This window comes from Homo sapiens, chromosome 8 (genome assembly GCF_000001405.40).
Source record: "Homo sapiens chromosome 8, GRCh38.p14 Primary Assembly".
Classification (NCBI taxonomy): Eukaryota; Metazoa; Chordata; class Mammalia; order Primates; family Hominidae; genus Homo; species Homo sapiens.
This window is the reverse complement of record NC_000008.11, coordinates 56,278,642-56,348,828: the sequence shown is the minus strand read 5'-3', so window position 1 is coordinate 56,348,828 and position 70,187 is coordinate 56,278,642. Positions and strand designations below refer to the sequence as shown.

The following is a 70,187-nucleotide window of genomic DNA, read 5'->3' as shown; positions in this document are numbered from 1 at the left end:
CATTTTACAGAACATTCTACCCAACAACTACAGAATATACATTCTATCCACCATCACATGGAAAATTCTCCAAGATAGACCACCTGTTAGGCCACAAAGTAAGTCTTAACAAATTTTTAAATATCAAAGTCATAGGAAGTATAGTCTCAGACCACAGTGAAATAAAGCTAGAAATCAATGCAAAGAGGAACTTTGGAAACTATACACATACATCGAAATTAAACAGAATGCTCCTAAATGATTACTGGGTCAAGAATTAAAATGAAAACTTAACAGTTTTTTGAAATTAATGAAAATGAAAACACGACATACCAAAACCTGTGGATACAGCAAAAGCAATGCTAAAAGCAAAGTTTAGTGCATTAAATGGCTACATCAAGCCAGCATAAATATCACTAATTAAAAACCTAACATCACATCTCAAGGAACTAGAAAAACAAGAACAAACAATGCCCAAAGTCAGCAGAAGGAAAGAAATAATAAAGATCAGAGCACAACTGAATAGTATAGAGACAAAAAAAGTACAAAACATCAATAAAATGAAAAGTTGGGGTTCAAAAAGTTAAAGATAATTGATAAACCACTAGCTAGACTAGCTAAGAAAGGAAGAGAGAAAATCCAAATAAACATAATCAGAAAGGATAATGGTGACATGACAACTAATACCACAGAAATACAAAAGATCATCAGAGACTATTATGAACAAGCGTATGCTCACAAACTGGAGAACCCAGAGGAAATTAATTCCTGAAAACATACAACCTCCTAAGATTGAACTAAGAAGAAACAGAACTTCTTAAAAGACCAATAATTAGTAGCAAGATTGAATCAGTAATAAAATATCTCCCAACAATAAAAAGCCTAGGACAAGATAGATTCACAACTGAATTCTACCAAACATACAAAGAACTAATACCAATGCTCCTGAAACTATTCCAAAAAATCAAAACAGGGGGAATTCTCCCTAATTCATTCTATGAGGCCAGGATCACCTTGATACCAAAACCAGAGAAAGACACAACAAAAAAAGAAAATTACAGACCAATATCCATAATGAAATAGACACAAAATTCCTTAACAAAATACTAGCAAATCAAATCCGACAGAACATCAAAAAGATAATACACTATAGTCAGGTAGATTTAACCCAGGGATGCAAGGATGGTTCAATATAGGCACATAAATAAATGTGATACATCACATAAACAGAATTAATGACAAAAACCATATAATCTTCTTAATAGAAACAGAAAAGCATTTGATAAAATTCAGCATCCCTTCATGACAAAAATCCTCAACAAACTAGACATAGAAGGAATATACCTCAAAATAATAAGAGTCATCTATGACAAATCCACAGCCAACATCATACTTAACAGGTAAAAATTGAAAGCATTCCCTCTAAGAATTGGAAGAAGACAAGGGTGCTCACTTTTACCACTATTCAACATAGTACTGGAAGTCCTTGCCAAAGTAATCAGGCAAAAGAAAAAAATAAATGTCATACGAACTGGAAAAGAGGAAGTCAAATCATTTCTGTTCACTGATGATATAATCTTACACCTAGAAAACCCTAAAGACTACCAAAAACCTTTGGAACCGATAAACTCATTAAAGTAGCAGAATACAAAATTAACATACAGAATTCAGCAGGGTTTCTATATACCAATAATGATCTAGTCAAGGACCAAATCAATAAGGCAATCCTATTTACAATAGCTACCAAAAAAAAAAAAAAATCCTAGGAATATATTCAACCAAGGAGGTGAAAGATCGCTATAAGGAAAACTACAAAGCAATGGTGAAAAAAATGTAGATGACACAAACAAATAGGAAAACATACCATGCTCATAGAGTGGAAAAATCAACATTGTTAAAATGATCAATGCAACTAAAGCATTCTACAGATTCATCAAAATCTCTATCAAATTATCAACATTATTTTTCATAGAATTAGAGAAAACAATCCTAAAATTCATATGGAACCCCCCCCAACAAAAAAAACCCAAATAGCCAAAGCAATACTAAGAAAAAGAACAAAGCTGAAATCACTGCAGTACCTGACGTCAAATTAAAATACAAGGCTATAACAACCAAAACAGCATGGTACTCGTATAGAAATACACACATAGATCAATGGAGCAGAATAAAGAACCCCAAAATAAAGCCACACAACTTTCACCAACTGGTCTTTGACAAAATCAACAAAAATATAAACTGAGAAAAGGACACTCTATTTCCTAAATGGTGCTGAGAAAATTTGATAACTATATGCAGAAGAATGAAACTTAACCCACACTTCTCACCATATACAAAAATGAACTCAAGATGGATTAAAAACCTAAATGTAAGACCTGAAACTATAAAAACCCTAGAAGAAAACAGGAAAAACTCTTTTGTACATTGGCCTAGGAAAAGAATTTATGACCAATTCCTCAAAAGAAACATAACAAAAACAAAAATAGACAAATGGGACTTAAACTAAAAACCTTCTGCACAACAAAGGAAACAATCAACAAAGTAAACAGACAACCTACAGAATGGGAAAAAAGTATCTGCAAACTATGCATCCAAAGAAAAGCTAATATCCAGAATATATAAGGAACTCAAATAGCTCAACAGGAAAAAAATAAACAACCTCATTAAAAACTGAGCAAGGGACATGAATAGACATTTTTCAAAAGAAGACATACAAATGGCCAACAAATATGCAAAAAAATGCTCAAGATGATTAGTCATCAGAGAAATACAAATTAAAACCACAATGAGACACTAACTTATACCAGTTAGAATGGCTATTATTAAAAAGTCAAAAAAAATGGCTAGCCAGTTTTCCCAGAACCATTTATTAAATAGGGAATCGTTTCCCCATTTCTTGTTTTTGTCAGGTTTGTCAAAGATCAGATAGTTGTAGATATGTGGCATTATTTCTGAGGGCTCTGTTCCGTTCCATTGGTCTATATCTCTGTTTTGGTACCAGTACCATGTTGTTTGGGTTACTGTAGCATTGTAGTATAGTTTGAAGTCAGGTAGCGTGTTGCCTCCAGCTTTGTTCTTTTGGCTTAGGATTGTCTTGGCAATGTGGGCTCTTTTTTGGGTCTATATGAACTTTAAAGTAGTTTTTTCCAATTCCGTGAAGTCATTGATAGCTTGATGGGGATGGCATTGAATCTACAAATTACCTTGGGCAGTATGGCCATTTTCACGATATTGATTCTTCCTATCCATGAGCATGGAATGTTCTACCATTTGTTTGCATCCTCTTTTATTTCATTGAGAAGAAGTTTGTAGTTCTCCTTGAAGAGGTCCTTCACATCCCTTGTAAGTTGTATTCCTAGGTATTTTATTCTCTTTGAAGCAATTGAGAATGGCAGTTCACTCATGATTTGGCTCTCTCTTTGTCTGTTATTGGTGTATAAGAATGCTTGTGATTTCTGCAAACTGATTTGGTATCCTGAGACTTTGCTGAAGTTGCTTATCAGCTTAAGAAGATTTTGGGCTGAGACAATGGGGTTTTCCAGATATACAATCATGTCATCTGCAAACAGAGACAATTTGACTTCCTCTTTTCCTAATTGAACACCCTTTATTTCCTTCTCCTGCCTGATTGCCCTGGCCAGAACTTCCAACACTATGTTGAATAGGAGTGGTGAGAGAGGGCATCCCTGTCTTGTGCCAGTTTTCAAAGGGAACACTTCCAGTTTTTGCCCATTCAGTATGACATTGGTTGTGGGTTTGTCATAGATAGCTCTTATTATTTTGAGATACATCCCATCAATGCCTAATTTATTGAGACTTTTTAGCATGAAGGCTTGTTGAATTTTGTCAAAAGATCCCTTCCTTACACCTTATACAAAAATTAATTCAAGATGGAATAAAGACTTACCTGTTAGACCTAAAACCATAAAAACCCTAGAAGAAAATCTAGGCAATACCTTTCAGGACATAGGCATAGGCAAGAACTTCATGTCTAAAACACCAAAAGCAATGGCAACAAAAGCCAAAATTGACAAATGGGATCTAATTAAACTAAAGAGCTTCTGCACAACAAAAGAAACTACCATCAGAGTGAACAGGCAACCTACAAAATGGGAGAAAATTTTTGCTGTCTACTCATCTGACAAAGGGCTAATATCCAGAATCTACAATGAACTCAAACAAATTTACAAGAAAAAAACAAACAATCAACAAGTGGGCAAAGGATATGAACAGACACTTCTCAAAAGAAGACATTTATGCAGCCAAAAGACATATGAAAAAATGCTCATCATCACTGGCCATCAGAGAAATGCAAATCAAAACCACAATGAGATACCATCTCACACCAATTAGAATGGCGATCATTAAAAAGTCAGGAAACAACAGGTGCTGGAGAGGATGTGGAGAAATAGGAACACTTTTACACTGTTGGTGGGACTGTAAACTAGTTCAACCATTGTGGAAGTCGGTGTGGTGATTCCTCAGGGATCTAGAACTAGAAATACCATTTGACCCAGCCATCCCATTACTGGGTATATACCCAAAGGACTATAAATCATGCTGCTATAAAGACACATGCACACGTATGTTTATTGCGGCATTATTCACAATAGCAAAGACTTGGAACCAACCCAAATGTCCAACAATGATAGACTGGATTAAGAAAATGTGGCACATATACATCATGGAATACTATGCAGCCATAAAAAAGGATGAGTTCATGTCCTTTGTAGGGACATGGATGAAACTGGAAACCATCATTCTCAGCAAACTATCGCAAGGACAAAAAACCAAACCCCACATGTTCTCGCTCATAAGTGGGAATTGAACAATGAGAACACATGGACACAGGAAGGGGAACATCACACACAGGGGCCTGTTGTGGGGTCGGGGGAGTGGGGAGGGATAGCATTCAGAGATATGCCTAATGTTAAATGATGAGTTAATGGGTGCAGCACACCAATATGGCACATGTATACATATGTAACAAACCTGCATATTGTGCACATGTACCCTAAAACTTAAAGTATAATTTTAAAAAAGGAAAAAATAAAAAAATAAAAATAAAATAACTAAAAAAGTCAAAAAAAAATACAAGATGTTGGTGAAGATGTGGAGAAAAGGAAACACACACTGTTGGTGGGAAAGTAAATTGGTACAATATTTGTTGAAAATAATATGGGGATTTCTCATAGAACTGAAAAATAAAACTATTGTTTGATCCACCAATCTCATTACTGGGCATATATCCAAAGGAAAGAAATCATTATACCAAAAAGATATTTGCATTGCTATGTTTTTCACAGCACTATTCACAATAGCAAAGATATGGAATCAACCTAAGTATCCATCAATAAAGGACTGGATAAAGAAAATGTTTATATATATATATATATATATATATATATATATTTTTCTTTTCAGCATGGAATACTACTATACCACTATATATAGAATACTACTACTATAAAGAAAATATTTATAAATAACATTTTATATATTTATAAAATATATATACTATATATACCTCTATACTTATATCTATAATGTCATATATACATATATATACAGATAGATAGATAGATTATAGATAGATTAAAAAAAACACTGAACCAGACACTGGTTCTGGTGTCAAGGTAATGCTGCCTTATAGAATGAATTAGGAAGAATTCCCTTCCCTTCAATTTTCTAGCATAGTTTGAGAATTGGTATTAGTCCTTCTTTATAAGTTTGGTAGCATTCAGTAGTAAAACCTTGAGGTCCTGAGCTTTTCTTTGTTAGGAGAAATGTTACCACTGATTCATTATCATTACTCATTATTGGTCTCCAAGTTTTCTATTTATTTTTGGTTGACTCTTGGTAGGTTGTGAACCTCAAGGAATTTATGTCTTTCCTCTCAATTTATCAATTTGTTGGTGAATAGTTGTTAACAATATTCTCTCATGATCCTTTGTATATCTGTGGCATCAGCTTCATGCCTCCTTTTTTGTTTCTGATTTATTTGTGCCTTCTTTTTTTTCTTAGTCAGCCTTGCTATTAGACTATTAATGGATTGTTAATTTTATCTTTTCAAAAAACCAATTTTGTTTTGTTGATCTCTTTTATTGTCTTTTTGGTCTCTATTTTGTTTACGTTCTGATCTTTATTGTTTCTTTCCTTCCACTAATTTGGAGTTTGGTTTATTTTCTCTTTTCTAGTCCCTTGAGGTGATTCATTGGGTCATTTATTTAAAATTTTTCTACCTTTTTGATGTGGGCATTTATTGCTATAAATTAACCTCTTAGTACTGCTTTTGCTGTATCCCATATATTTGGTGTTTTTCTTGTTGTTGTTGTTGTTGCTGCTGGTTTTTTGTTGTTGTTGTTGTTGTTGTTTTTTAGACATAGTTTCTCTCTTGTTGCCTAGGCTGGAGTGCAATGGTGCAATCTTGGCTTACTTCAACCTCCACCTCCCAGGTTCAAGCGATTCTCCTGCTTCAGCCTCCTGAGTAGCTGGGACTGCAGGTGCATGCCAACATGCCCGGCTAATTTTTGTATTTTTATTAGAGATGGGTTTTCACCATGTTCACCAGGCTGGTCTCAAACCCCTGACCTCAGGTGATCTGCACACCTCAGCCTCCCAAAGTGCTAGGATTAGAGGTGTGAGCCACTGCGCCCAGACTCCCATATGTTTTAGTATGTTGTGTTTCAATTTTCATCTTTCATGAAATGTTTTCATTGTAAAGAATATCTTCTCTTACAAGAATTGTACCTAGGGCGAAACATTCTTTTTCTAGGAGGAATTTGAGAAACTTCTCAGAAAAGAGAATGAGCCCTCTCTGATCCAAGAAGCAGGAATGAGAACAGCAGGCAATACTTGGCTCGCTTTTGCCCTTTGATTTACTCAAGTGTACAACCTTAAGGATAAATATGAATTGTTTAGGACATTAGAAGGGTTCTTGAGAGACTGTGTGGATTAAAAAGATAGTGATACACTAGCTAGATAAAAGATAAACTTTCAGGGGAAGGACAAACCCTAACACGGGAATTTCATTGTGTTTCTGTTGTGTGTTATGGGATATGGATTATCTTTCTCATATATTCTCAAAATTTTTCAGTTAGTGCCCTGTGGAGATAAATCTGTTTTGAGTGATGCTATTGATATAAAGTGCTAAGTATGGCCTTCAAGTGCAGCCAGGATAAAAGTAGTTTGGCCCATAAAAGCCCCCCATACTTGGATCACATAGAAGCAAAAAAAATATATGTGTGTGTGTGTGTGTGTGTGTGTACATATATATACACACACACACATATATACACATATATATAGATATACATATATACTATATATACACACACACACATATATATATACACACACACTGGAGGCAAATCAAAGAAAATGATGAGGAAAGTAAATCATAGACTATACACAATTCTTCTCAAAATGAAGAAAAGATGCCTCTAGCAAGCACCCCAGGGTCTGAAGCAGGAGACGGGGTTTCTCAGGGGGCTCTGGTCACAGTCAGCTTCAAGTCATTCAGTGACAAAGGACCTAAGAGTTGAGAGAATAGCTGTGCAAAGCTGGAACAGGAAGAGCAGGGCCATTGCAAAATTAAAATGTGGAGCCTTTTGTTCAAAAAGCATGAAAAAAGTGCCATAAAATGTCCTAAAATATAAAGCTTTCTCTTTTAAAAAATATTATATTATTAATATAACATGCTAGTGATAATTTTCATATATGGGTACCAACAGAAACTTAAAAATTACCCAAAAAAATTTTTTGCTTTAATAATTTTATATAATGCAATAAGTAATAATTTATCAATATGATAACTTGATTAGTCATGAGATTATTCTCACTCTTTTTTTGCAACTTCATTTGTTAGATCATCAAAATCTGTATCTTTTGTCACTTCATTTTCAATCGATATAATTGAAAGAAACATTTGTCACTCTAGGCAAATAAAAGATTGATGAAAATTTTTAATAATTTTTAATTTTGAGAAGAAACTTTCTGCCAACGTGACTGTCAAGAGTATCTTATAGACTCTAATAATATTGAGATGTATTTCTGACAAATTATTTCAAAACATAAATTTTAGTACATCTACAGCTGATCAATCTCATGGAATAATTTTTCTAAGATATAACTCCTCATACACATCAATTATATGTAACTATGATATTAAACACAAATTCAGACCAGGCGCTGTGGCTCATGCCTGTAATCCCAGCACTTTGGGAGGCTGAGGTGGGTGGATCGTTTGAGGTCAGGAGTTCCAGACCAGCCTGGCTGACATGGTGAAACCGAATCTCTACTACAAATACAAAAATTAGTTGGGGGTGGTGGCAGGTGCCTGTAATCCCAGCTATTCAGGAGGCTGAGGCAGGAGAATCACTTGAACCAAGGAGGCAGAGGTTGCAGTGAGCCGAGGTCACGCCACTGCACTCCAGCCTGGGCATGAGTGAGACTCCTCTCTAAATAAATAAATAAACACACAAATTCATACAATGGCATTTTAATGTTTCCTCTGATTCGTGAATGCCATGCAAGGAACCCAAAGTGGCTTGATGATTTTTACATAATTCAAAATACCTGTTTATGAATTCTGTCACTTACCTTCAGTGACAAGGAAAAGACTAATTTTAAAATTGTCTTCCTTACTAATTACTGGTTCATGTGAAGCTTCAAATGAAAATAGTGTTTTTTCCATCCAACACAATGATCTTAAGATATAATTTCTATTTCTAAGCCTGTGAATATTTGCTTTGTAATGTGGCAGTTCTCAAAAACAGAAATTCTAAATATTCTAATAAATCTTTGATATGCTTTATTGAAATGTCCACGCTTACAATCTTATTTTGTAATGACTTACCACAAAGCTTACTGCCTAAACACTGGCCGTTCCTATTCTGGTGCTCAGATGGGAGAGTTAATGCTTGTGCAGATACCTCAGGGAGAGACTCTGGAGATGACAGGCAAGCCAGCCTTTCACTGCGGGTCTTGGTGCTGTCCCCATGTGGAACTGTTCTCTCTCCTGTGGGTACAGCCACTGTCATGGCCGATTCTGCTGCTGCTACCACCATAGCAGCACCAATCTGGGCCCACTTACAGGTTTAACCCTCTCCTTGGGGCTCTGCAGCACTCTAGACTCCCCCAAGGCATGCATCTGCATATAGAACCAACTACTATGTGTGCACTGCTTGCTCTGCCTGGAGCCTGAGCCCACTCATGTGTGGTCTGTTCCTGGACCAACCCTGTGTGCACACTGCCACCAGGCACATCCTCTGTGCTCATGCCCAGCCTCCATTATCCCATCGCATTTCTCTTACAAAACACAAGTTCATAGATAAATTATGTGTAATGTTAATACAGTAAAGGCAAAACATTAAACCAAGCATAAGGTCCTGCTGAGCACAAGACCGGGTGTGGCCCTGGAGGTCCCTGAAGCTGGCCCTATCCCTATGTGTCACATACTGTGCTGGAACTTCCATAAGAAAGGCCATATGGTGGAGTCAAACTCCCTTATTCAAATTCAGAATCCCAATTTACCAACTAGATAACTATTACTGAGGTTGCTAAGCCCTAGCTTTCTTATCTGTAAAATGCAAATAATAACATGCCACAACTCAATTGCTGTAGAAATGACTTTACAACAATCCATGTAAATCTCTTAGCACAGTGACTCAAGCATAGTAAGTGCTCAATAAATTGTAGGGCTCAATATGTTATTACCCATGAAAACAGGCAGGAGATCCTCATGATTGAAATTGTGGCCTTGTTTAGAATACAATCCTGGTGCTAATTGCTAATGGTAAGTCTGGGCAGGTTAACTTCTCTGGGCTTCAGGTGCCTCATCTGCAATAAAACTAATTGATTAATACGTGTAAAGAACTTAGAAATTTTCTGATGCCTTACAAGTACTCAGTAAGTGTTAGCTAAGAATATTTTTTTGTCATAATTTATTCCTCACAATGCCAGGTTCCAAGATGGCCAAATAGGAACAGCTCCAGTCTACAGATCCCAGCGTGACTGATGCAGAAGATGGGTGATTTCTGCATTTCCAACTGAGGTACTGGGTTCATCTCACTGCGGCTTGTCGCACAGTGTGTGCAGCCCATGGAGCATGAGCCAAAACAAGGTGGGGCATCGCCTCACCAGGGAAGCACAAGGGGTCGGGAAATTCCCTTTCCTAGCCAAGGGAAGCAGTGACAGATGGTACCTGGAAAATTGGGACACTCCCACCCTAATACTGCACTTTTCCAACAGTCTTAGCAAATGACACTCCAGGAGACTATATCCCACTCCTGGCTTGGAGGGTCCCACGCCCATGGAGCCTTGCTCACTGCTAGCACAACAGCCTGAGATTGAACTGCAAGGCAGCAGTGAGCCTGGGGAGGGGTGTCTGCCATTGCTGACGCTTGAGTAGGTAAACAAAGCGGCCAGGAAGTTTGAACTGGGTGGAGCCCACCACAGCTCAAGGAGGCCTGCCTGCCTCTGTAGACTCTACCTCTGGGGGTGGGGCATAGCTGAACAAAAGGCAGTAGAAACATCTGCAGACTTAAACATCCCTGACACCTTTGAGGAGAGTAGTGGTTCTCCCAGCACACAGCTTGAGATCTGAGAACAGACAGACTGCCTCCTCAAGTGGGTCCCTGACACCCGAATAGCCTAACTGGGAGGCACCTCCCAGTAGGGGCTGACTGACATATGGCCAGGTGCCCCTATGAGACAAAGCTTCCAGAGGAAGGAACAGGCAGCAACATTTGCTGTTCTGCAATATTTGCTGTTCTGCAGCCTCTGCTGGTGATACCCAGGCAAACAGGGTCTGGAATGGACCTCTAGCAAACTCCAAAAGACCTGCAGCTGAGGGTCCTGACTGTTAGAAGGAAAACTAACAAACAGAAAAGACATCCACACCAAAATTCCATCTGTACATCACCATCATCAAAGACCAAAGGTAGATAACACCACAAAGATGGGGAGAAACCAGAGCAGAAAAGCTGAAAATTCTCAAAATCAGAGCACCTCTTCTCCTTCAAAGGAACACAGCTCCTCACCAGCAATGGAACAAAGCTGGATGGAGAATGACTTTGACGAGTTGAGAGAAGAAAGCTTCAGATGATTGGTAACAACAAACTTCTCCAAGCTAAAGTAGGATATTCGAACCCATAGCAAAGAGGCTAAAAACCTTGAAAAAAGATTAGATGAATGGCTAAACAGAATAAACAGCCTAGAGAAGACGTTAAATGACCTGATGGAGCTGAAAACCATGGCACAAAAACTATGTGATGCATGTACAAGCTTCAGTAGCTGATTCGATCAAGTGGAAGAAAGTGTATCAGTGACTGAAGATCAAATGAATGAAATAAAGAGAGAAGAGAAGTTTAGAGAAAAAACAGTAAAAAGAAATGAACAAAGCCTCCAAGAAATATGGGACTATGTGAAAAGACCAAATCTACATCTGATTGATGTACCTAAAAGTGACAGGGAGAATGGAACCAAGTTGGAAAACACTCTGCAGGATATTATTCAGGAGAACATCCTCAACCTAGCGAGGCAGGCCAACATTCAAATTCAGGAAATACAGAGAACACCACAAAGATACTCCTTGACAAGAGCAACTCCAAGACACATAATTGTCAGATTCACCAAAGTTGAAATGAAGGAAAAAGTGTTAAGGGCAGCCAGAGAGAAAGGTTGGGTTACCCACAAAGGGAAGCCCATCAGACTAACAGCAGGTCTCTCAGCAGAAACTCTACAAGCCAGAAGAGAGTGGGGGCCAATATTCAACATTCTTAAAGCAAAGAATTTTCAACCCAGAATTTCATATCCAGCCAAACTAAGCTTCATAAGTGAAGGAGAAATAAAATCCTTTACAGACAAGCATATGCTGAGAGATTTTGTCACCACCAGGCCTGCCTTACAAGAGCTCCTGAAGGAAGCACTAAACATGGAAAGGAAAAACAGGTACCAGCCACTGCAAAAACATGCCAAATTGTAAAGACCATCAGTGATAGGAAGAAACTGCATCAACTAATGAGCAAAATAACCAGCTAACATCATAATGACAAGAACAAATTCACACACAACAATATTAACCTTAAATGCAAATGGGTTAAATGCTCCAATTAAAAGATGCAGACGGGCAAATTGGATAAAGGGTCAAGACCCATCAGTGTGCTGTATTCAGGAGACCCATCTCACATGCAGAGACACACATAGGCTCAAAATAAAGGGATGGAGGAAGATCTACCAAGCAAATGGAAAACAAAAAAAGCAGGGGTTGCAATCCTCATCTCTGATAAAACAGACTAAACCAACGAAGATCAAAAGAGACAAAGAAGGCCATTACATAATGGTAAAGGGATCAATTCAACAAGAAGAGCTAACTATCCTAAATATATATGCACCCAATACAGGAGCACCAAGATTCATAAAGCAAGTCCTTAGAGACATACAAAGAGACTTAGTCTTCCACACAATAATAATGGGAGACGTTAACACCCCACTGTCAACATTAGGCAGATCAACGAGACAGAAAGTTAACAAGGATATCCAGGAATTGAACTCAGCTCTGCACCACGTGGACCTAATAGACATCTACAGAACTCTCCACCCTAAATCAACAGAATATACATTCTTCTCAGCACCACATCACACTTATTCCAAAATTGACCACATAGGTGGAAGTAAAGCACTCCTCAGCAAATGAAAAAGAACAGAAATTATAACAAACTGTCTCTCAGACCACAGTGCAATCAAACTAGAAATCAGGATTAAGAAACTCACTCAAAACTGCTCAACTATATGGAAACTGAACAACCTTCTCCTGAATGACTACTGGGTACATAACGAAATGAAGGCAGAAATAAAGATGTTCTTTGAAACCAATGAGAACAAAGACACAACATACCAGAATCTCTGGGACACATTCAAAGCAGTGTGTAGAGGGAAATTTATAGCACTAAATGCCCACAAGAGAAAGCAGGAAAGATCTAAAATTGACACCCTAACATCACAATTAAAAGAACTAGAGAAGCAAGAGCAAACACATTCAAAAGCCAGCAGAAGGCAAGAAATAACAAAGATCAGAGCAGAAATGAAGGAAATAGAGACAGAAAAAACTCTTCAAAAAATCAGTGAATCCAGGAGCTGGTTTTTTGAAAAGATCAACAAAATTGATAGACCACTAGCAAGACTAATAAAGAAGAAAAGAGAGAAGAATCAAATAGACGCAATAAAAAATGATAAAGGGGATACCACCACTGATCCCACAGAAATACAAACTACCATCAGAAAATACTATAAACACCTCTACACAAATAAACTAGAAAATCTGGAAGAAATGGATAAATTTCTGGACACATACGCCCTTCCAAGACTAAACTAGGAAGAGGTCGAATCTCTGAATAAACCAATAACAGGCTTTGAAATTGAGGCAATAATTAATAGCCTACCAACCAAAAAAAAGCCCAGGACCAGAAGGATTCACAACAAAATTCCACCAGAGGTACAAACAGGAGCTGGTACCATTCCTTCAGAAACTATTCCAATCAATAGAAAAAGAGGGAATCCTCCCTAACTCATTTTATGAGGCCACAATCATCTTGATACCAAAGCCTGGCAGAGACACAACAAAAAAAGAGAATTTTAGACCAATATCCTTGATGAACATTGATGCAAAAATCCTCAATAAAATACTGGCAAACCGAATCCAGCAGCACATCAAAAAGCTTAGCCACCATGATCAAGTGAGCTTCATCCTTGGGATACAAGGCTGGTTCAACATAAGCAAATCAATAAATGTAACCCAGCATATAAACAGAACCAAAGACAAAAACCACATGATTATCTCAATAGATGCAGAAAAGGCCTTCAGCAAAATTCAACAACCTTCATGCTAAAAACTCTCAATAAACTAGGTATTGATGGGACTTATCTCAAAATAATAAGAGCTATTTATGACAAACCAACAGCCAATATCATACTGAATGGGCAAACACTGGAAGCATTCCCTTTGAAAACTGGCACAAGACAGGGATGCCCTCTCTCATCACTTCTATTCAACACAGTGTTGGAAGATCTGGCCAGAGCAATCAGGCAGGAGAAAGAAATAAAGGGTATTCAATTAGGAAAAGAGGAAGTCAAATTGTCCCTGTTTGCAGATGACATAATTATATATTTAGAAAACCCCCTCATCTCAGCCCAAAATCTCCTCAAGCTGATTAGCAACTTCAGCAAAGTCTCAGGATACAAAATCAATGTGCAAAAATCACAAGCATTCTTATACACCAATAACAGACAAACAGAGAGCCAAATCATGAGTGAACTCCCATTCACAATTCCTTCAAAGAGAATAAAATACCTCAGAATCCAACTTACAAGGGATGTGAAGGATCTCTTCAAGGAGAACTACAGACCACTGCTCAATGAAATAACAGAGGACACAAACAAATGGAAGAATATTCCATGCTCATGGATAGGAAGAATCAGTATCGTGAAAATGGCCATACTGCCCAAGGTAATTTATAGATTCAATGCCATCCCCATCAAGCTACCAAGGACTTTCTTCACAGAATTGGAAAAAACTACTTTAAAGTTCATATGGAACCAAAAAAGAGACTGCATTGCCAAGACAATCCTAAGCCAAAAGAACAAAGCTGGAGGCATCACGCTACCTGACTTCAAACTATACTACAAGGCTACAGTAACCAAAACAGCATGGTACTGGTACCAAAACAGAGATATAGACCAATGGAACAGATCAGAGCCATCAGAAATAATACCACACATCTACAACCATCAGATCTTTGACAAACCTGACAAAAACAAGCAATGGGGAAAGGATTCCCTATTTAATAAATGGTGCTGGGAAAACTGGCTAGCCATATGTAGAAAGTTGAAATTGAATCCCTTCCTTCCACCTTATACAGAAATTAATTCAGGATGGATTAAAGAGTTAAATATTAGACCTAAAACCATAAAAACCCTAGAAGAAAACCTAGGCAATACCTTTCAGGACATAGGCATAGGCAAGGACTTCATGACTAAAACACCAAAAGTAATGGCAACAAAAATGGGGTGGGAAGCCTCCTAGCCAGAACTCCAGGGTGCAGACTTCACAGGAGGGGGGAAGAACTAAAGCTCTTCTTTCACAGCTGGGAGGCAGATACCTCCAGCAAGTTTTCAAAGTGGTCTCCCCCTCTGCCTGGAAACAGACTTGGGGACGTTGGTGGGGGCACTGTGGGAGTGAGTCGGGTCCTTTGGTTTGCATGGGAACTGGGTGAGGCCTGTGACTGCCAGCTTTCCCCCACTTCCCTGACAACCTGCATGACTCCAGGGGCAGCCATAATCCTCCTAGGTACACAACTCCCCCCATCCCCCACAGCAGCCACAGCAAGACCCACCCAAGGAGAGCCTGAGTTCAGACATGCCTAGCCCCGCCCCCACCTGATGGTCCTTCTCTATCCACCCTGGTATCAGAAGACAAAGGGCATATAATCTCAGTCCCTTTCCATACTACTGCAGAGGATGCTTTCTGGAAAATGCTACCTTCTGGCAGTAGGCCAACCAGCACAAAAATAGAGCATTAGGGCTGGGCACGGTGGCTCACGCTTGTAATCCCAGCACTTGGGAGGCCAAGGCGGGTGGATCACCAGGTCAAGAGATCGAGACCATCTTGGCTAACACGGTGAAACCCCACCTGTACTAAAAATACAAAAAATTAGCTGTGTGTGGTGGCAGGCGCCTGTAGTCCCAGCTACTCAGGAGGCTGAGGCAGGAGAATGGTGTGAACCCTGGAGGCGGAGGTTGCAGTGAGCCAAGATCACGCCACTGCACTCAAACCTGGGTGACAGAGCGAGGCTCAGTCTCAAAAACAAATAAATAAATAAATAGAGCATTAAACACCAAAGCTAAGGACCCTCACAGAGTCCATTGCACCTTCCCCCACCACCACCAGAACAGGTGCTGGTATCCACAGCTGAAAGATCCATAGATGGTTCACACCACAGGACTCTGGCAGACAACCTCCAGTACCAGCCTGGAGAAGGGTAGATTCGCTGAGTGGCTAGACCCAGAAGAGAGACAACAAGCACTGCAGTTCAGCTCACAGGAAGCCACTTCCATAGGAAAAGGGGGAGAGTACTACATCAAGGGAACACCCCGTGGGACAAAAGAATCTGAGCAACAGCCTTCAGCCCTAGATCTTCCCTCTGACAAACCCTACCCATATGAGAAGGAACCAGAAAACCAACCCTGGTAATATGACAAAACAAGACTCTTAAACACCCCCCCCAAAAAATCACACTAGTTCACCAGCAATGGATCCAAACCAAGATGAAATCCTTGATTTACCTGAAAAAGAATTCAGGAGGTTAGTTATTAAGCTAACCAGGGAGGGACCAGAGAAAGGCGAAGCCAAGTGCAAGGAAATTCAAAAAATGATACAGGAAGTGAAGGGAAAAATATACAAGGAAATAGATAGCTTAAAGAAAAAACAGCTGGCCAGATGCAGTGGCTCACTCCTGTAATCCCAGCACTTTGGGAGACTGAGGCGGGTGGATCGCCTGAGGTCAGGAGTTCAAGACCAGCCTGGCCAACGTGGTGAAACCCCGTCTCTACTAAATATACAAAAAAATTAGCCAGGCGTGGTGGCGGGCACCTGTAGTCCCAGCTATTCAGGAGACTGAGGCAGGAGAATCCCTTGAATTCAGGAGGCAGAGGTTGCAGTGAGCCAAGATTGTGCCACTGCACTCCAGCCTGGGTGACAGAGCAAGACTGTGTCTAAAAAACAAAAAAAGAAAAAACAGTCAAAAATTCAGGAAACTTTGGACACACTTTTAGAAATGCGAAATGCTCTGGAAAGTCTCAGCAACAGAATTGAACAAGTAGAAGAAAGAAATTCAGAGCTCAAAGACAAAGTCTTTGAATTAACCCAATCCAACAAAGACAAAGAAAACAGAATAAGAAAATGTGAACAAAGCTTCCAAGAAGTCTGGGATTATGTTAAATGACCAAACCTAAGAATAATTGGTGTTCCTGAGGAAGAAGAGAATTCTGAAAGCTTGGAAAACATATTTGGGGGAATAATCGAGGAAAACTTCCCCAGCCTTGCCAGAGAGACCTAGACATGCAAATACAAGAAGCACAAAGAACACATGGGAAATTCATTGCAAAAAGATCTTCACCTAGGCACATTATAATCAGGTTATCCAAAGTTAAGACAAAGGAAAGAATCTTAAAAGCTATGAGACAGAAGCACCAGGTAACCTATAAAGGAAAATCTATCAGATGAACAGCAGACTTCTCAGCAGAAACCCTACAAGCTAGAAGGGATTGGGGACCTATCTTCAGTTTCCTCAAACAAAACAATTATCACCCAAGGATTTTGTATCCAGTGAAACTAAGCATCAAATATGAAGGAAAGACATTGTTGTTTTCAGACAAGCCACCACTACAAGAACTGCTAAAAGGAGCTCTAAATCTTGAAACAAATCCTGGAAACACATCAAAACAGAACCTCTTTAAAGCATAAATCACACAGGACCTATAAAACAAAATACAAGTTAAAAAGCAAAAAAAGAAAAACAAAAAAAATAGTCTAAGTACACAGGCAACAAGTAGCACGATGAATGCAATAGTACCTCACATTTCAACACTAACATTGAATGTAAATGACCTAAATGCTCCACTTAAAAGATACAGAACCATAGAATGAATAAGAAGTCATCAACCAACTATCTGCTGCCTTCAGGAAACTCACCTAACACATAAGGACTCATATAAACTTAAAGTAAAGAGGTAGAAAAAGGCATTTCATGTAAATGGACACCAAAATCGAGCAGGGGTAGCTATTCTTATAACAGACAAAACAAACTTTAATGCAACAGCAGTTAAAAGAGACAAAGAGGCACATTATATAATGGTAAAGGGTAAAATATCACAATCCTAAACATATATGCACTTAACACTGGAGCTCCCAAATGTGTAAAATAATTACTAATAGACCTAAGAAATGAGATACACAGCAACACGGGAACAGTGGTGGACTTCAATACTCCATTGACAGCACTAGACAGGACATCAAGACAGAAAGTCAGCAAAGAAACAATGAATTTAAACCAACCTTGGAACAAATTGACTTAATAGATACATACAGAACATTTTCCCCAACAACCACAGAATACACATTCTATTCAACAGTGCGTGGAACTTTCTCTCCAAAATAGACCATATGATAGGCCATTAAATTAGCCTCAATAAATTTAAGAAAATTGAAATTATATCAAGCACTCTCTCAGACCACAGTGGAATAAAACTGGAAATCAACTCTAAAAGTAACCTTCAAAACCATGTAAAAACATGGAAATTAAATAACCTGCTTGTGAATGAGCATTGGGTCATTGTCAAAAACAAAATCAAGATGGAAACTGAAAAATTCTTTGAACTGAATGACAATAATGACACAATCTATCAAAACCTCTGGAATACAGCAAAGGCAGTTCTAAGAGGAAAGCTCATAGCCCTAAACACCTACATCAAACAGTCTGAAAGAGCATGAACAGACAATCTAAGGTCACACCTCAAGGAACTAGAGAAACAAGAACAAGCCAAACCCAAGCCCAGCAGAAGAAAGGAAATAACCAAGATCAGAGCAGAACTAACGTAAATTGAAACAGAAAAAAAATACAAAAGATATATGAATCAAAAAGCTGGTTCTTTGAAAAGATAAATAAAATTGATAGACCATTACCAAGATTAACCAAGAAAAAAGAGAGAAAATCCAAATAACCTCACTAACAAATGAAACAGGAGATATTACAACTGACACCACTGAAATACAAAAGATCAGTCAAGGTTATTATGAACATCTTTATGCACATAAACTAGAAAACCTAGAAGAGATGGATAAATTCTTGGAAAATTACAACCATCCTAGCTTAAATCAGGAAGAATTAGATACCCAGAACAGACCAATAACAAGCAGCAAAATTGAAATGGTAATTAAGAAATTACCAACAAAAAATAGTTCTGGACCAGACGGATTCACAGCACAACTCTACTAGGCATTCAAAGAAGAATTGGGACGAACCCTTTTGACACTATTCCACAAGACAGAGAAGGAAGGAACCTCCCTAATTCATTCTATGAAGCCAGCATCACCCTAATACCAAAACCAGGAAAGGACACAACCAAAAAATAAAACTACAGACCGATATCCTTGATAAACATAGATACTAAAGTCCTTAACAAAATACTAGCTAACTTAATCCAATGACATATCAAAAAGATAATCCACCATGATCAACTGGTCTCATACCAGGGATGCAGCAATGGTTTAACATAAGCAAGTCAATGAATGTGATACACCACATAAAAAGAATCGCTGACGACATGATCGTTTACCTTGAAAAACCCTAAGGATTCCTCCAGAAAGCTCCTAGAACTGATAAAAGAATTCAGCAAAGTTTCTGGATACAAGATTAATACACACAAATCAGTAGCTCTTCTATACACCAACAGCAACCAAGTGGAGAATCAGATCAAGAACTCAACACATTTTACAATAGCTGCAAAATAAATAAATAAATAAATAAATAAATAAATAAATAAATACTTAGGAATATACCTAACCAAGGAGACAAAAGACCTCTACAAGGAAAACTACAAAACACTGCTGAAAGAAATCATAGATGACACAAAGAAATGGAAAAACATCCCATGCTCATGGATGAGTAGAATCAATATTGTGAAAATGACCATACTGCCAAAAGCCATCTACAAATTCAATGCAATCCCCATCAAAATACTACCATCATTTTTCACAGAATTAGAAAAAACAAGTCTAAAATTCATATGGAACCAAAAAAGAGCCTGAATAAACAAAGCAACACTAAGTGAAAAGAACAAATCTGGAGGCATCACTCTACCTGATTTCAAACTATACTATAAGGCTATAGTCACCAAAACAGCATGGTACTGATATAAAAATAGGCACATAGACCAATGGAACAGAATAGAGATCCCAGAAATAAACCCAAATACTTAACAGCCAACTGGTCTTTGACAAAGCAAACAAAAACATAAAGTGGGGAAAGGACACCCTTTTCAACAAATGATGCTGGGATAATTGGCTAGCCACATGTAGAAGAGTGAAACTGGATCCTTATCTCTCAGCTTACATAAAAATCAACTCAAGATGGATTAAGAACTTAAACCTAAGACCTGAAACTATAAAAATTCTAGAAGATAACATTGGAAAACCCTTTCTAGACATTGGCTTAGGCAAGGATTTCATGACCAAGAACCCAAAAGCAAATGCAGTAAAAACAAAGGTAAATAACTGGGACCTAATAAAACTAAAGAGCTTTTGCACTGCAAAAGGAACAGTCAGCAGAGTAAACAGACAACCCACAGAATGGGAGAAAATCTTCACAACCTATACACTTGACAAAGGACTAATATCCAGAATCTACAATGAACTCAAACAAATGAGTAAGAAAAAAAACAAACAATTCCATCAAAAAGTAGGCTAAGGGCATGAATAGACAATTTTCAAAAGAAGACGTACAAATGGCCAACAAACATATGAAAAAAATGGCCAACATCACTAATGATCAGAGAAATGCAAATCAAAACCACAATGTGATACCACCACATTCCTGCAAGAATGGCCGTAATCAAAAAATCAAAAAACAGTAGATGTTGGCGTGGATGCAGTGAACATGGAACACTTCTGCACTGCTGATGGGAATGTAAACTAGTACAATGTAAACTAGTACAATCACTATGGAAAAGAGTGTCAAGATTCCTTAAAGAACTAAAAGTAGAACTACCATTTGATCCAGAAATCCCACTACTGGGTATCTGCCCAGAGAAAAAGAACTCATTATTCGAAAAAGATACTTTTACGTGCATGTTTATAGCAGCACAATTCACAATTGCAAAATTGTGGAACCAACCCAAATGGCCATCAATCAATGAGTGGATAAAGAAACTGTGATATATATATATTTATATATATATTTATATATATATTTATATATATATTTATATATATATTTATATATATATTTATATATATATTTATATATATATTTATATATATTTATATATATATTTATATATATATTATATATTTATATATATTTATATATTTTTATATATTTATATATATTTATATATTTATATATATTTATATATATTTATATATTTATATATGTATATATTTATATATTTATATTTTATATATTTTTATATATTTATATTTACATATATAATGGAATTCTACACAGCCATAAAAAGGAATGAATTAACAGCATTTCCAGTGACCTCAATGAGATTCGAGACTATTATTCTAAGTGAAGTAACTCAGGAATGGAAAACCAAATATTGTATGTTCTCACTGATATGTGGGACCCAAGCTATGAGGACGCAAAGGCATTAGAATGATACAATAGACTTTGGGGACTTGGGAGGAAGAGTGGGACAGGGGTGAGGGATAAAAGACTACAAATATGGTCGAGTGTATAATGCTCAGGTAATGGGTGCACCAAAATCTCACAAATCACCACTAAAAAACACTCAAGCAACCAAATACCACCTGTACCCCGATAACTTAAGGGAAAAAAAAGAAAGAAAATGAATATATTAGCTCAAGGAAAAAAAAAAAAGATAAGTTCAATGGTCCTAGCCTTTGACTCTTTCTGTACATAATATCTGACAGGATTGATGGTTACACCTCTGAAATCTATAACCAGATCTACTCTTGAACCCAAACTTTGATGAAATTTTGCTGTAATGTAAGTTAATAGCACACGCAGAATCTCCACCACCTGATATACAAGCTGTGGACTGAAACACTGGTTTGGAGCCACGTAGAAACCCTCTGTAAAACACTCCCAGGTTGCAATCCTCAGTAAGACTGAACAAAATGAACTTTAACTGTTTGAAAGCCTAATTTTTTCTTTAGTTCACAGTCAGGAGGGTGGAAGGACTTGGAATACAGGAACTTTTATTGAAATAGAACATACATTAAAAAAAATGCATAGAAGTGTATACAGCTAGATACGTTTTTAGATAGTGAACATAACTGTGTAACCACTGCCCAGGTCAAGATGTAGAACATGGATGCCACCTCAGAAACTTCCCATTTACCCTCTCTTGGTCACGACTCCTCAAAGGTAACCATTGTTCTGACTTTATCACATGGATTAGTATTGCTGTTTTTGAACTTTATGTAAGTACAATCACATAGTATGTACTTAGGTGTGTCATTTTTTTTTTTTTGCTCAGTATTATGTTTGTGAGAGTCATCTACAAATTGTATGTAGTAGTAGTCCATCCCTTTTCATTGCTGTATAGTATTCCATTGTGGAAATATACAACAAGTTATTTGGGTATTCAGTCCAGTTTTGGGCCATTACAAATAATGCCAAAATTAGCACTTTGTACAAGTCATTCAAATGAAGTGTACCCTAAACTACTAAAGCCTCTTTCAACTCAGAACTAATTTCTAACCATAGCTTTATTGTATTTGGTAACTGGATAGGCCCTCTGCTAATTTTTTTTCATAGTTTCCAGCTAGGTGAAAAAGTTTTGCAGAATAAGAACTGTCTCTATAAAAAATAAAACAAAAACTCAAAGAAAATGTTTACAAAGATGACTATGATGACAGCCATTTCTGGCTGTAGGAATTACTAGATGTTCAGAGAAAGTGTTTCAGTATAGATCTAAAAATTATGCATAAAAATTTTTGTTTAATCCTCTAAAGTAATCAATGAACTGTTGGGGAAAGAAGTAAGATATGTACCCTAGATAATAAGAAACTAATAATCCCGAAAGTTAAGGCATTATCAGCTAATGCCAGATTGCCATCCATATAGGACACACCTCCTCATTGTCAGGAGGTAGTGACAGGGGGTATATTCATTATCCCAGATGCTCATGTGATGGGGAGAACAGACAAAAACATGAAACCAAGAGGATGGACTGGAAAACCACATGACTCCAGAATCCCAGAAAGGTTGTACTGTCAGAGGCTTGACCTGAAAAATGGTGGTGAGTGAGGGCAGGAAGGAGGGTTCTAGAGAAAACAATGGAGAAACTTACTTATCGTCTTTAGATCTAAATAAAAAAATAAAAATGAGAGGTGGGAATCCTTGGAGAACACCTAACCACAAGTTTGTTACCACATGGGTTGGGGCCATGGGGCCCATGAGTGGGGCTACTTTCACTCTCCAATAAATCTAAGTCAAATATTTTGTTTAAAATATTCCCAGGTGTGATGGAAGCATTCTGAAACTGGAATGAAGTAATGCACAACTGCACAACCCTGTAAATTTACTACAACACAGACTATACACTTAAAATGGGTACATTATAGCATATAAATTATACTTCAGTAAAACAGAGTAAGGGAGAGAGCATGCCTGTCATACTCCTCATCCTAATCATATATCCATCAAAAGTTTTTTTTCTATAACTGTATAAGCAAAAAATGCCCTTCACAAATAGTATTTCCACTGATCACAGAGAGAGTCAGAAAGGAAGAGAAATTCCTGATGAGAAAAGCAGAATGAAAATGAAAATAGGAGAAAATGTATCTGGGCCCATAAGTCTCTGGCTGTAAGTAACCTTGGCACAACAAGCCAGGTCAAATCTACATAAATGAGCGGTAGCTCATTCTATGATTATTCAGGGGAAAAAAAATTTGTTAGAGGTGATAATGACCATGGGATAAATAGAAGAGCTAGAACAAACATAAAACAACACATCCTTTTGTCTTTTCGGCAAGAGATGAAATGAGGAGTGTCGGGCTTCATGCCCAGTTTTTCTGAAAAATGTAGTAAACAGGGAAATCCAGTCATGTGCCCAGTCCTATCACTGTCTTCCTTGAGTCTTGGCTTTCTGAAACTTTTGCATTTCTTTGGTATATAGTTACTTTCCCCAACAAAGTGACAGGGCACGTGTCCCCTTTCTCCTTCAACTCTTGGATTTATTATCAGTATGTATTATTCATCCTACTCTTTCACATGTTCGTTTACTACTTCTGTTCCAGCCTAACACTGCTCTCTTCCTGTCATTGAACAAATAAGTCTACCTTTACACTAATCATGTACTTCTCTGAGGATTTCACAATCTCCTTCTGCCAAATAATGCATTTTGGTTAAACATATATATTTGTGAAAGTATCATCTGCTGACTGTACTTACTCTACTGTTTTACCAAGTAATCCCCAAAGACAACATGTTCTTTAAACGAGTCTTTTAAAAGTAGGCATTTTTTTCATCTTTTTCTGTTTTTAATATAACAAAATATTGCACGCCATTTATAAAAAGTCAAACAATACAGAAATATATATCATAATGGAGGCGACTCTCCTTGCCCCTTACTCAATTCTGTGCCCCTCCCGAGGTAACTACTGCCAACGGTTTGGTGTGTAGCCTTCCAGATCCATTCTTCTGTGCATTTCCATCTGTTTTACACACATGTGAACACACATGTGCATGCACAATGCACAGTAATCATCAATTTAATTTCAGTGGAATAATTCTGTACTTTTTTTTCACTGACCACAGCCTGGAGATTTCTCCCTGCCACTAAATATATTTCTAACTTCATCCTTTTTTTCAGCTTCAGAGAATTCTATTACATGACTATATCGTGATTAATGGAATAGCTGTGCATTCAAGTAGCTTCTCATTTTTTACTATCACAATCTTCAATAAACATGGGTCAATTTTTTTTTTTTTTTTTTTTTTTGAGACAGAGTCTCACTCTGTCACCCAGGCTGGAGTGCGTGATCTCGGCTCAATGCAACCTCTGCCTACCAGGTTCAAGCGATTCTCCTGCCTCAGCCTCTTGAGTAGCTGAGACTACAGGTGCGTGCCACCACACCCAGCTAATTTTTTGTATTTTTAGTAGAGATGGAGTTTCACCATGTTAGCCAGGATGGTCTCGATCTCCTGACCTCATTATCCACCCACTTCGGCCTCCCAGAGTGCTGGAAGTGTCAATATTCTTATGTGATAGATTCCTAAATGTGAAATAGCAGTCAAAAGTTATGATAGCTACTGCCCAATTACTGTCCATAAAAGACTCAAAGACAAATATCCCCACATTGTTTGAGAATGTCTGTGTTCCCACACCCTTGCCAATCCTGAATTCTTTTTTTTTTTCTTTTTTCCCAAGATGGAGTCTTGCTCTGTTACCCAGGCTAGAGTACAATGGCGCGATCTCTGCTCACTGCAACCTCCACCTCCCGGGTTCAAGCAATTCTCCCTGCCTCAGACTAGTGAGTAGCTGGGATTACAAGCGCCCACCACCACCCCTGGCTAATTTTGGTATTTTTTAGTAGAGACGGGTTTTCACCATGTTAGCCAGGCTGGTCTTGAACTCCTGACTTCAGGTGATCCACCTGCCTTGGCCTCCCAAAGTGTTGGGATTACAGGCATGAGCCACCATGCACAGCCCCAATCCTAAATTCTTATCTGACTTTTTAATATGTGGATATTAATGAATGAAAAAAAGGTTATTCCTTTTCCAATTTCCTTTTCCTGAATATGAGTGAAATTTCGCATCTTTTTAGGCATTTTCAGTAATTTATATTTATTTGCCTATAAATTTCTTTATCAATTTTTCCCACTGTCTTATTTCAATCAGTTTATAGAAATGCTATATATTATGACAAATTATCAATGGTCAACTCTTTATGCAAAACTATTTTCTCCTAGTCTGTTGTTTATCATCTTACTTTGCTTATGATATTTCCTTGCCTAGTCCCAAATTTCAAAACAATTTTTCAATATTGTATTTCAATACCTTCAGAGTGTTGTTTTTTATATTAACACTCTTATTCCATCTGAGTGTCCCGTGTCCTATTTACACTCTGCGTTTGTTTACTGAATTGTGGTTACTCAGGCTTTCTGTTGGGAAGAATGACTCATTTTTGCAGTACCTTCCGTGTGTCATAGCTTAAAGTATCTTTTGCTCTGGTTTCTGGAAATAGGATCCATCTGCTTAATGAAGTCAACCCTCACTGGTAGCTCCTTTCTTTTTTCTAGCACTAATGTGTTTATTTGCATTTTTATATTTTCTCTTTTATTTCAATGGAATTTTGGAAGAAAATAGGATATGAATGCGTATGCTCACTGTGCTATCTGGAATGGAAGCATCTGTGTATGTGTGGCCACAGAAACATTTTTATTATGAGATAAAGATATACACATAATGGAAAATTTGGAAAATACAAAAAGATACAAAGAAATAAATTCAACCAACATTCCACTACTATATTACAAAAAGTGTTAAGATGTTGATGAACTCTCTTCCAGTGTTTCTAATGCATGTACATAAAATTTTCATAGAAATTAGAATCATAGCAAATATATTTAGTCTTGTACTGTGTTTTTTAAACTCATATTCTGTGAAGTGTACTTCATACCCTTGAAAAACATGATTTTATAAAGATGGCTGTAGAGTACTCCATCGGCACATACTTCTTAGGAATTAAAGATCAATTTATTTTGATTAATATACTTGTTTCCTAAAAAGGTACTACTTCACATGATTCAGTGGAGTGGAAAGTCTCTTTCCCATCCCTGACTCTCAGTGACCCAGTTTCCCTTCCTGAAAGGCCACAGACAATACCTGGGTATTTGGTAAAGATAAAGGTGGAATTGGGTCAGAGGATATATCCCTTTCTAATTCCTGAAACATATTTGTTTTCCAGAAATGTATAATTTATACCCCCATATGAAGGCATTCTTTTAAAAAAAAAAAAAAACTTTCAATTTGTAAGGTAAGAAATGTTTTCATATGCATCTCTTTGGCCCTAAGATCAAAGAAATTGAGAATAAGATTAAACCACTTTTTCATGTTTATTAGCCCATGACACATGTTCTATCATAAACTGTCCATTCCTAGCCTTTGCCAAAAGAGACCCTTTAGAAATCCTTTCCCAGCTTTCAGGATTATGGTCAGTCCTCTGAGTTTCCCCCACATCAAGTCAAAGCAGGACCCTTTCCAACCAGCAGGGCCTCTGGCTTCTTTCACTGCGTCACCGGTGCATCCCCCACTACTCACTCTCATCTTTTGTACTGATGAGATTTCTAATAATGCTCCAAATTTCTTTCTTGAGGTCCACCCAGGGCTTCTGACCAGAAAGAAGAGTGACAGCCTAGGATTCTGCTCAGAGAAGCCATGAAGATAATAGGAGGCTGGTGTTTCCCAGTGTCCACTCATCTGAACTCTTGCAGGCAGGCTGCACCATCAAGGGCCCATTACCCGACGTCTCTCTGCCTCAGTCCACTCTCACTCCCAGGTGCTGCTCACCTCCACACCTTAGCCCATTCTGGAAGGCCCTTTGAGTCCAACTGCCTCTCCTCCTGCAGGCTGGTTGTGGACTCTGGAAGCACCTGGGGTGCATGTCTATCACCCGCACTGTTTATGAATGTGTCTCCCTTCTCCCTCAGAAGCCCTGCAACTCCCCAGAGCCCCACACAGCAGTGTCGCTGTGTGGTGACGGCTGACTTGAAACCAATGCACGCACATTTACCCACTCACCTTCCCACACGCCTCGCATAGCTTGCCACAGCTCGCTGCTGCTGCCTAAAGCACACAAGTAACCTCTTAAGTACTGAAAAGACAGTCGAGGGTTTCCCCTGCACCTACTTTTCCAAGCTTATACGACCTGCCTGTTTCTTCTGTCACCCAAATAAAGAACAAATGTGCAGTTCCTCTACTCCAGACCTGTCCCAGATATGGGCTGGCTAAGGCTGCTCTTCGACCCCTCACCACTTTTCCTGTCCTACTCAGCCCCGGGATAAATTTCAAACCCAATCTCATCATGACTCCCCTGTTTTTCTTTCAACATCCCATAATTTATTGTCATTTCTGCCCCTCATTGCCCCCAGAAAAGTTCACCCTCTATTATTAGCATCTCAGTGGTGTCTTGTGCTTATATTAACTCTTTTATTGATTTATTAATGAATGTTTTTCCTTTTTTTTTTTCTTGACAGATATATCATCGCTGTTATCTTCTGGATCGCTGTACACCCAGATGCTTAATATATCTTGATTGGGTCAGAGTGCCTGGTGACTCTTACGCTAGCCTCATTTCTCGGCTTCATCTTGTTAGAACAAATTTCCTCGCCCTCTTCTCCTAGGCCGCCTGCCAGCGCCGCACCCACTCCTGCCCCTGCCTGCACCCCACCCACTTCCCGGGGACTTCCGAGCCCACGCCCACATCCTTTACCTCCAAGGGGCAAGGAAGCTGTTGACTTAAGATCCCATGTGGAGCAGTCAGATGCTGCTGGAGAACTCCCCGCACTGCAGGCTCCAGACACACGACCTGGCCCCTCCCCCGTGGACGCCTATACTGCTCTGTTCTCTAATTCCAGGGTTCCCAACCTCGGGGTTGTGCCTTGCAAATACCTGGGAAACTTTTCTAGCTAATGCCTAGGCCCCTACCAACCCAGAAATTCCCATCTAATAATCTAGGGTACAGCCTAGGCATTGAAACGTTAAGCCTAAGAGAAATCCGGCGCACGCATCCAGTTTCCACCACCGAATTTCCAGCTTCTTAAATCTGCAGGTCCAGAAAAAGAAGATGGGAGTGCTGCCCACGTCGCGCACTGGGGCTACGGCCGGCCCCACCCCTGGCGCTGCCGCGGCAGTCCCGCCCTTGGACTTGGGCGGCGCCTGGATAAACACCTGAACCTGACTGAGCTCCGAGCCAGGGACTCGGGTGCCTGGGGCAGACGAGGCCGGCTTCTCCGCGGACAGCTAGGGAGAGTGTCCTGGGTAAGTTGCCGAGGTCGTCGGTCCTGGGTGCTGGCTCCCGGAGGAGGTCGCGCTGGCGGGGGTCGGGCGAGGCCGCCCTTTGGGCTGGTTTCACGCTGGGTCGCTCGCAAGGGGGCGCGGGTCGCCGAGCCGCGGCAGGACCCACCCGCGAGCTGGTGAGAAAGCAGCTGCACCGGGTAGCGCACGGCTGAGCGTCCCAGAAGCCCGGGCTCCCGTGGCTACGGCTAACGCAGACCCCTCGCCCCCGGGGGTGAGCTGCCAGCCTCCCTCCCCACCCGGAGCAGAGGGCAGGATGCCTCCCCGGACCCTCTTCTTCGGTCCGTTCTGCCCAGGTTCCCTGCTCTCTGCTGCTCAGTGCATCCACCTTCCGGGTGGATATCAACCCCCATATCACCCCTTTCAACCCAAGCTGTGATTGTCAGTCTGTCTGCCCTCCCGTTTCGTCCGGGTGCCCTCACCAGAGCCGACTTGCTGCCGCGCACTGGTATGGGAAGCCGAGGGCGCCTGTTTGGATTGGGTAGGCCGCGAGATAGGGACACCTAGAAGACTTCTGCCAGATTAAATTGTATACGCTCCGTAACATTCTAGGAAAGTCTTTGCAGTAAAATGGAACCGTACATTCACTCTTGTTTGTAAGTATACTATAACCATATTTAATTGATATAGCCAGGGATTATTAATTCATATGCTTAACAGGACCAGTGGAAGTTCTAGCCATTAATTATTTTGCTGTCATTCTGTGCCTGGCACTGTTCTAGAAAGGCCTCCATGTTTTATGGCTGTGCCACATTATTATGGGGATTGAGGAGCAGAGGGGGAGACATGTAAGCTGGCAGGTGTTGAAATCCAAACAGCTCCTCTTGCACCCCCTCCCCAACCCCTTGCACCCCGCAGAGGACTTTGTGCAGGGCAATGCCTTTTTTTTTTTTTTTTTCTAATTTGTTCGAAGGTTTCACACAAGCTAGTAGTGACCACATAATGCTCCTTAAAACTTTACCTATATAAACTGGTTTAATTCTCACAGCTCCTCTGTGTGGTAAGTATTCCTATGCACTATTAGAAACTCCCTTTTTAGAGGAGGAAACTGAGGCACAAGAGATTAAATCATTTCTACCAAAGTTGCAGGGAAAATCAGTGATATATCTGGAATTCCAACCCAAACTTTAATCTCTAGACCTCATTGCCTGTGTGGGTACCCAGCAGGCACCCTAAACTTCAACTGGGGAAGGGAGGTAACTCAGGCTGACAAGCTCTTAGAAATCTAGTAAGCATCTGCCAAGACAGGGTTAAAAGATGGACATATTTTAGGTCTTGCATCAAGCCAACATTGAGACAGTGGAACACTGAAATCTAGAATGTCCTGACATTAAGAGCGTTCATGTCACCCAGGTCAATGTTGAGACTTCTGGCCACTGCTGAGGTGCTGGAGCCCTGTGATGGGAGAAGTAGACCTCTGTCCCTCTATGTGAATTCACATAGTGATATAAAAGGGAATGTGGTGGTCTGACCAACTACTCCTGGTGTGGATTTTCCAAAGTTGGCGACGCCCAGGCTGCTGTCTGAGAAGGGCGCCTAGGGTTTCCCATTACTGTGTGCACAGTCTGACCCTCATCCTTGCAGATCCACAGGTACAGGCTCCATGTATTTGATATGAGAGTCCTCTTTCAGGACACCTTTTCAAGTTCTGCAGTGCCTGAGAGGCCTGATCAATCATTCAAAAGTTACTCTGTGAATGTAAATCAGAGCAAAGATCACAGAGAGTTTGAGGTCTATTTCATCAAAGCATGGATGAAAACGTTCTTCATTTGACCAGAGCATCCATGTTCCTTAGAGCAAACATTCTTATTCTCTGGACAGCCCTGGACACACAGGTCAAACCTGCCTTAAAACAAACTATTTTGTCCCTCTGCCAGGAAAGCTACTGCTCAATATCCCTACCTCCCACCATCATCATTTGGATATCCACTCAAAGGGTCACTTTCCAGCAGACATCTGTTGCTTCCTCTCCCAAGCCCAATCTGAATCAGCTCTCCGATCATCCTCTCCATAGCACACTGCACTTTTCTTTATAACACTATGGCTTATAACGATCTGTTTATTTGTTGAATACGTCTCTTCAACTAGATTACTTGGCTCACCTGCACAGAGATTATGAGAGGCTGCCCATCCCCTCAGCCCCAGTGCCCAGATAGAACCAGCACAGGGTGGATACTCAATAAACATAACACATGAACCAATCTGGCCCTCACCAGCTAACCAGCACAGGGACCCTGAACAAGTCACATACATCTTCTCTTCGATCCTCAGTCTCATCTGTACAATAAGCCAGGAACAACAGCCTGGGTTGCATCGACTCTCGACATTTCCTAAGGGTGTGACCACATACCAAGTCCTCCTGTAGATGAATCTATCCACCCTTACTCATTAACCGCAACTAGGCTGACTTCAGCCAAACTGTGAAGACCTGCTCTTTTTTCATTACTCCCCTCCTGTCTCCTCACACCTGTGCCTTTGTCTGAGCCTCTCAATTAAACACCCCATTCAGAGAAGGCTCCCACCCCCAGCACAGTATGCTGTCTGCTAAATATGTCTTCTGTTCCCATCCTGAAGGAAATAAGACCTTCCCTTCTTTCTCAGCTAGTGGTTAGTAAAGCACACCTTATATATTCATTCACACTAAAGTGTGAGTAACTGGTAGCAGGATGTAAGCACTAAGCTCTGTATGAGTTTGTCAAGGGGAGGCCTTTTATTCATTCAGCAGACCTAGTGGATGCCTTCTTGGTGGGCAGCACTATGAATCTGAGAAATGTGATAACATCTGTAAAGCACTGACTATAAGCCAGGCATTGTGGTCATACGTGGAACATTCTCATTTCATCTGCAAAAACACCCTATGCCACGGGACCAATATAGATGAAGAGACCAAGGCCCAGTGTAAGGCCAAGAGAACCCCCGCCATGGGGTTCACAGGTAGGCAGAGGCAGTGCAGGGCAGGAGTCCAGGTCTGCCTCGCCTGTGACCTTTAATCACACAGAGTGGTAAGTGATATAGAGCTGTTGGTGCGGGGACCTCAGAGCCTAGGGAAGGGCTATCTGGTGCTGATTGCAAATCTGTCGGAAAAGGTCTAGAACATCTGGTTACTTCCTGTCAAATGCTTTCTACAAATAGGACTTTACATTTTCCTCTCAAATCTCAGATTTTAAATAGTAATGCAAAATTAACGAGAATGCAAATGAGAAAGCACAAACATCAAAGGAGAGAAACATAAAGCCAGAGAGGTAGTAATGATGTTATAAACATTGTGATGTGGTCAAGACTTTGAACATAAAATCAGCCAACAGGATTCATTATTATTATGAAGAAAGGCTAACTATGAGCAATAATGAACTTATTCTTTTGTGTTAAATTTGGGTGTGGTGGTTACAGTTCCTGGTTAACAAACATTTCTGTTGTGTACTGCACATAGCAGGCATGCAAATAACATGCTGAGCCTGGGGCCAAGTAAGAAAGCCGAATAAGTATAGTCCCTGTGGCTTCCTCCTCCCACTTTCTGAATACAGAGTCTGCTACCAGGAGAGCTGTTTAAATCACATATCTCAGTTACTTTCACTGTTTCAGAAAATAGGAGCTCCGTGGAGTAAACAACTCAGAGGAAATGGACAAATAAGTCTTCATGTGAATCTGTCTTTCTTCACAGGTGTCAGCCAGAACATGTCTTTCAACCTGCAATCATCAAAGAAACTGTTCATTTTCTTAGGAAAATCACTGTTTAGTCTTCTGGAGGCTATGATTTTTGCCTTACTCCCAAAGCCACGGAAGAACGTTGCTGGTGAAATAGTCCTCATCACAGGTGCTGGAAGTGGACTCGGAAGGCTCTTAGCCTTGCAGTTTGCCCGGCTGGGATCTGTTCTTGTTCTCTGGGATATCAATAAGGAGGGGAATGAGGAAACATGTAAGATGGCTCGGGAAGCTGGAGCCACAAGAGTGCACGCCTATACCTGCGATTGCAGCCAAAAGGAAGGAGTGTATAGAGTAGCCGACCAGGTAACTCTTGTGTGTTTACTATTATAATTTGATACACATCACACTCTTTTTCACTTGCCTTTCTCAGTGCCTATTAGCCTGTCTCCAGTGTCCCTTTAATGTAAACAAGATTATGGGAGAATGGGAATTGGGATTTTTGAATTCTTATTGTATGCAAAGACACTGTACTAACTACCATGTATGTATTATAACCTTATAAAGTAAAACCCATTATTATCCCTATTTCACAAGTAAGGAGACTAAGGCTTAGGGCAGGTATGTAGCTGCCCTAAGAAACACAGTTAGTAAACAGCAAGACTATAGCTGCCACTTGCATCTATTGACACCTGAGTACCTGCTTCTAACATTACACTGCACGGACCATACCGGCCCCTATTACAGTGTAAGTTAATGGAGGGATAGAGGCATCCTTCTTTAAGAATAAGGACTCGAGATACAGAGACATTAAATAACCTGTCCAGCGGTCACAGACCTGGTGTGTGATGGAAGCAGGATTTGAATCCATATTCTGTCTGATTTTAAATTTAGGCTGTGTCCACTCCACCACAGTACCCTACGTTCGAATGTGTATTGCTCTTAAGTAGTCATAAGACAATCAGAATCTTTTATTAATCCTAAAGACTCAGCTATATTTTCTTCTTTGGGGTTTATACAGATACACACATAAAGCTTTCAGGAAACCAAAGCTCTGACATGAAGATGGTAGGGATTTTCTTACCATCATAGAGGCACGTGCCCGTCCCTCACAAGGAATTTTTTTTTTTTTTTTGAGATGGAGTTTCACTCTTGTTGCCCAGACTGGAGTGCAATGGCACCATCTCGGCTCACCACAACCTCTGTCTCCTGGGTTCGAGCGATTCTCTTGCCTCAGCCCCCCGAGTAGCTGGGATTACAGGCCTGTGCCACCATGCCTGGCTAATTGTTTTGTATTTTTAGTAGAGACGGGGTTTCTCCATGTTGGTCAGGCTGGTCGAACTCCCGACCTCAGGTGATCCACCCACTTTGGCCTCCCAAAGTGCTGGGATTACAGGCATGAGCCACTGTGCCCGTCCTAAGGATTTTTGTGTCCTCATATTGGCTTGAGTACTTCACTCATCACTCTCCTGGGACACTTTGTGCCTCCCAGAATTGCCCAACTTATTGAGAAGGGAAGAACCAACCAAGCCTGCCGTGAGCAGCCTGACTACATTGTAAAGTTGCTCCTTAGCTTCTAGGCTCAATCAGGATTTCCTTGCTAAGGTTTGCAGGTCCCTGGCAGATAAGTTTATGACTTTCAAGTTTGTCTTTACATTTTACCTCTCTGCCACCACCATCTCCAAACACAGGCTGCCCAGTACAGGCTGGAGATCCACACCTGACAAATTTGCTCGGGCCTACGCTGGGCCCACTCTTCCAAGCACAGCTGATCTCACAAATTCAGCTACTTAGAAGTTAAGCACTGATCACCTGGCATGTTGACTTACACTGACTACAATTTATCTGGCCAGCCTTAAGCAATAACCGGTTGATGTTCAAACGATGAAGATTGTTAGCTATGGGATAAACTAGTATGAAGCACTCTATAAATAATTACTTCCCTTTTCCCTGTAACTGTGATTTAGTTCTGCCCCAGGTGCTTGACTTCAGAAACAGCCAAACATGTCATATTACTAGCTTATTATTCAGGTTTTATCACTGTGGGGTCTTGAGGGAATTACTTATGTGCTCCTCTGAATTCAGGGGAAGGAAATTACTCCCCATCCTTATAAACCCACCATTTCCACTTTTTATTCTGGATAGAAAGGAAAGTACCAGATAATTTTTTTTTTTGAGACAGAGTCTTGCTCTGTCGCCAGGCTGGAGTGCAGTGGCATGATCTTGGCTCACTGCAAACTCCACCTCCCGGGTTCAAGCGGTACTCCTGCCTCAGCCTCCCAAGTAGCTGGGACTACAGGTGCACGCTACCACGCCCAGCTAATTTTTGTATTTTTAGTAGAGACGGGGTTTCACCATGTTGGCCAGGATGGTCTCCATCTCTTGACATCATTATCCACCCGCCTCGGCCTCCCAAAGTGCTGGGATTACAGGTGTGAGCTACCGCGCCCGGCCAATACCAGAGAGTTTTTAAGAAGTAGCCCTTAGACGAGCAATCAAAGAGAAAGCTTTCAGAGTGATATGACAGCGTTTTGTCTCTGCTGAGTCTCCAATAACTTTGAAAGCTTGTATCCCTAGGCCATAGCTTAGCCTTGAGTTCAGGAAGTCCATCCTTGGAAAGAAGAAAACCAGCCAGTTGATGAAAACAGGACAGGCAGATTCTAATCTGTGCTGTGTGTTTAAAATATATACAGTCGTGCACCATATAATGACATTTTGGTCAGTGATGGACCATATACAAAATGGTGGTCCCACATTATGGGACAGATTATTACAGTATTTTTACTGTCCCAATGTTCTATGATTAGATACACAAATACTTAACCAATGTGTTAACAGTTGCCTACAGTGTTCAGTATAGTAACACACTGTACAGGTGGGTAGCCTAGGAGCAATAGGCTCTACCATATGGCCTAAGATGTGTAGTAGCCACACATCTAGGTTTATTAAGTACACTCTGTGATCTTCACATAGCAACCAAGTCACCTAACAATGCACTTCTCAGAATGTATCTCCATTGTTAAGTGATTTATGACTGTACTTTCTCTTTTCCTCTATTTATTCCCTAATCCAGCCCCTTCTCCGTGTGTGAGGTCTTGATCTATGTCACATTTGGCTATAATGAAGCTATTCTTATGTCCCATCATATTGATTAAAATGAAATGCCACATACAGAGCACAGAACAAAGTTACTAACCACTGAGTAGAAGAACAGCTCTAACTGTAAACAGAAAGTAGCATTTTGAACATGGACTCATTTTAAGAAGAGAAAAATGGGAAAAGCACATCAAAACTTGATCTCTGGAGGTCAGGCGCAGTGGCTCATGCCTGTAATCCCAACACTTTGGGAGGCCAAGACGGGTGGATCATGAGGTCAGGAGATCGAGACCATCCTGGCTAACACGGTGAAAACCTGTCTCTACTAAAAATACAAAAAATTAGCCGGGTGTGGTGGTGGGCACCTGTAGTCCTAGCTACTTGGGAGGCTGAGGCGGGAGAATGGTGGGAACCCAGGAGGCGGAGCTTGCAGTGAGCCAAGATCGTGCCACTGCACTCCAGCCTGGTCGACAGAGCAAGACTCCATCTCAAAAAAAAAAAAAAAAACTTGGTGTGTGGTGCATTGTAGACTCAGCAATGGAAATAAACCAACCTGTATTTATTTCTTTATTTATTTTTTTAGATGCAGTCTCACTCTGTCACCCAGGCTGGAGTGCAGTGGTGTGATCTTGGCTCACTACAACCTCCACCTCCCTGGTTTAAGCAATTCTCCTGCCTCAGCCTCCCGAGTAGCTGGGGCTAGAGGCACGCATCACCATGCCTGGCTAATTTTTGTAATTTTAATAGAGACAGGATTTTGCCATGTTGGCCAGGCTGGTCTCAAACTCCTGTCCTCAAGTCACCCCCCTGCCTCGGCCTGCCAGAGTGCTGGGATTACAGGTGTGAGCCACTGCGCCTGGCCCCAAGCTGTATTTTTAGAGTGCATAAACTCAGTATGAATTAACCAGGATAAAAAAAACATAAAACTCTGGGAAAATAAAACCTAGCCCATGTAAGGAATTACTACATTGGTGGTGTTGCTCTTATTCAATTCAGGTTAAAAAAGAAGTCGGCGATGTTTCCATCCTAATCAACAATGCCGGAATCGTAACAGGCAAAAAGTTCCTTGACTGTCCAGATGAGCTTATGGAAAAGTCATTTGATGTGAATTTCAAAGCACATTTATGGGTAATAATTGTTTCTTCTCATCATAAATGTAAAATTATTCTGGCATTTGGAAGTATTTTCCTCTTGCTCTTTTACAATATTATTAGCCTCTAAGTAAAGCAGAGACTTCTCAGTTTTGGACTTGTCCTGTTCTACACAGTTGTCCTTTTCTGATGCCACTTAATCTACAGCCCCCAGGACCTCTGCTTAGGGAATTCTACAAGGACAGAACTGTCCTCATGGTCCTGCTACCATGTATTGATTAGCTGCAAATGTTAGGAAATACTCCAGGTGGCTCACATATTTTCCTTAAAACAGCTCGGTGAGATAAGGGATCATAGAACTTAAAAGATTTGCTCCAGGCTACATAGCGAGCAACTGCACTTAGACAGGACCAGGGTAGCTTTGTAATTTGCCTAAGCTGGGACACTTTTGGAAGTGAAATTCAGCATTATTAATGAGCAAGTGTTAATCAGGTCTGTTATGGGCAAACCAAAACCTATAGTCACCTTAGTTAGTACCCAACCAGAGAAATTAGAGGTTCCACTGGTAACCCAGGTTACCACCTGCTACCAGCGCTAAAAGCACAGTCCTGACTTCTAAAGCCACCCACTCAATTCCAGAAGTTGCATGTTTCTGGCCTTTGCTGAGACCAGCCATCTCAGGCCTCCCCACACTATGCATGCACCCTCTTGCTGCCTCTCCCAGCTTTTATTAAAAGTTGTATTTTTATTTTACTTTATCATTTTATTTTAATTTTTTGAGACAGAGTCTCATTCTGTCTCCCAGGCTGGAGTTCAGTGGTGTGATCTCAGCTCACTGCAACCTCCAACCTCCCGGATTCAAGCGATTCTCGTGCCTCAGCCACCTGAGTAGCTGGGATTACAGGTGCGCGCCACCACACCCAACTAATTTTTTGTGTTTTTAGTAGAGACAGGGTTTCACCACATTGGCCAAGCTGGTCTTGAACTCCTGGCCTCAAGTGTTCCGCCTGCCTTGGCCTCCCACAGTGCTGGGATCACAGGACTTTTGACCTGTTTGGTTCCAGCCCTGCTCGTAGCTCGTCATTCCTGGGCAAGGCTCTCTCTTGGGAGTCTTTGCTGGAGATTTCTGAGCTCCTCCTCCATTCTCCTCACACCTTTCCACCCAAGTCTTCTTTAGCAGCCTTCAAATGTAATTTGGAATTTGTAGATTTTCTGTCCCCTATTTCCACCAAAAATGTAATGGTGCTGGTGCTATTCTTGGTGTTTTGTAAAGTTTTCAGGAGAAAAATGGAAAGATTCAGAATTTAGTGGCTACCATGTTCCTACAAGAACTACTGCAAATGATTTATCTTGTCCCAAATGTCCCTCTCCTTGGTGCTTGCTTATACTCATATATAGTCAGAATGAAGATAAAGACCATGGTCCCTGGAAGTCTCCACTCCCATGGCTTTGTGTTCTTTTTCTTTTTTTTTTTTTTGAGATAGAGTATCACTTTGCCGCCAGGCTGGAGTGCAGTGGCGCGATCTCGGCTCACTGCAACCTCCACCTCCCGGGTTCAAGCAATTCTCCTACCTCAGCCTCCCAGGTATCTGGGACTATGGGCGCACGCCACCACACCCAGCTAATTTTTGTACTTTTAGTAGAGACAGGGTTTTGCCATGTTGGCCAGGCTGGTCTCCATCTCTTGACCTTGTGATCCGCCCGCCTCAGCCTCCCAAAGTGCTTGGATTACAGGTGTGAGCCACTGCGCTTGGCCTGGCTTTGTGTTCTTTTCCTACCTCTCTGTTTTTCCCCAGGTGCCTTCATGGTGTCTGTCTCTCTCTTTTCTTCTTTTCTTCTTCTTCCTCTTCCTCCTTCCTCCTCCTCCTCCTTCCTCCTCCTCCTTCCTCCTCCTCCTCCTTCCTCCTCCTCCTCCTTCCTCCTCCTCCTCCTTCCTCCTCCTCCTCCTTCCTCCTCCTCCTCCTTCCTCCTCCTCCTCCTTCCTCCTCCTCCTCCTTCCTCCTCCTCCTTCCTCCTCCTCCTCCTCCCTCCTCCTCCTCCTTCCTCCTCCTCCTCCTCCCTCCTCCTCCTCCTTCCTTCTCCTCCTCCTTCCTCCTCTTCCTCCTTCTTCTTCTTCCTCCAACTCCAACTCCTCCTCTACCTCCTCTTCCTCTTCCTCCTCTTCCTTCAGTGCTGGTGTTTCCCTGGCTCCTACCACTCCTCATGTCATCTCACTCCCTTTACTTCTTCTGGGCAAGTTCATGTACATTCTTTGAGCATCTGCACATTGCCAGGCACAAAGACAGTGACTTAACTGCTAGAGCGTCCAAGAGCTACCTGAAGGCTGGGCTCTCAAAGGCAGTGTCCCTACTGAGAAGTGTCCCAACTCATGGCAGACCCCAGAGTGTTTGCTGCACTGCTTCCTTTTGCTTTGTTTTGATTTCCCACCTCTCTCTACCTGTTAGTTTCTCTCTGAGACTTATTGCAATGCAGGCAAACAAGTGAGGTTTGGCCTTTGTAAGAGATCCCTTTTCTCACCTCCTTGTCTTTGGTGTGATTAGTTACTCCTTTGATGCAGAAGATGTCTTCCTTAAAAGCTCATTTCTGTCTCTTTTACCTTCTTTCTCCAGGCCCCCAATCAAGGGTGAAGGTGTTGGACAGAATACAGATGTGTCCTCTTTCTAATAGATATTCTGTTTTACGAAATGGAACAAAAATAAGAGATGAGTTTAAAACAAAGTGCTCTTTTAAAATTGAAGTCAACAGCCAGATGTCCTGTGAACAATGTTCAGGGAAAATTTGAAACTCAAAATCAAGCTAAGCAGAGAGAAGGCAATCTAAATCTAAAGCATCATGTTTGTGAGGTTTGGGGTTGTGGCTGCCACAACAAAGATTTACTCCTTCAATTCTTGTTTTAATATTGTGTCGTTAAAAGTCAAATATGAGCAAAAACATAAGTCTGAATAAATTATTTTAATAATACTGGAATTGCCATAAAAAACTGATTTAACAGGTTAAATAAGTTAAAATGATTACTTTCCAGATGTTTAAGTTTTTATATCCCCATACCTTCAGATATTTTACAGGCTGAAAAAAAAAGATTTTTTAATCACAATGAGTATATAAATATCTGAGAAAATTATACAATGTGGCATTAAACATTAAAAGTTTTCCTTTGTATTCTTAGACTTATAAAGCCTTTCTACCTGCTATGATTGCTAATGACCATGGACATTTGGTTTGCATTTCAAGTTCAGCTGGATTAAGTGGAGTAAATGGGCTGGCAGGTAAGAAAAACATAGCAATTTACAATTGCAAAATTCCCTATAACTTTAACTTACACAATAGCTCTGAATAATTAGCACTGACTTGATGCCCTAAGATAAAGGATAATAAACTAAAAAGTATAGTCAATAAGTGGTTGATAACTTCATCGTGTAGCAAAACTGCCCATCAGATAGACTTACATGAAATTGGACTATGCCCTTTGGAATCATTAGGTCTTATGCAGTACCCTGTGTTTAAAAGAGAGAGAGGCCTCACTGATAAATTTTTTGCACAAGTGATCAACAAAACAACTGTCCACCAAAGTTCACACTGACACTGTCACAGATGGTAAGGAGGATGACCCTGTCTTCTCCTGAAGTTTCCTTTAAGTGGTCTCCCCACTGCTGTGAGTTTGGATAAAGTTTCTACACCTCAAGATACCTAAAGTTAACTGCTTTGTTTTTCCACTGGTTGAAGACCTGCAGGAAGTGGTGGGCATTTTCATCTCCCTTGCAACAACCAACTGACTTGACAGTAGCAGTGGGGAGAGGGCAAAGAGATCCTTCAAGACCCTCAACCAAGGAGGCCCAACTTGGGAGCTGGCTCTAGAAGGAATAGAAATCTTGACCTAACCTACCACAGCATCCCCTAGAGGAAATGTCCCAAGTCCTGGCTTACAAACATTGCTAAAACTCATCCAACAGAACTGTAGCAGCAACATTCGGATAACAGATAAGCCAGTTTGCCAGTTGGGTGGTTCCTAATGCTTTTGAAGCAAAGTGGCGTAGTTCAAGATTCACAAAACCAGTCTTAGCTCAGTATATCTATTACATGAATAGGTTTTTCAGGACCACCAGTCACCCCAAATATCACCAGTCTATCCTCCTTATGACCCAGGACTTCCCTTCCTCTCTCCTTCTTAGAACTTATCAGGTATTATTCTTACCTCCCTCTTATATATCTGTTGTCACGGGCCTTTGAAATCATTCAGGTATATTTACAGCTCCTTATCAATCCTTTTCAGACAGAACATTCCTGTCTTGAGATACAGGACTCTCGCACCTGCAGCTCATCTTAGAAACAAGTATAAGCCTTTTGTATTTCCCACCGTGTGAGTCTTTACTCCCCTGCATCAGAACCACCGGGGTGCCAGTTTAGCATGCAGATTCCTTGGGTCATGGGCCATATCTGCTCATCAGAATCTCAGGGGTCAAGGGACTCAGCTGCATTTATACCTGATGACTCCAATGACCCTAGAAGCTGCTCTGGACTCCTCGTCCCCCTTCCCAGTCTCTAGCCTCTGACCCACTGTCTGGACAGCACTAGGGCTGGACAACCCCACGCCTGGCGCTTATAAACTGGCTCTTGCCAGTTGCAGTAGCTGCACCGTAACATAGCAAGTTTAAATATGCCTCCTCTGAATGTGTGGAGCAAAGGAAAGTGTTAATGTACCTCAATGCCATTTCTTCTCCAAACTTCTTCACTTAGTCAACTGAATAGTCAGATGTTTTGTTAAAACAGGTATGATTAAAGACAAAAAGCTGAAAATGGACACAAATGCCACTTTCCACTCCTTCCTCTGCCCCCACCCTACATTTTCAAGGTATTTAAGAGGTGGAGGTTGAAGCTACCAAGCCCTTTTTTTTTTTCTGGAAGTGAAGGAAAGAGTTATAGTTGGAAGAAAACTTCATCTGAGAATCACAACCCATGCTGGCCTCTCTTGCCTAGATTCCTATATCACTTAGTGTTTTATTTCTTCTTTTGAATGTCTTCATGCCCCAATGGGATTGCAATTTTTTGAGACAAGGCACCATGTAAGAACTAGCACAGGGGCTCACAATGCATTTACTTGTAAGTAAAGTCCAGCAGTGTGACCTGAGACAGGATCTCTGCAGCCCTTCTTGTGCTGGGCTCTACTTGGTCATTGTCAACTGACCCTGATCTTCAGTTAACCATGTCCCTTCCCACTCCCTGCTCACTTCTTCCAGTGGGAGTAGACCAAGATTACACAAAAGGAGAACTCTGAAATTGTCTTATTTTCTGTCGCTGTTAGCGTTATGGGTAAACCTTAATGTAATGCCATTTTAAAACTTTGGAATATACGTTATCATGCTTTGTCTTTTTCAGATTACTGTGCAAGTAAATTTGCAGCCTTTGGGTTTGCTGAATCTGTATTTGTAGAAACATTTGTCCAAAAACAAAAGGGGATCAAAACCACGATTGTGTGCCCCTTTTTTATAAAAACTGGAATGTTTGAAGGTTGTACTACAGGGTAAGTATGTCCTTTAATTTCAAAGAATCTACACTCTTAAAAATGTTTTGCTATTTTATTTTGTTCTTTTTTTTAAGTTGTTTAAAATATATTGTTCTGGGATTCAGTATGATTTATAAATGGTTTTAGAATTCTGTCTTTCTTAGTATGTGTTTGTGTGAAGGATACCAAGTTGAATGGGAATGGTTTATCAAGGCAGTGTCTCTCAGCTCCCCCAGGCCCTGGATCTGCTCCTCCATTTCCCAGACTCTCAGGGCCACATCCCCTTCCTGCCATCCAATCCCATTCTGCTCCCTCTCTGATTCCAGGAGGACTAGAAATAACTGGAGAGACATTGTCTTGGTCATATAGAAGGAGCTGCTATAATGAAGTATCATACACTAGGTGGCTTAAACAAGAAAAATGCCTTTCTCACAGTTCTGGAGGCTAGAAGTCCAAGATCAAAGTGCTGATAGGCTCTTCTCAGACAGGCACTAATCCCATTCATGAGGGCTCCACACTGGTGACCTAGCTACACCTCAAAAGCCCCACCTCCAAATGCCGTCACATTGGGAGTTTAGGCTTCAACATGTGAATTTTTGGGGGGACACAAATACCCAGTCCGTAGCAGTCACAGATGCCCAATTCTGTATCTCATGGAGACTACAGGCAATGTGTTTTCAACAACTTGCCTTACAAATATTTGGAATATTTGTTTAATATGGTTTCACGTATATGTATATTGTAATATCAGTGTATTAATAATCATTTTTCATTTCATATTTTAGTTATGTTACTACTTACTGCATTGACACATTGATAATAAAGGAGTAAATATAAAAATAAATGAAATTGAAAAGCAAAGAAATAAGTGATAACGTCTTAAAACCTTTTATCCCTAATTTGAAAAATTATCTTTATTTATGAATTTGGCCTTCAGGGTTTTTTTTAATTGTTGTCATTTTATATCCTAGCTGTCCTTCTCTGTTGCCAATTCTGGAACCAAAATATGCAGTTGAAAAAATAGTAGAAGCTATTCTACAAGAAAAAATGTACTTGTATATGCCAAAGTTGTTATACTTCATGATGTTTCTTAAAAGGTAATTACATCAGCTTCTATTACTTCCCTAACATGCCAGTCTACAGTTTACTCCAAATCCCACCAGGAGAAGCCACTTTAAAAATACCTGATAAATTAAAATTCATTAATTTAATTCTATTAAGTCCTGTTAGTCCTATCATTGTGCCCATTGCTGACACAATACCAAATTTACACAGTTGCAGTGCCCGCCATGAGTCAAGAAAATGGGGTCTAATCCTTCCTGCCACCTTAGTATCGAATTATTCTGAAAAAGAAGTGGATGTACTGATAGATGGAAAGATCGAAATGATTTTTTTAGGAGAGATTTTCTTGCGCTCATGATAAAATAATCCTGTTGGAATAGATATTGTATCCATGCCTCCTCAAGTACAGGGTCCCAAAGTCAAGGCCAGACAGTAAGCCAAGTGCTATAGAAATTTGTGGTATGGGTACAATTAGCAATACATAATAAATTTGAGCTCTTAGGATGGTTAAAGAATTTGAGGGAAAAAACTTAAAACCACCTCTTAAAAGCAAAAGAACAGGCTGGGAGCAGCAGCTCACGTTTGTAATCCCAGCACTTTGGGAGTCCAAGGTGAGAGGATTGCTTGAGGCCAGGAGTTCAAGACTAGCTTGGGAAACAAAGGAAGACCCCATCTCTCCAAAAATAATGAATAAATAAGCCAGGCATGGTGGTGCACCCCTGTAGTCCCAGCTACTTAGGAGTCTGAGGCAGGAGGATTGGTTGAGCCCAGGAGTTTGAGGCTGGTATACACCTATAGTCCCAGCTAGTCAGGAGGCTGAGGCAGGAGGATTGCTTGAACCCAGGGGTTTGAGGCTGCAGTGAGCCATGATCAGACCACTGCACTCCATCTTGGCAACAGAGTGAGACCCTGTCTCTTAAAAAATAAAAAACGTACATGGTGGTGCACACCTGTAATCCCAGCTACCCAGGAGGCTGAGGCAGGAGAATCGCTTGAAACAGGGAGGCAGAGTTTGCAGTGAGCTGAGATCGCGCGATTGCCCTCCAACTTGGGCAATAAGAGCAAAAACTCCGTCTCAAAAAAAAAAAAAGTGCAAAAAACATTCTTGTGCACCCTTCCCTGCTCTCCATGGAGTTTCAGTGCTGAAATTCATAGGCACTGAATGAACATTTGACCCACTTACAAGGATAGTGGTGAGCTGCTGATTCCTGTTATCTCAATTCATTTTCTAGACTGTAACAGGTCATCTAATTAAATCTTTCCTCACTGGGCTTTCTGCTGTGTGAGGAAGCACCTTGAGTTGAAATCTGCCTCATTTGAACTTCCCCTCATTGGTTTGTGCTTCTCCCCCAGCTCCATGTGCAATTCCATCAGTCTTGCCAATGACAATTCCTAGTTATTTGAAGATAGATATTATACCTCACTTCCACTACATGGCCAGCAGCCATTGTCCATCCTGTGTACAGAAATTTCTTTTCTCATTAGCTAATTATATCTACTTTGTGCAATGAACCAAATGTCATTCTTGCATACTATCATTTTTCCAGGCTTCATCTGGCACAGGATGGGTCAGAATGCCTGACTGAGGCTATGTGGGACAGAGCAAAGGATCCTGGACAAGCAATTCGAAATTCAGGCTTACGATCCCACTATTCACTAAGTCTGTGACTCTGAGCGTGCCCTTTATTCTCCAGGTCTTGGCTTCTTCATTTACATTGTAGAGACAATGTTTGTCGTAGCTTGTAGATTCGTGTAATGCACTGTTTATTGGGCAGGGTGTGCATTCACAACACACTAAGTTCTTTTTGCTTAATAGATGGCAGATTATAGTATAGTAATGCCAATGGTAAGAACACGGAACTTAATTTTTCTACTTTGAATAACTGTGGAGATTATGTTTAGTTTTATGCAATACTAGTTATGGGACATGTTTTGAGAGAGGGCTAGATAGCTGCTGAGTAAGCTAAAGGCAAGGTGAAGAAGATCAGTAAAGGCAATCACATCAAACACTCCACCAAACATTCATTCAGCAAATATTCAGAGAGTGCTTTGTGTGTCATGAATCACCCACCATCCAAGGATCTGCGCTTAGGGTTACAACAAAGAACAAGACAAACAGTGGTCCCTGCCCATGTGGAAATCACTTCCTGTGGGGTGAGGGGGCAGAAAAGAAACAAACAAAAAAGTAAGGTAAAAGAAAAGACCATAAGTGCTCTGAAGAAATATAAAGCAGGAAAGGGAAAAAAGGAAACCCCACAGTGGGAGGTAGATGGGTGCAAGTTGAGTTTTACTTTTTTTTTTCTTTTTTTTTTTTTTTAAAGATGGAGTTTCGCTCATCACCCGGGCTGGAGTGCAATGGCGCAATCTTGGCTCACTGCAACCCCCGCCTTCCCTGGTTCAAGTGATTCTCCTGTCTCAGCCTCTCGAGTAGCTGGGATTACAGGTGCCCATCACCATGCCTGGCTAATTTTTGTATTTTTAGTAGAGATGGGGTTTCACCACATTGGCCAGGCTGGTCTTGAACTCTCGACCTCAGGTCATCCACCCACCTCAGCCTCCCAAAGTGCTGGGATTACAAGCATGGGCCACTGCACCCGGCCAAGATTTACGTTGTTGTTTTTTTTTTAATTTTACTCTTTAATTTTTTTTGGAGACAAGGTCTTGTTCTGTCACCCAGGCTAGAGTGCAGTGGCTTGATCATAGCCCACAGCAGCCTCAAACTCCCAGGCTCAAGCCATCCTCCCACCTCAGCCTCCCAAATAGCTGGGACTATAGTTGTGCACCATTATGCACAGCTAATTTATTTTTATTTTTTTAGAGATGGGGTCTTGCTATGTTGCCCAGGCTGGTCTCAAATTCCTGGCTTCAAGCAATCCTCCCACCTCAGCCTCCCAAAGCACTGGGATTACAAGCATGAGCCACCACATCTAAGTGAGATTTAATTTTTTTTTTTTTTTTTGAGATGGACTCTTGCTCTGTTGCCTAGGCTGGAGTGCAGTGGTGCAATCATGCCTCACTGCAACCCCCACCTCCCGGGTTCAAGTGATTCTCCTGCCTCAGCCTCCTGAGTAGCTAGGATTACAGGCGTGCACCACCACACCTGGCTAATTTTTGTATTTTTAGTAGAGATGGGGTTTCACCATGTTGGCCAGGCTGGTCTCAAACTCCTGACCTTGTGATCTGCCCACCTCAGCCTCCTAAAGTGCTGGGATTACAGGCGTGAGCCACTGCGCCCGGCCGGTGAGAATTAATTTTAAGAATGGTGTTTGGTGGGTGGAGGGAGTCTCATAAAGAAGGTAGTACTTGACCAGAGACTTGAAGCTGTGGGAGGGATGAACCACCTGGAGATCTTGGGGTGCCCAAACAGGGGAACAAGGAGCATGGGGTCCTTTCCTTTACCCCCACCTTAGGATGAGTCTCAGGTTTCCCGTGCCTGCTTTGTTTCCTTGCTCTGCAGTATTGAATGCAAAGGCCAGTGGAGCAGAGTGCTCTGTTGGGATGATGATCATGCATGTATATGGCTTTGCAGAGGGGCAGGTGTGGATGGAGAAGATGGACAGTGTTAGTTGGGTCTTGCCCAAGGTTTGAGGAGCTATTGCATCTCATCCTCACAGTAGCGCCAGAAAGGCAGACTGATGACCTCATTTTACAGTTGAGGAAACTGAGGTCTATGAGCTGAGTCGATTGCCTAAGGCGGCACTGCAAATGACAGAGCTAGGATTCCAGCCAGGCTCATCTGCCCCCAAAGCGCATGCCTACAGGACAAGACTTCACTGCTTCCTCTGTGTCATTGTACAGTGGAGTGATGCTTTGGAAACCGAAATGAGAAGTGAATTGAATAACTTAAGCCAGAAGACCTGTCAAGGCCCTGGGCGAGTGTCCCCGGATATAGTGAACAAGGCCCAGTGACCCTGAGGCGGGTAGCACTCAGGCTGCATAGTGTGTGCATGAGTGAGTGACTTCATCTGCCACAAGAGGTGACACTGCTTTTCAGTAGAGGTGGTAAAGAGGCTTTCATGAATGATAATAAAGAAAGTTTATTCTTGTGTTCTCTTTAGCTTTTTGCCCCTCAAGACAGGACTGCTTATAGCTGACTATTTGGGCATCCTTCATGCAATGGATGGCTTTGTTGACCAAAAGAAGAAGCTCTAAAGACCAACTCTATGGCTAAGGTCATCTGATACACAGTGTTACATAATGCGTACTTCAATGAAGAAAAGTATTTTTGTCTGACAGTGGAATATATCTGGAGACCACAAGTACCACTCCTATTCTGTTATCTGGACTAGAATTTTCAATCAATGTGTTTGAAAATAATGTTGCTATCACCTATTTGGTTGAGTTTTGGTTTTTTCTTTTTCTTTTTTTTTCCAAAAATAAAGACAGCCCATTTTTGTCATTTCCATTACCACAGATGTAAGAAAGTGATAAGCCATGGCCATGAGCTGCCCTGAGCTTTGGTCGTTGGGGAGGTGGCTCAAATGGAGCCAGCGGCTGTGGTTGACCTGCCTTGGGGAGCAGGGCTGAGGGGCGAAGAGGACATGTGGATATCCAGCCAGAATGCCCTCTCTCCAGAGGACACACAGCTCTGGATTTCTACCCCCTTGCTATCCTCTCTGGCCATTTTGAACCTGTACCACCTAATGTAGAAAAGGCCCGCCTCCAGTGCCCTTCTTTCCAAAACAGCTACACAAATGCTTCTGAATGCCCTGGATACGCAGACCGAGTGGCAGTCTGGCTAAAGGCCCATCCAGCACTATTGTGCCCAAGAGCCTTACCGGGCATTCCCTGAAGCCCCCTCATAGGCAGTGATCCTAGACCAAACTCTTAAATAGAATCACTTTTGTTTCCTAGAAGAGATCAAAGAGTGGTTGCTTCTTACTTTGAAGATGAAATTATACCAAGTTAGGTTTTTTGCTATCTATTGATCCAAAAAATATATTCGTGCAATTAAAGTTAAGTGTTCAACTTAGTATTTCAAGTTGGGATTCAGGTTGAGGCATTTTCCTGCAGAATGGGCAATTTTATGCATTTATATTCATCAGTGCTGCCCTCACTTTGGATCTATTGTATTCTTACAGTTTAATCAACTGGCAAAGTGCTTTCATGCTTTGGAGATTAACTATAAAAGCAAGATTAAGAAAAATATGTTAATTACCATATCCCTGGAACTCCTTCTCAGGCTGGTGGGGGCAGCCTTGCAAGAGAAACAGCAGCCTTTGTCTCTTCCCTCTTGTGGGGAGCAAGGAGGGGATGAGCGGTACCTTGGGAGACCCGGTAAAAGTCTAAAGAATTGAGAATTTGACTATCTTGGGGGTAAAATGCTGTCATAGGGGCAGCAGTCTCAGGGGGTGTAAACTCTGGAATCCACTATGGTTTACCTTGAGTGGCCTGCACGAACATGACAGCCCTGATCTGTATTTCCTTTCCATTCAGAAAACCTTAAAAAAAAAAAACTTGTTTTATGATAATATTATAACAATCATAACTAACATTTACTGTGCCCGGCAGCAAATTAAGTATTTGACAAACATTATTTCATTAAACGAGACTGTCAATCATTACTCAAAGAATGATGAAGGTATTTGGTGTATGCCAAAGAATAAAGGCGTTTTATTTCACAGTGACATCTTATTCCACTGTAGATGTATACTGAGAGGATCAAAGGCCCTCTCAGAGTCACCCACTGATGTTCCAAATCCTTGGTTAACAAGGTTAATTAAGAGAGAAGCACAATATTGCTGTAATATTACAATTCCAGAAGCGTATCTTCTAGGGTCCTGTCTATTTAGTTAAAGAATAAAGCTCAGACTCTTCGGGGATTCAGTACAACAAAGGTCCAGGAGCACTGCAGGCATCCTCCACATCATAACAGCATTAATAGCAATTATTTCTAATTGGAGTGCATCTTGGCTGGACTGCGACAAAGGCCTGAAATTCAATTGTGGTTTTAAAATACCCATAAAATTGTCTAAACAAATTCAGATTTACTTGAGATGCTTCTATGAGAAGAGACCACATGTAAATTAGTGGATTCTAGAGGGCACTAAATAACAAGGTGATTTAATGCCCTGGGGAGCAAGGAGTGCTCTTGGCATGTGTGTCATGCCCGTTTCCATCAAAATTTAGTCCTAATGAAGCCATGACCAAGAGCCCAACACCTAAGCCAGGCTGAGGAAACAGAAGGACACAGGGCCAGGGCTGTGCCCCATGCCTGGGCATTCTGCCCTGCAGGGCGCATCTTCCAGCATCTTGTACTCACTGAGCTGCTCCAAAGCAGAGAAGAATTCTTGGTGTAAGATGGAGTTTTGCTGGGTAAAAATGTGTGTCATGCCGTGTGTGTGTGTGTGTGTGTGTGTGTGTGTGTGTGTGGTTTTACATTGTGATGCTGTCTTAGTCCATTAGGGCCACCATAACAAAATGCCACAAATTGAGTACTTTAAACAACAGAAATTTAATTCTCAGAATTCTGGAAGCTAGGAGTTCAAGATCAAGGTGCCAGCTGGTTCATTTTCTGGTGAGGGCTCTCTTGCTGGCTTGTGGAGAACTTCTTGCTGTGTCTTCACAGAGTCTTTCCTTGGTGTGTGTGTGTGGAGAGAGAGAGAGAAAGACATATTTCTTCTTCTAAGGACACCAGTTCCATCATAAGGGCTCTACTTTCTTGACCTCATCTAACCCTAATTACCTCCCAAAGTCCCACATCATCCCATATGAATTTTGGGGTAACACAGACATGCAGTCCATAACAGATGCCAAGATAGAAAAAAACCAGACCACAAATGACATTTACACTCCTTAGAGTCCTCATGCTGAGATGGTCACAGTTCATCAGATGAAATAATTCTGAATCTTGGAGGCAGAGTGAATTGAGAATGCCTGAAAGAAATTAATTCCAACCTGCCAGAGTCAGCACTTGAGAAAAATATGACTGAAAATCTGGGCCACCAGACAAAAACTGTTGTGAAGCCAGACGTCCCATGCAGAGCAGCTCTGGGACGAACATGTCTGGTGCTAGGCACCCTCAACATTCCAGGCTCATGAACCATGTTGGACCGGGAGCAGGGCTCACATATGTAATTCCAGCTCTTTGGGAGGCCAAGGCAGGAGGATAGCTTGAGGCCAGGAATTCAAGACCAGCCTGGGCAACACAGCAAGACCCTGTTTCTACAAAAAATTTAAATATTAGCCCGATGTGGTGGTGCACACTTGTAGTCCCAGCTACTCAGGAGGCTAAGGTAGGAGGATTGCTGGAGCCCAGGAGTTCAAGGCAGCAGTGAGCTATGATCACACCACTGTACCCCAACCTGGGTGACAGAGTGAGACTTTGTCTCTAAAATATTAAATAAAAAATAAGTAAAATGCAGCCTCAGGTAATTTGTCCATCTCTTTGATTCACATTGGCTTCTAAGCCCCCCAGCTTTCATGTCTACCATGTCATGGTGATTTTTATGGAAAGATCCCCAGGGATTTCATTCCTCATGAGATTTTATTTCTCATGACTGACATTATTAATCTCTCAAGCAGGTGGTCCTGGTGACACTTCTACCTACTGGTCTCTTCTGCTGTTCACTCCTTAAATTGTTTGTGTTCTTCAAGTTTCTATCTTTGGATTTCTTTGACTTTGTAGATTCCTTCTGAGGACTCTTAACCATGCCCATTGCTCCTCCACACCATCCAAGCTAGAAACCCAGGTATAATGCTCTACTTTTACTTTATCTGTCATCTCCTTGTCCAATCAGTAATTAAATCCAGTCTGTGCTACCTCTCGACCTCATTAGCATGTTGTCCTCACCATCCCAACTGCTATTGCCTTAGTTCAGACTCTCATTGTCAGTTCCCTGCCGGGGCAATAGTTTCCTGGCCACTCTTTCTGCATCAAGGCTTGCTTGCTCTGTCAGCGAGGATTTCATTCAGCTGGGGTAACTGAAAACTCCAGTGTAATAAGGGCTTGAAGAAAGTAGAAGTGTGTTTCTCCGTTATGTTTAAAAGCCTTGGGGTAGCCATTAAGGGTTGGTAGGGTGCTCCACAGAGTCAGGGACCCAAGCTCCTTCTGTGCATTTGCTCGGCTATGCAGGCTCACGTCCTGAACATCAGTGATAAGTGTGATCTACAGTGACCACTGAAACCTCAGCCATTATGCTCACATTCCAGGCCGCAAGACCCCAGAGGGCATAAGGCACCCCTGCACTCTTTCAGTACAATCTGTGGGCATTGCACACCCCAAAACACCACATCCTATTGGTCAGATTTCATCACATGACTAAAGCAGCCCTCAAATGATGCTGAGAAATATGGTCTTTATTTTGCACCACCCTGAGCCACCTAAACACCAGGGATCCTATTACTGTGGGAAAAGATAAGATCCAGATGTTGGATGTTAACTTAAAAGTTTCTGCCACAGTCTTCCCCATACATTTATGTATTCTCTTCTAATCAGACAGAACGCACAGACCCTCTCCACTGTAAAGATCTGCCCAGTCACTGCAGGTCACTAGAAGTCCAGAACCTATGGCGCTAGGCAGCACCCTCCATCAGATCCTAATATGACTCTTCATGGCCGAATGACCAAGAAGAGACAAGGTGAGTGATTCACCCCCATCTCACTCTACATACAGTGGTGCAGAGAAGCAGAATAGCCATGATTAGAGTCAGAAATGAGAAGGAAAGGAGACAGGAGGAGAAAGAAAGGGAGGGGAAGGAAGGGGAGGAGAGGGGTAAAAAAAAGAAAAGAGAAGGGGAGGGGAAGGAAAAGACGAGAAGAGAGGAGGGGATTCGAGGGAAGGGGAGAAGAGAAGGGGAAGAGGGAGGGGAGCAGAATGAGGGGAGGCCAGGAGACTTTCCATTCAAAACCAGGAAGGGGACAGAAGAAACACAGTGATGGTCCACAGTGATGGGATTTTGCTGGGCAGGAATCACAAGTGCTTCCTTTCTCAGGCAGCCCTGCTTGCTTCTACTCTGTGATATGCCATCTTGTCCATTGTCCTCCATGAACCTAGAGGGTTCTTTGTTGTTTAACATTTTCCCCGCAGCTGAGGTGAGCTTTGCAGACTATATTCTCTCTCAAGGCTACACAGATTGTATAGTCTCAAACTAGAGGGAAGAAGAATTATAGCCTGTGTCAAGGCTGTCTTCACTTTTGCAATACAATTGGCTCCAATAACTCAATTGGCTTCTTGTGTATTTATTTCATCCTCCTCATTGGCCGTTTAAACCACTGCCACAGATCTTGCTTGGACGAAGCTTTAAGACTGAAAGCTGCTCTGTAACTGGCACCTGTGCTCTGCCCATGCCTGCCTCTGTCTCTGGTAGATGTGGTGGGAAAGGTTTAGGGGAAAGGCCATACCCATGGTGTGATGTTTATTGCTGACTGGATCCCAGGTCTGGCAGTCAACCCTTAACGGAAGGTGCTGGGGAAAAACTTAGGACCACAATGTTTCTTCCCCTAAGGCCATTGTCTGGGATCTACACTTCTGAGGGCCTCCCATCAGGCACAGAGGGTGTTGGCTGTTTCAACCCTCCAAGGCTCCAAATTGCCATGCTCTCAGTCAACTTGGCTTGCAGGTAGAGAGGGCTGGGTTCCCTCCCTCCTCTGCTTGCATGCTATGCTTTCCAGACTGAGCTCCCTTCTGTGAGTTTCTGCTCAAAGCTGCAGAGCACCCAAGCCACAGAAAAATTCTGAATTTGTCTTACCTTTTCCCTTCATGCTACAGTCATACTCAGCAGGTAATACATTTTCCAAGGTAGAGTAGGATCCATTTGAACCAAATGTTTCCACTGCCAAACAAGTATGCCCAGATTTCTGCAGAATCTGGAAGATTCTGAACACTTACCACCTCTCACCTACGACACGACCTTCATTATACCACATATTTCCATTTCCGTTATGGGCAGCACTTCCTGTATGGTACTAAGTTCTATATTCACTATAACTGTGGCCCCAAGTAAACAGCCATGTAAGAGCTATGAAAGTCTGCTCTTGTCAGGTGAAAGTCCAGAGGAAGACAAACCATGTCTTCTATGTTGGTTCTGCTATAACAAGAAGGAACCCAGGCTACTGACAGCTCCTCGCTCTGCCATCCCAAGAATGTGACCATCATCATTAGGGTCAAGAGAGCAGCAGACCTAGGAAGGGATAAAGACGAAAGCAATCAAGGCACCGATTTGCCTTTTAAGAATATTTCTATTCCCTAGAAAGCAGACCCACATTAAAAAAACATAATAAAAAGACTATTTCTAGAAGCTCACACAACACTCCCCTCAAATACTATTAGTTGAGATGCAAGGATGCAAGGGAGACAGGTGATTGTAGTTTCTAGGACAGTAGCCATGATTCTGTCGAATGACTGTGAAGATTTCTAAGAGTAGGAAAGCAGGCATCAGTAATCTTGGCCATGGGCTCTCTCAAGTCACAGATGTGGATTCAAATCAATCAGTTTAGCTATGCAACTAAACTGATTGAAATCAAGTGATTTGAACTTTCTGAGACCCTTTTCCCATATCTGTAAATGGCTGCAGTTCTTCATATGACTGTCCCAAGGATTAAATGAGTTGACAGTTGTAAAATGCCAAATGCAGGGTTTGACACATGCTAATGCTCAACAGACATCAGTATCTACTGTGTCCCCTATCTAAACTCTGACCTTGAACTTCTGGTATCATTTGAAATCTCTTTATATTAACATTTATATATCTACTCACTTTTTCCCTCTATATGTTAAGAATATTTTGATATTTCACTGTGGGAAGTAGAATTGCTTAAAGCTATGGATTTTAATTCTTTTTAATAGAAAATTGTTTGCCTCACTCTTTTTTTAGTATGTTTATTTAAAAAAGAGAAAATATAATGCCTCACTTTGAACTTCTGCTTATGCTGCTATTCAACATACTCTATGTATGCCATTTACGTTGATATAATTTTTGATAAATTTTGAATCTTGGCCCTCTTTGCCCTTATGCTTCCTATTTTATCTCCATTTCTTCCTTACCTGCTCCCTTCTCACTGCCCTGTCTCTTTTCCTCTCCTTATTTTTCCATTCAAAAATATGTAGTGAGTGCCTGTTATGTTTCAGTCCCTTTACCACGTGTTACATAATAGGTATATAAATATAGGTTACAGGATGTCAAATGGAACTTTTTTGATGTCTTGAAATTTTGGCTGAAGCCACAAAGCTGAGAAAGAATATGGGTGGTAAGTACTTTATGTTCTTAAAAAAAGGTCCTGGCCGGGCACGATGGCTCATGCCTGTAATCCCAGCACTTTGGGAGGCCGAGGCAGATGGATCATGAGGTCAGGAGTTCGAGACCAGCCTGATCAACGTGGTGAAACCCCGTCTCTACTAAAAATACAAAAATTAGCCGGGCGTGGTGGCACGTACCTGTAATCCCGGCTACTCGGGAGGCTGAGGCAGGAGAATCACTTGAACCCAGGAGATGGAGGTTGCAATGAGCCAAAATCACGCCACTGCACTCCAGCCTGGGCGACAGAGCAAAAACTCTGTCTCAAAAAAAAAAAAAAAAAAAAAAGGTCCTAGACATATCTGTGAAAGGACAATAAAAATCTGAGGACCCCAAACTCTGCCAAAAGGAAAGTAAAGCTTGATAACTGAGTCATGCAAAAACCGCCTTCCTTTTGTTCCCAAACAGCTGTGATTTCACATGCTTGCTTTATCTAACCTAAAATACAGATCTACTGAGTGCAAGATGAATGTGTAATTCACACCCCCCAACTCCGTTCTTTTCACATGTAAACTGTAGGTCCATTGAGTGCTAATCAGAGCCTCACAAGAATGCAATCATTGGCGTCATTGCCTACTCACCTCTTTTTTCCTTTCCTCCTTCCCCTCATGCTCACTCTTCCCCCTTTAAATATTGAAGTCCTCAAAACTCTCTTTGGAAAAACCCCAGGACACAGATCCTGCTGTGTGTGTTTCTTTTTCCTGGTTGCATTATCAACCTGGGCAGAATAAATTTCTAAATCAATTGAGGTTTGCTTCAGTCACTTTTTGGGTTACTTATCTTTGTAGAGCTTGTGAAAAACATATCAAAACCAGACTTCAGATTTCATTTCCAACATGTAAAGGACTTGAAAGTCCCACTCCTTTCCTTACAATAATAAAAAGCTGGATAAATGGAAAATAAATCACTTTTCTTGGACCCATCAGAGAATAGAGGCCACAGGACAAACTGCCAACCAAAAAAATCTGGGGAAACAGGCATATTTAGAAACACACAGCCAAGATTTGCTCATCTGGAGCAGAAGCTGCCTGGAGCTCTTGACTGGTGGGAGCCTTGACATGAAGATTTCAACAAATTGCTGGAGGAGTGTGAATTAGCATAAGAGTGAGAAGCTCTTGGGGATCAAAGTCTTAGTAGGACCTCCACAAAAATGTGGGCTTCACATCCAGGAATCCCAGCAGGTTCTCACAGGGAAGCTCTAAGAAAGATCCCCTCCTGGCTCTGGAGCAGAGTAATCACTGTGAAATAAGGCCAGAACCTTCCCCATGCAAAGGTTTACCCTCCAGGAAAAAGGAGTCTGCCAGCCTTAGCCCAGCTGCAGGAAGGGTATTCCTCCCTGCTCACTCTCTCCAGCCCTGCTGTCTCACCTAAGGGGAAACAAGATTCAAAATGGGCCAGGGCTTCAGGGAAGGAAGAGGAGATGGGAAAAGCTATACACCTGGACAAACACTTGTGAATGTCAGCTCTCAGAAGCAGGGCCTCCAAGGCTAAGGTTTAAACAAAAGATAATACAATATTATTCCTCCCCCTGCACCTTGCCTCTGCACCAACAGAGCTCCAGTATAACAGTGGATCGCAGCTGCAAAAGCTACAAGACATAGGCTCTCTCTGAAAAGAAACACTTATGGAAACCCAAAGACAATACAGGAGACACAAACAAGCACCCAAGAGGAATTTGAAGCCTCTGGCATTTAAAGCTACAGCAAACATTAAATATCGCCCAACTCCTAGCCAGATTAACATAAATCCCCACGCCAAGGGCCTATTTACCTCAGTTCCCATAACCCAATAAAACATGTTCAGCTTTCAAGAAAAAGTTACAAAGCATACCAAAACCAAGAAATAGTACAGCCTCAAGAGATAAATTGTCAGAACCAAACTCAGACATGACACAAATGTTTGATTTGTCAGACAGGGAATTTAAAATAACTATGATTTGTATTTTAAGGACTGTAATGGAAAAAGTAAATAATACGCACAAGCATATGGATAATGAAAACAGGGCAATGGCAATGCTAAGAAAGATATCTAAAGAAAATCCTAGAAATTGAAAATGCCATAACAAAAATGAAGAATACCTTTGATGGTATTCTCATCAATAGACTAGATACAGCTGAGGAAAAATTTTAAACTCAGTGAGAGTGAAGACAGGTCAATAGAAATTTCCCAGAGTGAAACACAAGAGAAAAACATACATGTCAGATGTGTAATTAGAATATCAAAAGATAAAGTAAGGCAGGAGGAAGCAGAAGAAATACTTAAAGTAATTATAGCTGAGAACTTTCCAAAATTAATGGCATACACCAAATCCTTACTACAGTAGAATTGGACTAGAAACAAATAACAGAAAAATAGCTGGAAAGACCCTAAATATTTGGAAGTTAGCCTCACACTTCAAAATAACCCATGGATCAAAGACCTCTCAAAAGAAACTTAAAAATATTTCAAACTAAATAAAAATGGAAATACAACTTACCAAAATGTGTGAAATCCAAGAAAAGCGGTGCTTAAAAGGAAATTTATCTCGTTAAATGTATTGAATAGAAAAGAAAAAGCTCACAAACCAATAACCTAAGCCTCCACCTTAAGAAACCATACAAAGAGAACCATTTAAGCCTAAAGCAAACAGAAAAATAAAAATAAAAATTATAACAGAAATCAATAAAATTCAAAACAGGAAAACAATTTTTTAAAATCAATGAAATGCTAAGTGATAAAATTGTATCATATAAAATGCTCAATTAAAACCGGAGAAGGCAGAAAAACTAATCAACAAAATTGATTGTCCGCTAGCCAGATTAAGGGAAAAAAAGGAAGACACAAATTACCAATGTCAGAAATGAAAAAGGAGTCATCACTACTGATCCTGTGAAAATTAAAAGGATAATCAAAGATAGCAAAGCCAGTTCAGCAACTACTCTTCTCAACAACCACAAAAGAGAACTGGAGTTTTAAAAGGAGCTTAAATGAAGAGGCACTTTGAAGTGTGAGTCCCTCAGATCAGAGAGCACTTTACATTTCTCCTCCCCACCACTCCCTGCACTGTCCTTCCCCACCACCACGTCTGACGCATATTCTCCAAACAGGTTATTGGTGGCAAACTAGGAGATGTCCATGAAGATAGGGAATTTACAATTTCATGGTCCAGCTGGAGGCTTGCTAAGCTGCCAGGATCATAGGCAGCATTCGGGTAGAAACGCTATTGAGAGAACTTGACATGTGTCCACAGGGGTTTCAGGCCTACATGAAAAAGGTTCTTGCCTCTTGGTTGAAGAATTCTAACTCCAGGAGACTGACTAGAGCTGCTCAGTATGGCAGGATCCTGGGAAGCGATTCAGCAGTTGGTCAAGCAGAAATGTAATGTGGTGGGTCAAGAAGCACAAATGGATGTTTAAGCCTCCTTGAAGCAAAGAGGGTTGCCAGCCAGGGAAAAGAGATCCCTGCAGAAAGAATTTGTAAACATTTACTACTGGTGTACAGGAGCTGGGATGTGCATGCAGCTCAGTGAGAAATCTTACCTCATTGGAGAATGGTGGCATAAAGGGGCAGGGCTTCCCAAGACTGCCAAAATCAAGCCCCTAAGAGAGAGAGCATTTGGACACCTGTTATTGCAGACATTGACAACTGCATCACATCAGCAGCCATCCCACCGTTCTTATGACTTTATTCCTGCCCGTTTGTTTCCTCCTCACCACTGACGCGTGCATGGAAAGCATCAACAGAACAAGATATAAGAAGAGAAAAAGTAGATCGTACCGCCCCACCCACCATCTCCAGGACAGATCTTAAAGAGGCTTTGATTTAGAGTGGATTCGACTTTAAAATCTCCAAAAATGAGCTTAAAAATGACTGAAAACCATGAGATCTGCTAATTATGCTATTAAAAGGTGGGAAAGGGAGCTCTGGCAGAACACAGGAGTGAGAAGAAAAGGCAGCTGTCTGCTGACCTGTCCCACTGAGTGGAGCCACTGAATAATCAGGTTACCAATCATTGCTTAAAGAATAGTAGAGGGAATTGGACATCTGAAAAACAAGGGCTATAGCTATCACATAGTTGATTCTCATTATTCACAGTAGTTAAGTTCTAGAAAATTGTACAAACCCTGAATTTGTGAATACTGAACCATTGCTCCCAACAGGATATACAAGTTTAGGTTCCTAAAAGCCTCTGGTGATACTTTTGTCAACCCATCAGTACTCAACCTTGTTTTATGTGTGTTTCTGTTTAAAGATACCTTATTTTATATTATATATGTATATATGTATACACATAAACACACACGTGCACACATATATATGTATAGTTGATTCATTAACATTGAACCCACTCCAACAACACTGTAACTCATTCCTGAAGGAAGCTTATGTAACACACATATTTTCTCCGCAAGACACGTCACAGTCTCTTGGCTTAGCAACACTAGACAGCACTTCACCTGGAGGCCATTTTAAACACCAAAATCACCAAACATTCCAAAAATGCAAAAAATGTGATACTAAATAGATTGTTAAAAGGACAGTTGTTTACAGTATGGGAGCACAAACAAGAAAGCATAGTGTTCAATCTTGTTCAACCTCAGCTAAAAACATGCATGTTGGAAGACTCAAATTTTTCATTGCTTTTTGCATGTCCACAAATGACCATGAAAGCACCATAAGTGCTGATTTGGGAGTTATAGATAAATTTTAGCAAGTAGGCAAATTCACAAATATGAAATTCATGAATAATGAGGATGAACAGTACATGCTGGGTCTGGGGTGTGGGAGGGGACCTGAAACCCCACACTTGCCATTATCCTGGTTTTCAGTATTACTCTGTCTAATAATGGTCAAGTCATATCATTGTTTAAATAAATTAACATTTCTCTAATTTTTTAGCATCTCTGATATGCTTATTAGCCCTTGGTGATTCCTCTTCTGTAAATTGCCAGTTCATATTCTTTCCCTTTTTGTCTGCTGGGATTGTTCATTTGCAGTTTCTTCTCTATGCCAGGCACTAACTGCTTATTGATATTACATACAGCCACCTACGACCATACCACCCTGAATGCGCCCTATCTCATCTGATATTACATACAGCAAATATCTTCTCCCAGCTTACCATCTTCTTAATTCTCTCGTTTTGATGGAATCAAGCCACTAGTTTGTTTTTTAAGTTTTGATTAAGAAGTTCCTCCCTCTTTGGGAGGCCGAGGCAGGCAGATCACCTGAAGTCGGGAGTTCAAGACAAGCCTGACCAACATGGAGAAACTCCAACTCTACTAAAAATACAAAATTAGCCGGGCATGGTGGCGCATGCCTGTAATCCCAGCTACTCAGGATGCTGAGGCAGGAGAATCGCTTGAACCCGGGAGGCAGAGGTTGCAGTGAGCCAAGATCATGCCATTGCACTCCAACCTGGGCAACGAGAGTGAAACTCCATCTCAAAAAAAAGAAGTTCCTCCCTGCCCATAGGTTATAATAATATATTTTTCTGCTTTTAATTTATATTTCATGTAGGCTTTTAATCCATCTAGACTCTACCTTCATATGTGGCATTGAGTACTAATCTATTTTTGATATTCTCCGCATGTTGAGCCTATCTGTTTGTTCCTTATTATTCCTCCTTCATCATATTTTAAGTTGTTATATCTACGTGAGTCTCTGGACTCACTATTTTGTTCCATTGGTCTTGTCTGTCCATGCACCAGTACTAATGGTTTTTCTAAGTAGAGCTTTGTAGTTTTATTAATGTCTAGTAGAAAAGGCATTGTTTTTAAGATTGAGTTAAATGGACTTTAGACTTTAATTCCATCATATAATTTTTACATGTATAAAAGTTCACTTAAAAATCTGGGTTTTAGGGGTATTGAACACATTTATGGGTTCTTTCAAGAAGATTTGACATCTTTATGATATTAAATCACCCCCTCATCCTATGCAAAAGAATAGAGTGATAATTTATTTGAATGATTTTTAATGTCTTTTAATAGTTTTAAATTTTTTCTCCATAGAGGTCTTGTGCATTCTTGGTTAATTCCTAGATATCATTACAGTTTTTGCTGCTGTTTGTGAGTACAATCTTATTAACAAATTTTTTCAAGTTGATTATTACTTATTAGAGAAATGCTTTTGATTTTTATAGGCTATTCTCATATCTGAGAAAGTTGCTGATTTTTCATTAGTTCTGATAGTTTATCTGTTGAATATGTCAGGTTTTCTAGGTAGGTGATCTTATCCACTGCATCACCTCCAATCTTTACATCTCTCTTTTTGTTTTGTTTTGTTTGTTTTGAGACGGAGTTTCACACTTGTTGCCCAGGCTGGAGTGCAACGGCGTGATCTCGGCTCACGGCAACCTCCGCCTCCTGGGTTCAAGCGATTCTCCTGCCTCAGCCTCCCGAGTAGCTGAGATTACAGGCATGCACCACCATGCCCGGCAAATTTTGTATTTTTAGTAGAGATGGGGTTTCTCCATGTTGGCCAGGCTAGTCTCAAACTCCCGACCTCAGGTGATCCGCCGGCCTCGGCCTCCCAAAGTGCTGGGATTCCAGGCATGAGCCACTGTGCCTGGCCCAATCTTTACATCTCTTATTTCACTTTCCTTTCAATATTGGTTAGGATCTTCACTAGTGGTAATAGTGAGCATATATATCTTGTTCTTGTTTTTAAAAGAAATGTGCATAAAGCTTCTTAATTAAGTTTAAAGTTTATTATAGGTCTTTTGCTACATAAACTTTATCAAATGAAGAAAGTTTCCTTGCAGTCCAAATTTTCCAAGGGTTTCTAAACTTATAAATATGATTTTTCAACTTTGTGATATAACTTGTATAAAACTGGAATTGGTACAAATTTACCAAATTTGTACATAAAAAGTTTGGCAAACTTTACTGCATGGGCTTGTAGGCTTTTGAGAGGGAGGTACTTTGATCATTATTTTCACTCATTTAATTCACATTGGTTGATTCAAGTTCTCTATTTTCCCTTGCATAAATTTTATTTTTTAATTTTAGACTCAGGGGTTACATGTGCATGTTTTTTATGTAGGTATATTGCCTGATACTGAAGTTTGGGCTTCTAAATGATTCTGTTGCAAAATAGCGAACATAGTACCTGATAGTTTTTCAACCCTTACCCCTTCTCTGCCTCCCCCTTTTTGGAATCCCCAGTGTTTATTATTCCCATTTTTGTGTCCATATGTACCTTATGTTTAGCTCCCACTTATAAGTGAGAACATGAAGTATTTGGTTTTCTGTTTCTACATTAATTTGCTTAAAATAATGGCGTCCAGCTGCAAAGTACGTGATTTTGCTCTTTTTTATGGCTGCGTAGTATTGCATGGTGTATAGGTACCACAGTTTCTTTATCCAATCCACTGTTAATGGACACCTGGGTTGATTGTATGTATTTGCTATTGTGAATAGTGCTGCTATAAACATATAAGTGCATGTGTCTTTTTGATAGAATGATTTATTTTCCTTTGAGTATATACTCAGTAATGGGATTACTGGGTCAAATGGCAGTTCTATTTTTAGTTCTTGAGAAATCTCAGAACTTCTTTCCACAATGGCTGAATCTGCATTCCCACCAACTGTGTATAGGTGTCCCCTTTCTCTGCAATCTCACCAATATCTGTTTTTTGCTGACTAATAATAGCCATTCTGACTGGTATGAGATAGTATCTCATTGTGATTTTGATTTGCATCTCTCTGATGATTAGTGACGTTGAGTATTTTTTCATATGTTTGTTGGCCACTTGTATGTCTTCTTTTGAGAAGCGTGTTTTCATCTTTTGCTCACTTTTAGTGAGGTTATTTGTTTTTTTCCTGTTGATTTGTTTAAGTTCTTTATAGATTCTGGATATTAGTTCTTTGTTGGACACAGGGCTTTCAAATATTTTCTCTCATTCTGTAGGTTGTCTGTTTACTCTGTTGATAGTTTCTTTTGTTGTCTTGCATTAATTTTTAAACTGTATATTTTTCTAGGAATGTAGTAATTTCATTCCAGTTTTCAGTTATCATATAGCTATTTATAATACTCTTTTATTAATTTTAAATCTCTTTTTTTTCTGTAATTGTTTCCCCTTCTTCTGTATTGAAAATGATGGCTAATGCAGCTCTTTCTTCTACACCATATTGCCGTTATTAGAAGTTGACGTTCCCATATTTATTTTAACATGTACATAATTTTTTTCTAGAAAAAAAAAATAAAGCTTGGCCTTGTTAAAGAGGCTGCCTTTTCAACAGGGATGTTCACTGTTGACCCTCCCAAGGCAAGTAGCGTAGCCAGGTCCTGAGACTTAATTTGAAGCTGAGGTAAGGGCTGAGGCTGCTGCAAGAATGATTCGATAGGGCCAAAATTCAGAAAGTACTGAGATTAAAAGATTAGAGACCCAGATGCTGTGATTGTACAACCTGATTTCTTAATCTGTCACCTGCATGCAGCATATGAGGCCTCTGAGTGTGAGGACAGCATTCTGTGACTGCTCCCAAACAGCACAGAGTTCAGTGCACACATCTGAACTGAGGCTGCCACTCACTGCTGAATGTGACCTGAACCCTGTCTGAAGAAAATGGGCCAATCCTTAAAACTCAAGAGGTTTCATACACATCACACACACAATTCTTACTCAAGTCATCAGAAGGCACTGCATGGCAGTATTTGCTTCAGCAACTATCCTTTTGGGGCATCTTTCCTTTCTGTTGGTATGACATCGCACCTGTTTGTGTTACCTGCCTTCCCATGCTGACATTCAAAGTTTTGGACCCTAGTATAATATTGGCCCTTAACAGTCCTCATCGACCCATTATCCAGGAATGTACATGCACAGACCCTCCATCTCCTCCAGTTTACAGGCTGACCAGGGATGGTATGGACTTGGTATCCCCAGGAAAGCCCTAGCCACACCCTTATTTTTGAAAATGTCATATGAAATTAGAGGTTGCTTCTTGTTCTTAAATTTAACTTTTCATTATGATGATAAGTGTTTAAATATTTATATTGCATTAAAAATATGTTTCTAAAAATCTTATGGTGAATGAGAAGTGCTAGTGACGATATAAGAAATAGGTTAATAAATTGTGTATAATCACAACTATATCAAATATGAGTTAAAACAATTCAAACTCATTTGGGGAAAACTTTATGGCTTAGATGCTGCTTCAATGGGTAGCATGACTATGGGTGATTTTTTTTTTTTTTTTTTTTTTTTTTTGCAGACGGAATTTTGTTCTTGTTTCCTAGGCTGCAGTGCAGTGGCACAATCCTGGCTCATTGCAACCTCCAGCTCCCAGGTTCAAGTGATTCTCTGGCCTCAGCCTCCCGAGTAGCTAGGATTACAAGTGTGCACCACCACACCCAGCTAATTTTTTTTTGTATTATTAGTAGAGACAGGGTTTTACCATGTTGGCCAGGTTGGTCTCAAACTCCTGACCTCAGGCGATCCACCCACCTCAGCCTCCCAAATTGCTGGGATTACAGGCGTGAGCCACCACACCTGGCCGACTATGGGTGACTGTATATTTTTTTGTTTTTTTGTTTTTTTGGTTTTTTTGAGATGGATTCTCGCTCTGTCTCCCAGGCTAGAGTGCAGTGGCACGGATATGGGTGACTTTTTAAAATTTTTCTGTTTCCTGTGTCTTCAATGAAAATGAGGATGCATAGATACTGTTGATGCCCTGCCCAGACCTCTACCTACTGATACCTTGTCCCCAGCTACTGCAAGTGATTGCTAACGGTTTACCCCTGTGGTCTTCTCCAAAGACTTCTGCTTGCCTTACTAGAGCCAGTGATAACCGCCCTGGTGGCCAATGTCTATTTGACTCAGGATACAAGGGGGACAACTCTGTGATACAATTTCAGCTCTAAAATGACCCCTCCTCCCCCATCATGTCAAAGTGAGACTTTACTTAGCCAAACCCTTGCTTAGCTCTTACCCCTTCCCTAAAGCTTCCCTCTCTCTGCCTTACAGGTTTTTAACAATCAACCCATTTTTTATGGAGTGATGTCCATATAACTGCTAGTGTTTAGGCTGCTAGTTTTAAGTGGCCCAGAATAAGAAGGGGCTCTGAAGCACAGCCAAGCTCCACTACTTGGACCATAGGACCCAGAAGTTCCCACGATAGTAGATGTACAACAGATGCAGGCATGCTTCTAGATCTCCGGAGCAAGATTCTGCTATCCACAATAGAAAATCACCTCCTAACATCTCACCAGGCCCTGGAGCATCTGACTATGGGACATCAAGTAAATACACAACCGAACTTCCCATATGAGATGAGGACTCTCAGATTACCAAGTAAGTCATAAGATCAGGCAAACCCAATATTAATAGATCTCATACACTTAGATCTCATCTCAGGCTCTGCTGCTGGGGAATCTGATCTAAGACAGTTGTTGACACTAGGAATGGGCCTACAAGGCAGGTTCTAAGGAAGGAAGTCTGGAATTGAATCAACTGCTATCAAGGAGGACCCTCCTAGCAAAAAAGTTTGGCATGTTATATCAATGGAGTTGTTCAAACATCCCCCTGTGATGAGCTGGGATGGGATGCGCTGATTGGTACAACATCCCTGCATATGACATATACAGGAGAAATGGTAATTATAAAAACTGTGGAATTGGGTGGCTGTTTCTGGATACCCTTGATGCATTAGAGGAAGAAAATGACTGGCTCAGTTTGGTTAATCCCCATATAAAGCAAATTGTGAAGGTCAAAGGGCAGCCTTGGTGCTATTTGAAAAGACCCTCATCACCTGTAGATGTAGGACAGACAGAGCTGAAGAGAAGCACAGAGCTTAATTCAAAGAATCTCAGAACTGCAGACAGTGAGAGACTCTGTCTCAAAAAAAAGAAAAGTAATCCACTATTGCATGCCAATTTGGCACAAGGTGTCAGATACAAAGAAAAACAGATGGGGTATTTCTGATGTGCATTTCAACCTTAAAAGTGAGAAACTAACTTCACTATTCCAGTAAAGACCTAGGGAAAACCTCCTTCCTAATCTGCTTGTTTCTCCAGTTATTTATTTCAGTAATTAAAACAACTTAGTTTTTTTACTTTTTATCTTGAGCTCTAAAGACCCTGGTAAGGAAGCGGTGGGACCCGGGAACTAGGGCAGAGAACCCAGGTTGGTACAGTTGAGACTCTTGATCCTCCAGCTTGTCTTGGGCCACTCTCCTTTGTTAGGGAAGAAAGCCCTCCTTTCTGGAATAGTGGCTCCTCCCCATACTTGAAGACCATACTAAGCCTCAAAGGAGGTCCTTCAACTTTACCCTTGCCTTCCTCAAGATATGCTCCCTTCTCCCAGCCACCATGCCAATAACTAGCATCAAATCTCAGCATGGTCCTACCAAGAAAGTTATGGGACTGCTGAGGAAGAACAGAAATTATGAGGCAGCAGTGTTACAGTGCCTGGCCCAAGTGGCTGGCCAGTATCAGGAGAGCAGAATCGGGAGCGACGTCTTAGGGACTGGATTGAGATGAGAGACAGAAAGACACAGCTGTGACCAGGCACGGTGGCTCATGCCTGTAATTGCAGCACTTTGGGAGGGCGAGGCAGGCAGATCACCTGAGGCCAGGAGTTCCAGACCAGCCTAGCCAACATGGTGAAACCCCATCTCTACTAAAATACAAACAATTAGCCAGACGTGGTGGCAGGCACCTATAATTCCAGCTACTCGGGAGGCTGAGGCAGGAGAATCACTTGAACCCAGGAGGCGGAGGCTGCAGTGAGCCAAGATTGCACCATTGCACTCCAGCCTCGGCAACAAGAGCAAAATTCTGTCTCAAAAAAAAAAGGAAAGAAAGAAAGAAAAAAAGAAAGAAAGAAAGAAAGAAAGAAAGAAAGAAAGAAAGAAAGAAAGAAAGAAAGAAAGAAAGAAAGAAAGAAAGAAAGAGAAAGAAGGAAAGAAAGAAAGAAAGAAAGAAAAGAAAGAAAGAAAGAAAGAAAGAAAGAAAGAAAGAAAGAAAGAAAGAAAGAAAGACACAGCTGGATAAGCAGAGCCCACCAGTTAGGAAGAACTCTCCCATGACACAAGAGCTGACACCCTATCAAGGGCCCAAGGAAACATTTCCAGGTTCTTACATAGTGCTAAGGTAGCCATATTAAATGAAGGAGAAATGCTCAAATACCCCATGACAGACTTTGGAGGAAGGGATCAAAAGATGCAGAGAAGTGGGCCTGCTGGGGAAATAAGAGCCATTGGTTGGCAATATCCTTGGGGACGGACCAAGTGAGACGTGGCTCACTGAGATGGTAACAAATTTACTGGCCAGAAGCATCACTGAGGATCTCAGTAGTGTCTGCCGTCTACTAGCTGGAGCTGAAGGTTAGAGATATTGTTACTGAGCAACCTAGTAGAATAAAGATGCTAGAAGCCCCCAAATAGCAGAAGCAAATGGGAGGAATTTCAGCACTGGCAGCCAGAGACCTGAGCCACTGGGCTCTCTGGGGATGGCTCTTAGAATTCAGTACTTCAAATCCTGCTACGGGGTATATATCCAAAATAAATTGTTCTACCAAAAAGACACATGCACATATATGTTCATCACAACACTATTCACAATAGCAAAGAAATAGAATACACCTAGGTGCCAATCAACAGTGGACTGGATAAAGAAAATGTGGTATCTATATACCATGTGATATGGCTTGGATCTATGTCCCCACCAAATCTCATGTCAAATTGTAATTCCCAATGTTGGAGGTGGGGCCTGGTGGGCGGTGACTGGATCATGAAGGCAATTTCTCATGAATAGTTTAGCACCATCTCTGCCTTGGTACTGTACTCACAGTAGTGAGTTAGTTCTCACAGGATTTGATCATTTAAAAGTGTGTGGCACCTCCCTACTCACTCTCTCTTGCCCCTGCCCCTGTCATGTGACACTCCTCACTCCCCTTTTGCCTTCTGCCATGATTGGAAGCTTCCTGAGGCCTCCCTAGAAGCAGATGCCCCTATGCTTCCTGTACAGCCTGCAGAACCGAGAGCCAATTAAACCTCTTTTCTTTATAAATTACCCAGTCTCAGGTATTTATTTATAGCAATGTGAGAATGGACCAATACACCATGGAATACTATGCAGCCATAAAACAAGAAGAAAATCATGTCCTTTACAGCAATATGGATGCAGCTGGAGGCCATTACCCTAAGCAAATTAACACAGGAACAGAAAACCAAAAATCACATGTTCTCACTTGTAAATGGGTATTCATGGACATAAAAATGGTAACAATAGACACTAGAGACTACTAGAGAGGGGAGGGAGAGAGAGGAGCAAGGGCTGAAAAGCTAACTGTTGGGTACTATGCGCACTACCTGGCTGATGGGATCATTGGCATCCCAAACCTCAGCATCACAAAATATATTCATGTAACAAACCTGCATGTGCACCCCCTGAATCTAAAATGAAAGTTGAAAATATTTTTTTAAAAAGAGTTTAGTACTTCTAGAGCAAAACAGATAGGTAGCCCATAAAGATACTGCTATTATATATAATAATCAAATATATATAGTATGTAATATACATATAATTTATATACAGATTATATAATTATATGTATATATAATCAAAAGATAGCAAGAACAGATAAGCAGAAAGCTGGGGTCAGCTGCTCCAGTGGAAATCCTTTGTCTAATTTTCAGACTAGAGCTAGTTCTCAGAGACCAAGTCCTCTGAGGACGGGCCTGGAATTCTGCAACAAAGGTGTATAAACAATGACAGCCCCCTTCCTAGGCTTCCCTCAAAAAAACCTATGAAAATCTGCAGTCACTTGCGTAACTGTATTCTGGGGAAAGAGAATGCCCAGACTTTTTGAAGGCTGTCAGAGCAAGTTTGAGTTGGTACTGATATCTGGAGACTCAAAATGCCATCATTGTCCTCCCTTTGAGTAAGGACTTACGGGGACCAAGGAATAAACAAAGCGTGGACTCAGGTCCATTTCACGTGGGTCCACTGGATCCACAAGTCCACCCAGGAGTGTTTACCTTGCTTCCAGAATGTAAGACTGAAATGAACATACTTAGTAATTGGCAGAACCCCCACATAGATTTCTTGATCTGTGCAGTAAGAGCTGCTGTAATAGCAAAGCGCAAACCACTCACTGTCCACACCACTGACCCAGTCAAGATAGTAAATCAATACCAAAGTCACTTCCTAGGGGAAATGGCAGAGTGTAGTGCCACCCTCAGAAACTAACAGGAGGCAGAGATGTGGTGCTCCTCTAATATGCACTTAGCTCATTAGTCTGATCCTTACCCATATTAGGTGGATCATGGCAGATGACAAAGGACTGCTTACTGCAGGAAGTAAATTCTTACCATAAGAACTCCACATGTGGCTGTTAATTAGATCCCATTTGTCAGTTTTGGCTTTTGTTGCCATTGCTTTTGGTATTTTAGTCAAGAAGTCTTTGCCCATGCCTACGTCCTGAATGGTATTGCCTAGGTTTTCTTCTAGGGTTTTTATGGTTTTAGGTTTTACATTTAAGTCTTTAATCCATCCTGAGCTAATTTTTGTGTAAGGCGTAAGGAAGGAGTCCAGTTCCTGTTTTCTGCATATGGCTACCCAGTTTTCCCAGCACCACTTATTAAATAGGGAATCCTTTCCCCATTGCTTATTTTTGTCAGGTTTGTCGAAGATCAGATGGTTGTAGATGTGTGGTGTTATTTCTGAGGCCTCTGTTCTGTTCCATTGGTCTATATATCTGTTTTGGTACCAGTACCATGCTGTTTTGGTTGTAGTATAGTTTGAAGTCAGGTAGCGTGATGCCTCCCGCTTTGTTCTTTTTGCTTAGGATTGTTTTAGCCATATGGGCTCTTTTTTGGTTCCATATGAAATTTAAAGTAGTTTTTTTAGTTCTGTGAAGAAAGTCAATGGTAGCTTGATGGGAATAGCATTGAACCTAAAAATTACTTTTTCGTGATATTGATTCTTCCTATCCATGAGCACGGAATTTTTTTCCATTTGTTTGTGTCCTCTCTTATTTCCTTGAGCAGTGGTTTGTAGTTTTCCTTGAAGAGGTCCTTCACGTCCCTTGTAGGTTGGATTCCTAGGTATTTTATTCTCTTAGTAGCAATTGTGAATGGGAGTTCACTCATGATTTGGCTCTCAGCTTGTCTATTATTGTTGTATAGGAATGCTCATGATTTTTGCACATTAATTTTGTATCCTGAGACTTTGCTGAAGTTGTTTATCCGCTTAAGAAGTTTTGGGGCTGAGATGGTGGGGTTTTCTAAATATGCAATCATGTCATCTGCAAACAGGACAATTTGACTTCCTCTCTTCCTATTTGAATACCCTTTGTTTCTTTCTCTGGCCTGATTGCCCTGGCCAGAACTTCCAATACTATGTTGAATAGGAGTGGTGAGAGAGGTCATCCTTGCCTTGTGCTGGTTTTCAAAGGGATTGCTTCCAGCTTTTGCTCATTCAGTATGATATTGGCTATGGGTTTGTCATAAATAGCTCTTATTATTTTGAGATATGTGCCATCAATACATAGTTCATTGAGAGTTTTTAGCATGAAGCGGTGTTGAATTTTGTCAAAGGCCTTTTCTGCATCTATTGAGATAATCATGTGGTTTTTGTCATTGGTTCTGTTTATGTGATGGATTACATTTATTGATTTACATATGTTGGACCAGCCTTGCATCCCAGGGAGGAAGCCAACTTTGTCTTGGCTTTTGATGTGCTGCTGGATTCAGTTTGCCCGTGTTTTACTGAGGATTTTTGCATCGATGTTTATCAGAGATGTTGGCCTGAAATTTTCTTTTTTTGAT

At 41.0% G+C, this 70,187-nt stretch overlaps 1 protein-coding gene across 3 annotated transcripts, besides 1 other annotated feature; it reads left to right on the top strand.

The window, feature by feature from the left end:
- The first annotated feature begins 28,653 nt into the window (after positions 1–28,653).
- SDR16C5 (short chain dehydrogenase/reductase family 16C member 5) lies at positions 28,654–48,824 on the top strand. Of its 3 annotated transcripts, NM_001318049.2 has the most exons (8): positions 28,654–28,770; positions 32,468–32,814; positions 36,541–36,672; positions 39,802–39,901; positions 42,009–42,153; positions 43,107–43,232; positions 44,745–44,891; positions 47,256–48,824. In NM_001318049.2, the coding sequence occupies exons 2-7, from the start codon at positions 32,482–32,484 to the stop codon at positions 44,863–44,865; spliced, it is 957 nt and encodes a 318-aa protein (NP_001304978.1). In that variant the 5' UTR covers positions 28,654–28,770; positions 32,468–32,481; the 3' UTR covers positions 44,866–44,891; positions 47,256–48,824. The 3 variants fall into 3 exon arrangements, with proteins under 3 accessions (NP_001304978.1, NP_620419.2, NP_001304979.1); NM_138969.4 differs by lacking the exon at positions 44,745–44,891; NM_001318050.2 differs by lacking the exons at positions 36,541–36,672; positions 44,745–44,891.
- Positions 52,449–52,950: an enhancer, noted in NCBI's record as "NANOG hESC enhancer chr8:57208438-57208939 (GRCh37/hg19 assembly coordinates)". NCBI's record gives its function as "activates a minimal SCP1, AML or CMV promoter by ChIP-STARR-seq in naive H9 embryonic stem cells {active_cell/tissue: H9 hESC(naive)}" and the evidence as "EXISTENCE:reporter gene assay evidence [ECO:0000049][PMID:30033119]".

Bases quoted from the DNA above. Each gene is read 5' to 3' on its own strand.
- SDR16C5 (NM_001318049.2), top strand. From the start codon at position 32,482: ATGTCTTTCAACCTGCAATCATCAAAGAAACTGTTCATTTTCTTAGGA. The intron at 39,902-42,008 runs GTAAGAAAAACA...TGTCTTTTTCAG, and splicing joins TGGAGTAAATGGGCTGGCAG to ATTACTGTGCAAGTAAATTT. The intron at 43,233-44,744 runs GTAATTACATCA...TCATTTTTCCAG, and splicing joins TTCATGATGTTTCTTAAAAG to GCTTCATCTGGCACAGGATG.